This window comes from Leuresthes tenuis, unplaced genomic scaffold (genome assembly GCF_036924035.1).
Source record: "Leuresthes tenuis unplaced genomic scaffold, fLeuTen1.0.hap1 SCAF_11, whole genome shotgun sequence".
Lineage (NCBI taxonomy): Eukaryota > Metazoa > Chordata > Actinopteri > Atheriniformes > Atherinopsidae > Leuresthes > Leuresthes tenuis.
In genome coordinates this window covers 5,202,242-5,274,330 of record NW_027325365.1, presented here as the reverse complement: position 1 = coordinate 5,274,330, position 72,089 = coordinate 5,202,242, and the positions used below count along the sequence as shown (strand labels likewise).

The 72,089-nt window shown below is 40.9% G+C and overlaps 1 protein-coding gene across 2 annotated transcripts; it reads right to left on the bottom strand.

Moving 5' to 3' along the window:
* Window positions 1-17,497: 17,497 nt before the first annotated feature.
* On the bottom strand, window positions 17,498-53,729 carry ankrd50 (ankyrin repeat domain 50). Of its 2 annotated transcripts, none has more exons than XM_072395190.1 (5): window positions 53,493-53,729; window positions 51,226-52,366; window positions 37,643-37,875; window positions 19,473-23,017; window positions 17,498-19,207 (listed from the first exon to the last, which is right to left on the bottom strand). In XM_072395190.1, exons 2-4 carry the CDS (start codon window positions 51,729-51,731, stop codon window positions 19,476-19,478), a joined length of 4,281 nt encoding a protein of 1,426 aa, XP_072251291.1. In that variant the 5' UTR covers window positions 51,732-52,366; window positions 53,493-53,729; the 3' UTR covers window positions 17,498-19,207; window positions 19,473-19,475. The 2 variants fall into 2 exon arrangements, with proteins under 2 accessions (XP_072251291.1, XP_072251292.1); XM_072395191.1 differs by having other exon boundaries at window positions 53,500-53,729.
* Between the last annotated feature and the right edge of the window lie 18,360 nt (window positions 53,730-72,089).

Sequence of the window (72,089 nt, the reverse complement as noted above, 5' to 3'; positions counted from 1 at the left end):
TTACTGCCTACTAGTGTTGTGGTGGTATACTGCGGATTGATGCTCGGACACAACATAGCAACATAAATCCTCATGACAGTTGCAACAGGTACAGTGGTTCCGCCATAAGGGGTTAACGCAGAAGCAGAAAGCAGAAAGCAGAAAGCAGAAAGCAGAAAGCAGCCTTTAGTGACTGGAAACCTGGACTTCCTTCAACCTTTTCTTCAAGCTAATTTTAAAATGTTTGTAAAAGCTACACTCTCCAATACTTAGTAGCAAAGGATTCCATATCCCAGCTGCCCTAAAACACTTTTAATCAAATATTGTAGACTAAAATGTTCTCTTCTTGAGAAAAAACTCTAGTTAAGCTTGAGTTAACAAGGAAAAAACAATAATAAAACAAGCGGTTTATATCTACAAACACCACAGGTCCTTCTTGCTACCCCTCTGCCACATTGCATCGCCATGGTTCCACAGCAGCCCATAAGGCAGGGATGTCCAAAGTCGATCCTCGAGGGCCGCTGTCCTGCAGGTTTTAGATGTTGCCCTGTGTCAACACACCTGATTCAGATGAAATGGATCTCTTCAAAAGATTGTTAAGTTCTGCACAAGCCTGCTGATGATGCCTTGATCTGAATCAGGTGTGTTGAAGCAGAGAAACATCTAAAACCTGCAGGACAGTGGGCCTCGAGGACCAGATGTGGATATCCCTGCCATGAGGGATACACCAAATACTGACTCTAGACTGGGTCTTATTTTTTCTAGCCATCATAGCTTCACCTACACCATTGGAGTGAGAGGGTTTGGTGGGGTGTATTCATTCTGCTGCAATGTGCAATTTATGCCACTAGATGTCGCACCATCCCACAAATAGGACATTTTAATACATTTATAGCCATAAACATCCCGAACTTCTTCACATGGAAATAGCAGTTATTTAATTTCTTATGAAAACTGCCAGATACAAGTTGATTATGCACTTTAATAGAAATATGACACAAGCCATCAAGCTTGAGAGTGCAACATTGTTCATTCAAAAGTTAAATACACAGCCAAAGGCTGATCTTTTTTACTGTAACAACTTTGTGTTGTACAACGAGGGCAGCTGAATGTCGTTGTTGTCTCAAAGGATGCCGGATAACCTACTCATCTCTGTTTAGCGTGTGATCTACATTCTCTTACACTTCTGACAAGTTCTCTCATAACAGGAAGGCACACATTGGTAAAGGTGCAATGACTCACACAGGAACTCATTGTATTACAGACATGATGCTCCCACATGGGTCACTATGTTAAATGAATGAGATGAGTGAATGAGTGATCCTGATCGAGTGGATTTTCTGTCAATGGCAAAATGAATCAGACACTATAGGATCTTAAAAGTTATGGTTTACTTCACGTAAATAAATGTGAAAACAGACAATCTGTAGGTGAATCTGTTGAGGATGTAGCGGTATACAAAAATCTGGCATTTCTGTTTACCTTAACAATAAAAAAGATTGTCCTCTGAAGTTGTAAAGACTGAAATTTTAGTTGCACTGTAGGCCATATTGTTTTCTTTTTAGTGTCCAGTTTTGACATTTCCTTGACCCACGTCTCATTAAATATTCTTCGTCTTTCACCATTTTTTCACCGTCCATGGTTGAACAGTAAATTGCCGCAGGGGCGTTAAAGAGTCAGCTGTCTTAATGGGGGGCATGAGTGGGTGGTCAGCACTCTGCGCACCTTCTGCAGCCGCTTACCTTGCTGTAATGACTCATTCAGTTCAGCTTAGTCATTCTTCTCTTTGGTGGTTTTTGCATGTGGTACAGAGGCAAAAAAGGGCTTTTAGTCCCTTTTTCCTGGCTTTGATTTTTACAGGAAAAATTCAACTGTGAGATGAAAATGTTCTGATAGCTTTTTGATAACGTTACAGGTGATTTGTGATGATGAAGGAAGTTTTTTACTTTAAGTTCTTCGATCTTTAATATAACTCCTCACTTGATGTGCCTTTCCACATCTTGAATAGCTTTTCACATGTTAAATCAGTCTCATCTTCCTTTGTTAGCAGTCTGTCAAGACAATGTGAGGCATAATCAGGCCTCCTTTTCCTTAGGGGTTACAGTGGATATGACAAAGCTTGTGTGCAAAAGGATGACTGTTCAAAAAGGAGGAAAAAGAAAGAAACCTCACCTTTTAGGAGCAATAATGCTTCTGTCTCTTTCTACTTTCCGAATCCTCTGTGCCAATCTAATGTGTTCGGATATGAATCTTTAAAGTCAGGCCACATTTCATACTTTCATGTTTTAAGGACGCCTTAGTAACCCAATTTTCAGATTCAGGTAAGAATGAAACGTGCAGCAGAACAGGATTTGTGAAGCTTCACGTGAAGAACATTCAGTGCATCATTTACAGTTTGTGTTGTTTGTGGTTTTTGGATTTCATGGGAAATTGATGGCTCAAAGGTGTTGAATTTCTACTTCCACAGAGGCTAAATGGAGAATCATGCACCACACAATACAGTCGCAACCCTAATTCTAAAATAGGTAGGATCGATTTTAAAATGGTAAATTCTTGAACTGATGTTTCATTCACAATAGTTTGGTTTGAACCTGTTAAAATTTTCATGCAGAGCTGTCGGTAAGTGTTTGAGTAATTTTTCTTACAAACAAAGAAACTGCATCAAACTCTTAACCTCCTCGGTTGAAGCGGTAAAGTTTGAGAAGCACAGTGGTCATGGTTAGACTTGGGGAAACCTTTGAGGTTAGACAAAGATCCCAACTGTCTGCTGATAGAAGGCAGGTTGTAAGCTGCAGCCGTCAGCATTGAACAGACACATGTCAGTAACCCATCCAGCCATCTCAACCACCGCCCAAATGCAAAACATGCAATGCTTTTCTTTCCTCTATCATCAGAATTCGAAGGAGACAGCAACTTGGGTCATTCCACCAGTAAAATAAACAACTGTTCCGTTTAAACTGACAGCTGTTCAGCTTCTTTCACCATACACACAACAGTGGTCTTAATCAAAGTATTTAGAATTTTTCCAGAGAAAAGACACCACTATTCTTTATCTTTGATCCACTTTAAGAGTACGTCTGCTCTGTCTGCTGAACAGACCTAAAACTCTATTAGAACGTCGGAATTTCTGCTTCTTCCCTCAGCTTCTGGTGCTGAAATTACAAATCTCTTGAGCAAATATTATATCGTTCAAGTGAAAATGCTTTTCATGTTTGCACTTGCAACCTGCAGTACGAGTATACACTCCTTAGTTTTTATAAAGCCGAGTGTTTGCTTCACGTTCACTGTCCTACTTTTTGTAAGGTCGAACTGTTCTTCGGCTCTTATTACGTTACTCAAACTACTGCTGGTCTGTGTCTGCTGCACAGCAACCAAGACAGACAAATGTGTGTTTATTACAGCTGGTAAATAAGGTGATTCTGGTTTCATTAGAATACAGTCAGTCTAATACCCTGTATTTTACTGAACACATAACACAACACTGTTGTTCTATATAGATCAGCTAAACATTGTTTACTTACACACAGTGTACTGATGAAAATAGCAACAGCTCATTTCAGTGTAACATGCAATTATACAGCGATTTGGTTGGATGTGCCGGTTGTTTACTGCCCTGCATGGAGTTTAGTGAGGCCCTGGGGAAAAGTTGTCTGTGGAACAAAAGTTTGTAAGTTTATAAGGTGCCATTGAGGCAAAGTAATCGCTGTTGATTGGCACCATAAAATCCCATATTTTAATTGATCAGAGCACAAGGCTACAGACTGTTCGTATTATATTAATATGGTATTAAAGTAAGTTATCTTTGCCCAGAAATAATCCCCACAGAAAGAAAATGTTCCATAGAGAAGAGAGATGGATTTTGATATTTAATATCTGCTTGAATTGCTTTGTAGACGGGTGACTTCAACGCACACATTTATCTCCCTCACTTGCATAACATCTTGAATTCCAAGCTCATTTTAATAAAATTAACACTGCCAACAACTTGCAGTTTATTGACGGATTATTCCTGAAGCTATTTCATAAATCTATGTAGTGTATTAATTCAAGGTTTGTTTTTCTCCCCGACGTATCTGTAGTGACTCAACAAAAGCAACTGAATATGTTTTTCTTCTTACAGGCTTGGGGAAAAGAGGGAATTAATGATTTAGAAACACATTTATTTTCTGTTGCCGCACTGCAGTTTAACCTATCATGACCCGATGCGACAATGTGTGTTTGTACCGTTCGCGCCTGGAGCATCGCATCGGTCACATGAAAATTTCTCAAAAACTCCAACTATTATCATTATAACTATTTGAGGCTGAGAAATGAAAGGTTTCAGTGCACAGTCCCTTTTTGATTGAAATTCAGGAATTTATTTGAATGTAGGGCAACTTTGATGTCAGTAACCTGTTTGAATAAGATCAAATATGGTCTGTAAATGCTTCAAACTATTGGCCTTGCCACCCAACAGAAGTCACTCAAGAATCAGCTTAACGTAGTGTGTGCCAAAGTAACCTCTATATTCAATACGCTTATGTTATGTTTGCTAAATGGAGGACATGAGTAAGTAAATAGTGTGAGAAGCTGCATTTGGAAATATTTTGGACCTTACATTGTAAATGGTAAGGATAAAGTGAATAGAGTGGAATAAAGTGCTAGCTTGATACACAGGTAAGGAAGATACACCATATATAAACAATTCAATATCAGGTGCTTACTACTGTCCAACTGCTTTGCTACATGGCCTGTAGTAACATGCCTGTTCATTGAGCTCCAGTGGCTACCCTTAGCATCAAATTCAAATCACCGATGTTAGCCTACAAAGTGCATCACGACTCCGTCACGATGGTCGTCTAACGGTGTCTACAACCCGCTTAAGACAGTCCAGCCCCTTTTCATGTGTCGTTCCACGATGGTGGAATGACCTACCAAGTGTTACCAGAACAGGGGCGTCCCGGTCTATCTTCAAGAAACTCTTGAAGACCCAGCTCTTCAGAGAGCATTTCCTATCCTGTACTTCCCTCTATGCCTGCACTCTATCTCTACACTGTCACCTCTGACAGAGTCTGATTTTCTTCTATGTAGCTTATTGTTAGTTTTGACGTTGGCTGTAATGTTATATCCTCATTTGTAAGTCACTTTGGATAAAAGCGTCGGCTAAATGCATAAACATAAACATAGTAGTCTGCATAGTTTTACGTAGTTTTGTAAAAAGTGATAGCCCTGGTTGATAGCTTTATGTTTTCCAGAAAAAATTATTTTTAAAGTCAAAATGGGATTAAATATTATACCCTCTCTTGCAAGTTTAAAAATGTTCAGGTTATCCATTTGCAGCTTTTTTTCAGTTTTAGAACAATGTTTTCCACATATAATGAAACTGAGGTTTGACGTCTATTCCAGGAGCCACCTTACTGCTCCCCCTCCCCCTTTAAAGCTTTTATGCTGCAGATCATTGACATTAATACATTGTGAAAGAAGGGCAGGGTCTTGCCTGTAGTTTAATTTATATGTTAATCTATCTGTGGACCTTGGTTGCAATCTGAGTGATTCCGGCATAAGGTTTGGTAATGTATTTAGCTGGACATATTCTGAAAACAGTGGAAAGCCTATACATCCTTGTAGTGTAGAAGCAATCTATCATTTTCAAGGTTTGGCAGCATGTCGGCCCTCCAGACTCCATAACTGTTTCATTTATTTAGAGGACTACCTGTAAAATATCAGTCAAATTTCGAGCAGCCAACCAAAATGAGGTTGTCTTTTATCATACATCTAGAAGACAAAGTAGGAATTTGACAGTGTATGACTGCTCGTGCTTTCTTTCCATTATAGCTCGCAAACTTTGAGTTGTAAATGTTGTGAAGAGAGCCGGAAACAAGATTTTTCACGGGGGGCTAATGCACACGCATGTCTGTTGAAAGCCATGGAAGTGGCTGCATGATGGATGGAAGGAGTCGTCTGATGGAAAAAGAGAAATTAGGCCTTCTGACTCTGCTGTTTGCTCTTTCAAAACATATTTGAAAAAAGTTTTACTGTTCAAGAGGAGCTGAGGCCCATTTGTCCATCTGTTCATGGAATAAACAATTTGGTAGTTAAATTAAGACATTAGTGGTGAACAGCACTGTATTTATTATCGCGACAATACACGGGAGTCATTTCCAGACTTCATCAGACATTACATTTTATTGTTTCTTATATATTCTATTTCCTATGTAGCAGCAAAGATTTATAGTTTTCATCTGCTGATCTTTCTTGTGATGTTTTTTTCTCTTTAAGTCTGCAGTGGGATCCACACTCAGAAAGCAGATTTAAAACACAGACAAAAAGAAATGAAATATGAGAGGCACAGCACATGTAAAATAGTAACACCAGAATATTCTCATGCTCACAAATACAATGTTAACAACATTTTTCTATCTTCACCATTGTAATGTTAGCTCAGCCAAACTGGCAAGTGGAATTGTTCTTGGTGGAAATATGTTGCTGATATTTAGCTCTAAAGTGTGATATGAATCATAGCTAAATCATGTTTTCAATTCATCACTATTCAGATATTTTATGGTAAACCACATCTGTAAACCTTTGATTGAAACAAGGAAAAGTGAGGAGATCACCATACCTTAACTGCAGCTATGAATATCAAAAGCTGGGATTCATGTACGACTCGGCTTTTAAAAATGATCTGCTCAAGTATGATTCAATTTCAAGAAAATGTTTCAAACAGTTGGAATAGTTTGAATGATACAAAATAATACATCATTCCCTAATCTGTCCCATGTATTTGTTGTCTCATTCTTGTCTGATACAGGATCCTAGCTGCCCACCAGTCCTGAGTCTTTGTTATAGTTTGTGTTTAATAACTATAATGATTCTGGGAATGTTTTCAGTTGGTGAAAGTGAACATCACTCTGAATATGCTCCACAATCTGTAGACACGTTTTTTTTTTAAGATTGCCGAATCCTCTGAGTGCCTCTTTTTTTCCTCAATCGTGTTACCGTCCTGCTAATCAGCCTAATTAGTTGCAACATGGTCCTCCAGCTGTTTCTTTTCAGCGCCACTTTCTTTTCCAGCCTTTTGTTGCCCCGTCCCAACTTTTTCCATTCCTGCTGCTGCCACCTAATTCAAGGTGTTGTTAATGAATTAGCAACGTTTCTCATTTTAAAGATTGTTCACATCCCCGTTTCTATTCTGTGTGAATTATTAGTTTATGAGATTTGCATATCATTGCACTCTCCTACATTTTAGACAGCATCCCAACTTTTTTGGAAGTGGTGCTGTATCTAATTCCTTTTACCACGAAATAGAAAAACTCCATCCTGCTCCAGTTGCAGTTCTTCATGGTCTTTCATTGAGAGACACTCTCTTGGCGAGCTGCCAGACTTCCTAATGAGGTCAGACTCCTGCCTGCTCGACCATCCTGATCAGCAGTATGTGTGTCATTATGTGAAGGGTGTGTGTGTGTGGCAGTGTGTAAAATGTATGCGTATGGAGGTGCGCTCTCTGTGCCATAGGTAATGACCTGGAATAAGGCTGTTGCTAATGAGGAGAGGGAGAGAGTGCAGCGTGTGGGGGAGTTCAGGATTGCCAGGTTAGGCCTGATTCACATTAAGGGAAGTCCTGATTTGAAATGTCATGCACTGGTTGTGCTGAATAGCAGCTACTTTCAAGGTCTGGTGTCACACACAAAAGCTTGGCCACTGATTTGAATGGCATTAAAAGAATGTTCAGGGGCAAGAACCCCAGCAGATACCAGCGCTAATACTGTAGCAACTGTGCAGCAACTTGCAGTGAGGGTTATACAAATTTGTCTCTAAGGTCAAAGTCACTACTATGTTTTTGTTTTAGGAAGCAAAACATTTGCTTCGTTAATGCTAAGCATGCACATAACTGTGGTATTTTAGGATCTCTCAAAGAGACTTTATTGGAAACAATGCAGACTGACTTTGATCTTTACATACTTTGAAAATGAGGATGCAGAGACCAAAGTTTGCTACTTTACTACTGGGTCTTCTCACTGTGTGTTCTTTCCTGACTGACACTCACATCACATCACACTTTTATGTTGTTTTGCGAAAACTCCCAGTCAAGGTTTTCTGCCTTCCTCGACAGCAGTTTTGATGCATTACTTTTAATAATGTCTGTAAATAAAAAAGAGTTTTGGTACTTGAAGCTTTCTGGCTTCCATTTGGAGTTCAGGTAGCATTGACAAACCTTGCTTTAAACAGACTTTGGTCGCATTTTGGCTGTTTTTCTTTAATTTCTTTTACATTTTAATGAGTTACTTTGCTTATAACAGGAAATATACATGTATCAGGTGGCAACTGACAGCACTGATAGCCCCAAAACATTGCTGACTTTAGTCTTATTTTTGTCACTTAACACCTTCTGCAACATCTTGCCCTCTTTTCTACACACACATGCTCAGTAACTGTCTGTTGTTCTGTGACAGTCACTATGGCAAAACGTCATTCCTGAAATTGTGCTAAAATCCTCCTATGGACCACAAAAAGGATAAACACAGCCATTGTGGTGTCATCCATCAGATTGTGGGCTACTGTTTTAAAGCTTCCAGCTTTACATTTTTGACATCATACATTCATAACGAACAGGTGGCTGCTTGGACTGAGACCCTGTAAACTATGCACGCCCCATTGTTTGGAGGTTTATCAATCCTAAGATAGCCCTGCATGAAAGCATCCTACTTAAGCCTTTGTTTCACTCTGAATGAAACCACAATTTCCTAAATTAAACTAATAATTCCGACCATGATGTCACTAGAAGATGTTTACTAAAGTAGCAATTCTACAAAGAACAGGGTCAGTTTTACTTCTTTTTTTGCAATCACTGGAGTTGCGTCCTGTTTGTTGTTATAATGCTAGTTTGAGGCACTTCAGCATTGGCTGATTGGTGATAAATGTAAAGCAGGAAAACCACAGTCATGAGGGATTATCCTCTGGGGATCACACCACACCAAATTTCACAAAAATATATTAAGTAGGTAATAGACGTTTTAACGAAAGTGTCGGAAAGATGATTAATGACTACCATTATTCTCTCTGCCTCCTAACACAACAATTATAATTTCTTATTCATAGTTTAAAGGCGATATGGGCTTTTCACAATCTGACACAATATCCTTGTGCCTTAAAAAAATGCTTGTGATGTTGCTTTGGTCAAAGTAGCACAAAGACTCAGTTTAACACTTCCCAATCAACCATGTCTTTATATTTCTGTTCATAGAGTGGACTGAGTGACTCAACTCCGACCTCTTCTTCTATGGTATATTCCTCTTTTGAGATCAATATCACAGCTTTTTACAACAATGCAAACATAAGTGTGATGTCATAGTCTTAATTCTGTAGAAGGGTAGCTTACCAAATTAAAATAATAATAATAATTTGCTATTTTTTTATCGAATAAAACATTGGACTAAACAGCCGTATAAGATTATTGGCTCATTTCCTTTTTTATGCATGAACATTTTTATATAACTACTAATGAGAATTTGCTGTTAATTACAAGCTACGGCAAAATAGATTTTATATCCCACTGCCAAGGTACAGCGAATGGAAAATGAAGCTTTGTTTTGAGATGAAGATGGGGAAGCTGGATGGAGGCTGCACCAAACAAAGCGACAGGTTGTGTTGGACAAAACCTATGTCTAGGATTTTGCGTTGGTAGGCTCTTCAGAAACCCAAATTTATGCTCTTGAGCACAGAAAATATTTTTTCCCTCCCTGAAATGGCTTCTCTAACATATGAAGACAAGGCTCAACTGTCTGCCAGGTGCTGCTGGTTGGCCCCCAACAGACTGATTTAATTTATCTTATTGTGTTATTGTTATGATAGACTCACAAACCGTTTCTCCCAGAGGTGGCTGCTGGAGTTTGATCTCTCAATTCTCAGAGTTTTGCTGTGTACATTCTGACAACCAGTATTCGGCAAAGCCCCGAGACTGCTGATTAACGTCTGCTACAAAAGAAAAATCAGGTCAAATCTGTTCAGCACTCGACAAAACAAATTTAAATGCTGGCCGTGCAATACTGAGCAAACCAATAGAAAAATTTAAGCCAAGAGGGTAGATTAGTGCCAGTTTTTCCTCTTTCCTTATATATAAAAATAAACAGTTGACAGTCTCTATTTGTGACATCCTGTGGCATCTAAGTCTTAGCTTGGCGTGTCATTTCAATATTTCTCACTATGCTTTGTGTGATAGTGAAGCTCTTCACTGTTCTCCATGTGTCCCCAGGCACCGTTACACCCAAGACTTTGATTTGGTAGACAAATGGTGTATACGCAATAACAGCAGAAGCAGCAGAGCTGGGTTTTGTCCTGAAACGAACTCTGCAGCAGTCGTGGTGAGGGCTGCTTGCTGCTGACAGAGAAAGGAAACGGAGGGAGGGAGAGCGAAAGGCAGGGGACAGCAAAAAACTGACACAGAGGAAAAAAAGAGCAGCATGACAAGAGAAAAAAATCCAGAAAAACTCCTGAGTGAGTGTCAGGAAGAAGCAGAGCAATAGGAAAAGGAGAAATACAAGAAAATTGACAAAAACAAAAAAAATCAAGAAAGAAAAAAAAACTAGACATCTTAAATGATGGTGGTATCAAAAAAAAGAGCAAAAATGTGATGGCTCAGACCATAAAAACAACAGTATAGTGGGTGGGGGTAAAACATGATGGAGAGTGGAAAACAAAGACAGTGATCAAGGGGAGAGTGACAAGAAGAAATACTGAGACTGAAAGCATGTAATCAAGGCATTAAAACAGAAAAAAACAAGCAAACAGAGCCAAAGAGAGAGATGGAGCCAGGTACTGACGGAGAAAAAGGGAGAAAACCTTTGCCAGCACTGAAATTTCCTTAACTCCCAGCGATAATAGTTCTGCATAATAAGCCGATTTAGCAGCTCAGTTCTAATAAAACACCCAGGTGGTGCTCGCTTTTCAAGCTGCGTTTCAGGCAAATCTGCTTCTCATTGTTCTGTTTGTGTTCTACTCATAATGTTCAGCTACAGAAAAACTCAGGGGGGAAAATCACGTGGCATCAATGATTCCTCCTGCCTAGAGAATGTTAACATTATGCTGCTGTGTTTGATACGGTGAGACACGTGGTGTCAAAGTGCTTCAAGAGATAGGTGAGAAATTTTAGTGTGTCACATGAAGTTATCTCGACTCTGTTTTTTTCCCAGAACGTCAAAAAAGTAGCTCCTCAATGTTCAAACTGGAAAAGTGGAACTGGAAAGGAAAAGCTGGAATACTGCAAAGTTTTAAAATACTTAACTTTGCTCACTTTAAATAATTTAATAAAAAAACATAACTGCAGAGTTTTTAAGGCAATCCTTGTTCTTACACTGCTTTACATTTCCATAAAACTAATAAAACTACTGTGATTCCTCCAGGTCTTGGTGCAAAGGACAAACTCAGAGAGCAATGTTTGCAAAGATTGGGGTAGATTGAGCAAGAAAAAGAGACCGAGACAAGACTAATGTTTGTGAAAACTTTCATAGATAAGCTTCAATGTCCTTGGGTTAACGTACTTTGGATGGAGGAAACCGGTAGAGACATCTTTGGAAACACAAACGCAGTGCATTAGTTTGTTTACAGGTGACGTAATGATAGTAAACTCACAGCCTAGAGTTCAGTATCAGAAGTTCACATCTGCTGCTTCACAGAGCCATGTCCAGGATTTCACCTTCTACTATCATCAAGCACTCTAATGCCTCCTCCTTTACTCTTAGCGTCTCCTGTCTGCAGTCTCTGTCTGCCCATACACTCCAAAACCCGTACAGATAGTCTGAAATATGTTCTTGTGGTTCTTCCTTTAGGGTGGTGCTGGGGTGATTTCAGTGATGTGCACAGGGGGTGGGGGCCCAATTTTTGAAAAACGCATGCTAAAGTGCCATCTTGGGAGCCAAAACGCATACTAAAGTGCCCTCTGGTGAGGACGCGCCCTTTTTTTTCCTTTCTGTCCCTGCCCTTTAAAAAGTCTGTGCATGCCACTGGGTGGTTTCTAGAGTTCATCATTTCAATTTCTGTCCATCCAATACTTCAACAAATTCTCCTCTTTACAAAAGTCAATAAGCCAACTAACTCTTTTCTTCTTAAACAATAATACATCTAAAATATGAATAGCACAGTCTTTAAAAATTAACTTTTGTTTATTTCCTCCCAAAAAAACAGCAGAGAAATAACATACTATTGGATCTGGTTTTGCAACCAGCTCCATCTGACACTTTTATTTTCTAATTCTCTGATTCATCAATCAGCTTATAATTCTAGCCTTGAAATATCATGTGCAGTTTTTGATTTTTATTGTTTAAACTGTGTCTTTTTTCATGAACATAGACTGTTCAATGTGAAAACAGACTGCATATAAAGGATGTAGTCACAAGGCAATGCAGAACTGACTTAAAGTGTAATACCTCTCATGACCACTTGGCACTGGCTCTAGTGTACACTCTTTCAAAATGTAGATACAATCCCTAATAAGATACTAAATTAATATATTTTTCCTCAAGTAATTATGGTGTTATCAGCCAGATCACATTGCAATCAGTGCAATGGTGATCTTTTAAAAGATAATTCCATCATTGCATAGATATTAGGCCTAAAAGATACATATTTTTGTCCAATCAGGTTTCAAGTGTCACTGTTGACCTCTGCCCTCTTGTCCAAATATGGTCACTTCTGGTTCCAAAAAGGCTAAGATGGTGACGGGAAAATGCCATATTCAAAGCTTCTATATGTCTGTCTGTTTACAAATTATTATTTGTTACACTCTGGAAGCAGAATCATCCTTTCTTTCAGTAAATACTTTAAAATTTCAGTCCCTCGACATTCTTCATTTCCACATGTCATCACTGTCCGATGCAGAACGCTTAACCAGAATAGGGATGAATTGGTGGTTTACATGCATCATGACTTGGGAAAGCTCTCAGAGTCCTTCGGTCCTTGGCAAAATCTGACATTTTGAAGATGAAAAGTGTATCTGACAAAATGGTAGCATTAAGCTATGTAATACTGAGCGCTCTGTTTTAAAGGCAGCTGCACAAGCCTTACACAAAATTATCTCAGCCTGCGGAGCTACAAGGCTTTTATTGTGTAGAGCTTGGGTCCATTTATTGTCCTTGGCTTCGACTGTTTTGATTAATGATGCATCGTATGACTATGTGCCGCAGCCAACTCTGCAAACTCTGAAAGAATGCAGTCATAGTCCATTGTTCAACTTTTTTTTTTTAATTTGTCAGGTGTGTTACTTAGCGTGGTCAGTGTTTAGTGAAAGTGGCACACCTGTGTGCACGCCAGGCCTCTGAGTTGAGTTTCAAAAGAAAACAGGTTTCCACAGAGAGATGATGAAAGCTTTTCATCCACGCTTCTTGATGAGAGGCTGTAGGGATTATGTAAACAGGCAACAAAGAGGAAAACAGTATGTCTGTAATCTCTCATTCTACAGCTTTGTTGGCAATGAGTTGCTGCATTGTTGGTGAGCGGAGGCTGCTTTGAATGCTGCCTGTTTTTAAAGCATAAGCGTTTTTCCAGAATATGAATTCAACTTTGTTGAAGCTGCACTGCAATAGATGGTAGGCTCAGAACTCTTTTAAAAAAGTTCTTCTGAAAGATGCAGCTCATAATAGTTCAATCAGTGCTTTTGTTAGATCTGAGAGATGTTTATTGCGCGTGTATGTGAGTTAAGCCATGTTCAAAATGCTTACTATACTCCTTGAATGCCCCTGTTTCTTCCTGCTGTACTACAGAGACACACATTCAGAGTAGAAATACCTCATTTAAATTAAATTCTCTGTTTGAATGTTTGCCAGAAAAGAGCAAAAGCTCAAGCAGGCTGGCTGTCACAACAGCATCCAAAACCAACTTTGTGATTACTGCTTATTGGCATTGTAAGAGTGCAAAACTTTATAGGAGTTGTAAGTCTAAGATTTATAGTGCCCCATAGCACAAAGTGATCATAATGTATCTACAGGAGGATGATGGGGTTTTAGATCAAGACCAGTGGCATTGTGATTACCTCAGAAGGTTCGGAGATGTCAGGCTCTTAAATGCACCGTGGGGACTGTTGCAATCAATAAAAAATATAAATCAATTTTTTTTTTTAAAGTTGCCGATGTAACTAAGTTACAGCTGTTGTTGAAACTGTCAGTAAGACCGATGGGAGCCAAGCTCTCACAGTCTCATGGACTGGAACTACCTTTGGATGTGAGACCGTCAGCAACCAGCTGTTTTAAGTATAAGTGTATGTAAGTCATTTGTAATGCAATACCCATATACGTCATATACATTGGTTGTCATGATCATTTCTCCTCTCCAGACTGGCTAGATTTCCCCTTTGTCGGTTGTTCTGAAGAGACTTTATGGGAGGTGCATATTCATAGTAAGTGCATTATCTACAGATTATGTAAACTATTTTTGAGAAAACAGAACATGGCAGAGCACAAAGGTTGCTGATTTATTGATGCCTGATCTTTGGTGTTTTAAAGGACAAGATACTGAAACACCCATGTCACACAATTACACGAATTAATCAAGGCAGCTGTTTCCTGCATCCTGCAGCTCTTTTTTTAAAAGAGTTTGGTGGCTTTGAGGATAACGGCTTTCATCATGAGATATTTCTTATTCAAACTAAACTTAAACTAACATAGCTTTTTGTCTATGAGAGCCATTCGTTTTTTGAAATTCGTTACCCTCATCACAGCAGCATGGCTTAGGTTATGTGCTGGTGCTCAAGCCTTCTTCATTAAACTGGGGAGTAGCAGCAAGTGATGCACTGACTATGCATAAGTACCCAACCCCTTATTAAAGAGACCACTCTACCCTTAAAGAGATGTTTTTTTTGTGGTCTTGAGTTAGCCAAATCAAAAAGGTACTTTTCAAAGTTATGGTCTTATAATTATAAAAGTTCCCCCCTGTGGTCCCAGGACATTTTGCTTACCTGTTAGTTAAACAGAGACTTGTTCCTGTGACAAAATGTAAGCATCAAGTCAGAAAACAGCTTCTTGATTTGCCTAAACACTGGTTTCCACATAGTTTTCTTCTATATGTCTACTATACAGACTATTTGCTCCCTTGTGTTGAAGTTAAGAAAAGGCATGTCTTTTCACATGGTCATCAGCTTTCTCTGTTCTTTTTAATAGAATATTCTCTTTAAATATCTCTGTGATATGAACAGGAACAATAATACGTGGCGAGAATTAAGTGAGGAGGTCAGCTGGCCGGACATGTAGCTTCTTGCATGGTAGCCACTCTGCGAGCACTATGCTTACATCCATCACTTTAAAAGGGAGTTTTCCTCCAGAGTGTTGCCTCATATGTACAGAGAATAGGAAATAAATCCAAGAGAAGATTCAGTGCAAACCTTTGGCTTGCTTAATAAGGCGAATTTTCTTTGGCTTGAACTCGACTGTAGTTTGTGCTTTGAGATGACGTTGTGATTTGATTTGTATCGCCATTCCAGTCATGTCACGTGAACACTGCCCTACAGAAGACAACAGCTTAGGGGTTCATCACCATCTCACAATTTGCAACTATGGATTGTGATAGTACTACATAATGTACCGTAGTGGAACTGGGCTGCGTATTTTCAGACTGAGGAGGCCCAAAGTGGCAGGGTTGTGTTGTCAGTATTTGTGTTAGAAGTCAGTTTACACACTCAAAAAATGCTCTTTAGCTCAGAATATAATTCATTTCATGTCTCTTTTAATACACAAGTCTTTAGTCACATGTTCTTGAGTGCAAGTAGTTATTTTTCATACTATTTGAACAAGACTCCCCAGTTAGAGGCTCCAGTAAATCTAATTTAAAATGTGGTATAATGGAGGGCTCTGCATGGGCGTATTTTTGTCACAGAAGTGGATTAAAACATGTAGATAATAAACACCCTTTTGTTCAGTTTCTCAAGGAGTCTGCCATTTGGCTGCCTCAAATCTAATCTCTGCTGGCACCGATCCCCAGAAGTTGAATATTACAGATGCCACTGTCCTGGGACATCAATTAAAAAATGTTCCAATCAGATGTAAATCTGACAATCCCAAGCATGCACCTGGTGAGTTGCACAGAGGGAGTTGGACAATAGGCCCTTTTTAACCTGTGAGAACGCAGTGGGATGCAGGTGTCATGTACAGACTTGTCATAAAAAGCTAATGTAACACAGCCTTGAAATAACATGTTCCTGTAATCAGCTTAGGCAAAACATAAATGATCACAGAGCGAGCTGGGGGGAAGATGGTGGGCACACAGACCCAAATAACTGCAAAAAGTCTTCAACGTTTGCATTCCTGTGAGGACCTTTCATTTTAAGACAAGGTCATTTGGTAATTTCCTCGAGCCATCTTAGAGCCAATTATCTGCATGGAACTACTAAACAATACAAACAATGTAGCAGAAGTGCTAATCACACCGATCTTTTGCTCAGGTGTTTTTCTGGAATGAAACTCTACGAACGCGTGTAGGTCTGGAACAAGTTGACCTGAAGTGTCACCATGTTATGCATATTGTGTTGGAGCTTGTTAGCACTGTATCCATAACAAGGGCATGGGTGGAGAAGCACCAGATGTGGACATTGGCAGATTGTTCATGAGGAGATCCTCCAAGTTCGGACAGTGAGAAACACATGATGTCACTACCAGATGGTTTTCACATTAACACCCACCCTCTTAAAACATGCAGGAAAATGCTGCGCGGAGGGTCCAAAAAGCCTAATGCCACTGAAACTTCTGTGTGGTGCTGATTTGATCAAACATCAGATGGTGACGGTTAAGCCAAATTAACTTTTTGTTGAGTCTTTATTCTTTTTATCAAGAAGCTAAAATATTGCTCAATCAGGTCAATGCTTTTGAAACAGCTTAAGTTTGTTTCTATGTGGATAATTCATAATGACAACAAAAGCCTGTAAAAGTATCCAATGCCTTACATTAAAACTCAGTAGATCAGTCAGCCTTTTGTTTGATCTCTCTTGCAGTTTCAAATGAACCGAGTGAACTGGAGGGTAGGGGGGGGGGGCAGCGACAGCGCTTGGCACACTCGTCTGTTCCACTTCAGCTTGATCCATGTGTTGTGATTCCTGCAGTGTCCTGGTTTGGCCTTCCATATCAAATGACCAACAGAAAGTAAAGTATTAACAGCACATGCTGCGGTTTCACAGCCACAACACAACGGAAAAAAAACACACTTCAGTGAATAAGAAAAGGCCTGTGTACTCAAAGCAAGAAACCCAGATACAAACTGATATCTGTGAGAAAGAATAGCGTGCAGCGGCGGTGCAGATTAGTCATTTTCCGCTTTTATAGGATCCCTGTGCAAACACACACCTTTGTGGTGAAGACAAACCAGTCTGTCTGCCTGGAATTAAGAGTATTTTCCAAAAGGTGAAATATTATTTCTAACACGACCTCAGACGCTAATTTAAATAACTTCCTTCCTAAATAATTAAAGGATATAGACCGTCATACTGTTGAATTATTGCATTCCAAAGCTTGTTTTATTTAGTTTCTACCCAGCTGTATTTGAGAGTGAATGACTCAACGAGAGATTTATTTTTCAGCAGTAAAGCAAATATGTTTATTAAGCACTTTAATATACATCAGAAAATTCCACTTCATATAATACAGAAACTTTTTTTAAATGAAAGTTGAATGTACACGGTAAGCTATTTACAATCCAATCACAGACAGTCAAATCAAAGATGACAGACAAAACACCGTCAAGACAAACAAGATAACTGCTTCATAAGACTATACAGTATGTTTTCCAACTCTTTTTCTAGACTGATCCTGCCTCGAATCCTTCTATTGACCCTTCATGGCATACTTCTGAGCTACTGTAGTACTGAAGAGCTGCGAGCTTTCACTAGGGCTTATAAGTGTTTGTGCATGCGATAGGTTTCTACTCCCCCCAATCCAAGTTCATGGCAAGAAATAGCTCACTGTTAACATTATGAAAAGCCTGCAAAAATATGACAGCCTGTAAATGCTAGCGCAGCTCCACACAGTTCATGAGAAACAGATGTTTCGGTTCCCTCAGTGTCACAGCCGAGCTCCTCCTCCCCTCCGTCTCCCCCGGGGTTTAAGTCCTGTTGAACTGATACTCAGCTTCTCACAAGGAGGAGGTGGGACAGAGTATGCCGTTTCAACTTTGGCTTAACAAGTCTGCATTTCAAACAATATCACTAACAGCTAGGAGTTGTTGCAATGGCTGAACCCTTTTTGTGTCATGCCCCTGATGAATCCAGCAGGAATTACTGAAAATTAACCACATGGCAGTAAGGAACAAAGCTTGACTTTTGTTTTCTGCACCGCAGTAGGATGTACACGAAACTCAGCGGCAATTCTTTTTAACAGTTGCTGCATTTAGCACCAAACCTCTGCAGACGGTACAATGGTTACTTAAATATTCTTTATGCACACAAAAACATGACACAAAAAAAAAAAAAAAATCCCATAGGGACAAAATTACATTTTTTTTTTGTTTGTTTTTACATCATCAATGAACCTCCCTCTTCCTCAGATATTTGTATTACACAAACGCACAAAGCCAAATATAAAAAAAAAACTGCAGGCATCTTCTGAACACAGCACCATGGTAGAATGTAATGCAACAAAAGTGGCTTTATTTTCCAAAAAAATAAATATGCTTGTATAACCTGTGAAGTAAACTGCCATAGCCATTAACATAGTACACGCAACGAAGGTTTAGCACACTGATCGATGTTAACACAGATTATTTGGGCTCTCTAGAAAGGCAATCTATCAATGCGCTTAAATTCATACCATGACATCAGTTACTGTTATGTCCTCTGATTTGTGACAATGTACCCACTGGTACACTGCTGTCAGTGTGGAAAAGAAGAACAAATAATATAAAATAATCAAAAAAAAAAAAAAAAAAAAAAAGCATTGGTTTGTTTCTCTCAAACAGTTGATAAAACATGGATGGGATACAAAGTGAATAGAAATGCATGTCTGTCATTTTACTCTTTTAAAAGTGCATACACTGTTTATTAAATAGCATTAAATTAAAATGATACTTTGCATGAATACATGAAGAAGGCTGTAACAGATGTAGGCACATCAAAGTATCAGTTCACATAAGCCGTAGGCAGCAATCAACAATCTTCCCTAGGTATTGTTTTGAGGTCTCCCACTGATGAAAAAAAATATAATCTAGTATTTTTATGCAGATGAAAACAGTTGCTTTGGCACATTCTCTCCAACGTCTGCGTGACGAATGGCATTCAAGACATCTGAAACAGTATAGGAATGATTTGGGTTAAACTCTGCTCATCCGGATTGATGTATTCTTCATGCATACATCTAATTAAAAACTAACTGAATGATGGCTATGATGAGTTGAATCCATTAATTATAGGCCAGTTATTAGCCTCAATATTAGTCATAGCAAATAAAGAGACGAGCTGTTGTAATTCTTGCTTGGATTTCGAACTTCTACACATACTGTACTTAAACAAAAGCACATATCGATGGATAAGTTTGATAGTAGTCTCTTACCAGCTATAATGGAGTCTCCTTTTTGTAGTTAAACCCAGGGTCCGATCCTTCAATCTGCAGTTTCAGGGCTTGTTTAAGGCTTAACTCTGTTTCCCCAATGGGGTAGTTCTCCAGAACATCCTGGTGACCCTTGTTTTGCGCAGCCCGAGGAACCGACACTCTACCCAAGAAAACCTGATTACCCTGTAGATGATAGTTGGGGTTGGTCATGATCCCGTTCCTCTTCTTCTCAGAGCAGCTCTGCTGCTGGATAAAGAACTGATCTTGGCACTGCACCCTTTCCTGTTGGACTGAACCACCGATCATGATCTTACAATGAGGATCCTTCACTGCGATGTTAGCTACTGATTTGTTGAGAGCAATTCTCTTGTCAAACTGGGTCATCTCATACTCTAGAACCTGACCTTGGGTTGATCCACTGTTCTTGACTTTCTTTTTGTCTCCCTGTGCACCTTTGCTATTTGATGTACCATTTCCTGTTTTAGTTCCCTTTGATGACTTCAAACTAGGTTTCAACTGAGACCAGTCAAAGTCAGTGGATGGAGATGACGGCTGCTGACCAATTGACTTTGTCGTAGAAGAAGGGGACACTATAGACTGTCTGCTCCGGCTGCGAGGCAGTGAGTGCTGTTGAATTTGTTCTGTAAATGTCATTCCATGGAAACTATCAATCGGCACGGTCTGTGCTGTGGCTGTAGATGAGGTTGTTCTCAAGGAGGAGTTTTTTGAGCTCTTGAGGGAATTATTTGACAGGGATGATTTCTGTCTATCCACAGTGGAATCAGGAGACTCTGATGGTGAACTGAAAGCATGGACAGGCCCGTTGGGTATACCACGTCCAGAGGACAGCATATCGCCTGCCCCAGTGCTGCCAGAACTACTTGATTTGATGGTGAGGGATTGCATTTTACCAGTCACTGCCAATGGTGTTTTTTCCTCCATGGTATGAACTGGGGAGGGGTTGCAGCCATTTAGAGTTGTGGCTCCATATTTTTCCAGAAGTTTTATGATCATCGAATGGCCACCTTTTGCTGCCACTCTCATTGCTGTGCGTCCAAACTGATCAGCGTGGTTGGGGTCAGCACCATTTTCCAGAAGTATTTGCACAACGTCGATATGACCCTCCTGGGCGGCTATGCCGAGTGCTGTTGCTCCCTGGTTGCATGTATGATCCACATGTGTGCCATTTTCTATCAAAAACTGCACAACTTTTGTATGGCCTTGCCATGCAGCTGACTGGAGGGCGGATCGCTTCTCATTGTCACAGGCATTCACATCAGCATGATAGTTAATCAGCAGCCTCACCATTTCAACATGCCCTTGCCAGCAGGATACATGGAGGGCCGTTCTGCCCTCAGTGTCACAAGCTTCCACATTTGCACCATTTTCTAAGAAATACTCTGCCATGGCCAGTTGATTTTCAAGTGCCAATATGTAGAGTGTTGGGCGCCCATCTGCATCTTTGTAATCTATATCGCCACCGTGGCTCAGCAGCAGTTCAACAATGTCCCTGTGACCTTCTAATGCAGCTACCCTGAGAGCATTCCTCCCATCGTATCCCCTCTGGTCAATGCACGACTTGTTTTCCAGAAGAATTTGCACACAGTCATAATGTCCCTCTTGTGCAGCTAATATCAGCGGTATTCTACCATCATTATCTACCTCTGTGCAACGAGCACCTTGTTCAATAAGCGCATCGCACACTTGGCGATGGCCCTCAAATGAGGCCATGTGTAGCGGGGTCCAGCCTGCATCGTCCCTGTGATTCTCATCCAGTCCTCTGTCCAGCAGAGTTCGGACCACCTCAACGTTCCCTTGAGCAGACGCAATGCTCAGCACAGTCCTTCCTTCACTGTCGATGCTATCAACAGCAGCTCCCCAGAAAAGTAATGTGTTCACAACAGATGCGTGGCCCATTGATGCAGCAGCCAGCAGAGGGGTGCGCCCATTGTTGTCCGTGTGATCCACATCAGCTCCACCTTCCAAAAGCAGATCAACCACGTCTACATGTCCTTCATAGCCAGCCACAAGGAGAGGAGTCATGCAGTCTTTGTCACAGTGGTCAACCTCTGCTCCCCTGTCTATCAGAAGGCTCACAACCGATGCATGACCTTTACTAGCAGGAACACAGAGAGCAGCCACTGAAAGGGCTGTCCTCCCATCAACATCTTCATGATTAACTTCAGCTCCATGATCCAGTAGATGCTCCACTATTTCTCTGTGCCCCATATACGCTGCAGCGATGAGAGCCGTTCTTCCTTCATTGTCTGCTTTGTTGACTTCAGCCCCATGTTGAAGAAGGTTTAACACTATGTCTTCATGACCTCCCCACGCAGCAGCTCTCAAAGCAGTTCTCCCGTCAGCATCAGCACAGTCCACTTTGGCACCAGCATAAAGCAGTGCAGACACGACTTCTGAATGTCCACCCCAAGCTGCTGAACGGAGAGCAGTCCATCCATCATGGTCTGTGTGGTTTATGTTGGCCTCACAGCCAATAAGGCAGTTGACCACTTTTGTATGGCCTTGCCTTGCAGCAAGAGTAAGTGCTGTTTGTCCGTGGTTGTCTTCAAGCTCCATGTTTGCCCCTCTAGATATGAGCAAGTTAACTACATCGAGGTTTCCACTATATGCAGCATTGCCTAGCAGAGTTCTTCCACTGGAGTCACACTGGTTCACAGATGCTCCGTTGTCAAGTAATGTTCGTATTGAGTCCTCTCTTTCTAGGGCCTGTTGTACAATACATGAAGCGTGATCATTCTCATTGTTAACATGAGCACCGGCTTTCACCAGAAGTTGCAGAACCTCTTGCTCTCTTGGTATGGAGGTGCTCAGAGAGTCTTTAGCAGGAGTTCCATTCCAAACCATCCAAAGAGCCAGATTAAATGGCTCAATCTGCAGATTGGAGTTGACAAGGTGCAGTGCGAATTCCTGCACTTCGAGTGGTTTGAGCTGCTTTGCTCGGCAAGTGTAACTCATCGCCAACATGCGATGTCCCTCCGCAGCGTTGCACAGGTACTTCTGGGTGCAGTGCTTTACATCCAGTAGCCATTCTGCAAAGCTGTAGTGAAAAAGGATTTTAGTACTCCCAAGGCCATCGACCAGCAACTTGGAGAGAATGTCCATCTTTTTCTGAAACTCCTCCATGGTCAGTGTCATGTTTTTGGTCCAGACTGCATGGTACAGTTCCTTGACTGTGAGTGGCCTGCAAGTTGCCAGGATTACATTAAGAATCGGTTGGACTTTGGCAAATTGCTTTCTGACAAATAGTCTCTGGCACAGCCACAGGTAGAGGCCATTGAGAGTGCCAGGGATGTCACGGATTTCGCGAAGCATGATAAAGTTCTCCACCACACCATCCAGCACACGCTCCAGGTAGAGAAAACAACCGCTGCTTTTAATGTGAAGTTGGTTCAGCATCTCAGCCGTCTCCTTGGTCAGGTGCTGCCTCAGGGCCTCCTCCTGATCCAGCCGGTGAAGGATGTACTGTTGAACATCCTTGACGATGTATGCTTTACGCAGGTCATCGAGGCTGATTTTGCGGAATCCTGAAATAAAAGAAGAGGTCATGATATGAGTTTGATGACAAATGGATAACACGTCGAAAACTAAAAGACATTTTAAGAATCCCCCCCACCAAGGCCCTGTCTGACAATGAATTCATATAAAGTATACACTCATCATGTAACTTCAGATAATTAAGTTAAGGATATCTTTTTTTCCTGAAGCATGAGGTAATTAACACTGGAACCAAGCCGTAAAAGAAAAATCTTTCAGGAGATCTGAGGGCATAACCCCTCTGGCTGCTGGAAGCCGACACAAACAGCAGGTGTTTGCCATCAGCTTTGCCCATTAAACACCAACAAAAACAAAATTGTTGCAATTACTGGACTACTTTGTTGATGACGCAGAGGTAATATGGCTGTTATAATTTAGCGTGTGCCTAACTTTGGCATAAGCCCATTTTTCCCATGTACCACAAAACAATATTATACTTTAAATACTAACTGAAAGAAAAAACAGTAACCAGGTCTAAAACAGTTGTACACTCTGAGGAAAGCCTGCTTGATTGGTCATTCGACCCATTCACTGAAACAACTGGAGCAAATCTGCTTTAAGGGCCGAGGAACCAAAATGAAGGAGAGCAAGGAGGGCAACATTTCCACACCAGTAACACATCAATGGCCTGTAAAACAGTTCTCCAAAGCCTCACTCATCATGCTACAGGACCCCCACACACACCCAAGTGTGACGATGGGTCTTAATGAATTATTTCAATGGGCTTCTTTTCCAAGACATGGGAACATGGCCCCATAATGGCCTCAGTTAATGGGCATAAAGTGAACCAGCCATGTTTAAACAATCAGTTCATGGTCTGCGTAGCCGGCAGCCTGAGAGCACGGGGAGCATTTCTGCATACTTTTATTTACAGTTCTCATGGATCTCAGGGTAACTGGGACAGGAAAAAAGATGTCACAAGAGGCTCTCAGTGTTGTTGACATACTGATTTCCCCCCTTATTAACAGTCCTGCTACTATGGAAAAAGCATTTGTACTTTGACCCACAAAATGCTACATTCTTGAGCCAAGCTGAATGCGAATTAAACGTGATCCTAATTAAAATGAATGACATTTTCATTTTTGGCATGTCATTGCTGAGTGAAAATAATACTTTATTGAAAAGTATCACAAAAATCCTCTGCAAAACCTTGAAATGTGATTGCTTTGAAATAACAATTTTTCTTTGTTCATCATATGGACGAGACAGCCATTAAGCCTGAGGCAGAGCCATGCTCATCTCACCGCTATTGTGTGGGTAGAAAAGCCTGAAGGATGAGTGGTAACCACACACCTGGAAGCCTGATAACAAATGAGATGAGTTTAGCTCGAGTTCCAAAACAGGCACTGGCAGTTTGGACAACTGATCCTGTTAACCGGAAGGAGCACATGGGCTTTATTTATCACCCGTTTCTGGGTTTGTTTAAGATAAGATGCTCCCAAGAGTACCTCCCAACAGTCTCCTTCACTTTGTAAGATCGATGGAATATTTCACTGCAAAATTGTTTGTTTTTTTATAAATACATGGAATGTGTGCTGATATGGGTTTAAAACACCTCAGTTATTACTATATTTAATTGTAATCTTTGATGCAGCACAAACCAGTAAAATTACGGATTATTACAGCAACTCACCTTCTTTGAGTGGACTATGTTATATGCAGTAGTTACCCATCATAAAATACTTTATGGCAGAGTTCTTAACCCCAAAGAGCAGGGTGCTCTTATTGGGATTAATGACTTTATTATCGTAGAGATCATATAGACTTGAACTTTAAGATGGATTTATGGTTGGCAAATGAGGTTAGTAGGACTCCCGTCATAGGATTTTACCCACTTTTTCTGTACATGAATCAGGTTGCGTTGTTAGGAAGGTTTCCCACAGTGGCTTTGTCCACGTTATTTCACTTACTGATGCTGATCAACATTGAATTATACCCATAGATTCAATTACCTCAAGTATCATCCATGTGTTTTATGACTTCAGAAAGATTCTGTCAATCCCAGTTCTTTAGCCTTCACACAGTAAGTCTTTGTGTATAACCTCAGTTTACTGTAAATCAGTCAGAGTTCAATGTGGAACCACATGAAGACGTGACACAACTAAAAACAATAAGCTACCAGATTTGCTTTTTGCTTCAAGGCTTGAAGTTACAGCATGAAGTATCCCTTTCTCAGCATTAGACCGCATAACTGCCTGATACTTACAAAAACTCAATGACCCCAACCTACTTTCAGCCTGTCGTTGTTTTCAGCGTCAACTTTCCACTCTCCCCTCACCTCACCCTCTTTTCTGCAGCTCCATGACCCTCTGTTCCAGCTCCCACTGCTGTCCTGGAGCCCGCACTGACATCACAAGAGCCACAAACCTGGCTGTTTACTAATTGTCACAGCATTCCAACAGGAGTTGTGATGAGTTTCTGCATGTGATGAGTTAAAGCTCACATCAAAAGATAATGCAGCATGCCACATAATCCTAACGTGCACTTCTGTTCACTGTGTACTCACTACTCTGGCTCAAACTTCAGTCATTAAAGATCAAATTTCAGTCAGTGATGTTATCATCAGAGGATTTCTCACTCTTTTTTCTTTTTAATAAACCATCTGATCTCCTTGGTTTCTTCCCCCTTTTCTTACACGTTTGACTTCTTCTTTCCAGGCTAATGTACAATATCCAACGCCTCAATAGACATAAAGACAGACATCTGCTGCTTGTTGTGATCCTCTGTGTATGAGTGTGACTTCCCCTGATGACAAGACCTACTTCTTCTGGACCAAATCCTTCTTTGGACAGTCTGGTTTTGCTCCAGCTGGGACAGGAAACCAGCTCGCTCAGAATAGTGAGGAGGCCATTAAAGGAAAAAACAGAGGCCAAGGGACCAAAAGGAAAGCTATTCTCCACCAACAGAGTGACAAAGTGCTAACATTTTTTTCTTAATGATGCCTGTAATTATGCAAAGTTAGACTAAGAAAGACATTGAGCATGCTTTACAGTCCAATTCTGTTCTGCCATAAATTCCCTGGAAATTTCTGATAAGCACTTTCTCCTACATCTCATGGTCACTGACACAACAATTATGAAGATATAGCGAACAGGAAAGCCAGAGGAGGAAATAGAAATTTGACTGCAGCCACCATGAAGTAAAGCACGTGCCCGGATTTGAAAACGGTCCTTTTAAAATGGTCAACTTCTGTGAGCAAAAAATAGAAGAATAGAGCTAGAAGCAGAAATGCCTTTTCCTCCAGTTACTGTACATGGAGGAAGATAAACTACAATTTCCACTCAAGTCATCAGCAGGCATCACCTCATCGGATGTCAGCTGTGAAGTCACGGTGTTACTGCTGCCTGATGAAGCACTAAAACAGCCACGAGGAAACCTGCACTTGGTGGCTGTGGTCTAGATGGAACTACTCAGTCCTGCGAAAGAATGCATGAACTTTCATTGGCTACAAATTGTTCCGATATGTTCCAACAATCCCTTTTCTGTCTTTACTCTCTGGTTTACAATACAAGGGGCTACACAAACTATAGATGAGAATTGTATGTGTTTGTGCTATTTGTGTGAGTGAGTGAGAGGGGACGGTTCCGACCATGAACAAAAGCGACTGCTAAACAAGCAACAAATGACACATTCATCAGGGTGAGGGATGCAGCTCCAGAGTGCAGGCCTCTGAGCCAGCTGCTGCTCGTTACAGAACTGGATACCAGCCACAGGAGACAGTCTCACACACAAAGACAGACTGTTTGCTTTCTAGATTCATTTTTCAGATGACAAATGAGACTGCGTGTGTGCAGAGGAACGAAAGGTTCTCGCTCATCAGCAGGGATATCAGAGTGGCAGCTTCTCTGATTCGGCATGTTCTTTTGCGAGACACCATCTTAAGTCACTGAATCCATAAAGAAAACAGAAACCTAAGCCTCGCTGCCCTCTCCTCAGGCTCTCCAGTAAATCCGCGCTCAACAAACGTCTGTTCAACAGCTGCAGCCTTCCCTGCTCCAAAAAACATGAGCGCCAACCTCCTAAACACAAGTATGTGGATGAGAGTCAGCTCCAACGCTCTGCAAACAACAGTCCTTTGAAAGGCCTGCTGCCATTTCGATTTAAAAAAATACTGTTTCATTACACAAACACTCCAGTTTCTATTCCAACAATTAAAGGTGAGAAAACACTGAGCATTTTATCTCAGACAAATGTGGAACGTAGAAGTGAGAAAAGACGGTGAAGAGCTGAGAAGCTTTGACTAATTGGGACATAATTGAACCAAACAAAGAAAAGGATTTCAGAGCAACACCTATATTTTACTTGCACAATACATTCTCTGCTTTACTACATGACCACCAGACATGACACTGAAATGATTACACTGTAACAATCAATTTATGTGAGATTAAGGCAAAGCACAAGAAAACACTCCTGCCCAAACAAGCCTCTTGCTGGGTTTCAAACGGGATGTGAAAGGTTTTCCAGTCAAACCTGTTGGAGGACAACTGAACAAAGCTGACGTGGTGGGTGGGGGTGGGGTTGACAGGACTACAGTCAATAAATGGCTCAGCATGCCTCAGCTTTAAGATTGTATTCTGATAACACTATCCCCGCTGTATGCAATGAATGATGCAACAATCACTTTGAATGACAGAAGCTCATTAAGATGGTGACAAGTGGCCGAGTCAACGGCAGAGCACCTGGTCACATGCGTGTCTGCATCCCATAATGGATATCTTCTCTGAGTTATCACTACTCCTCACAGAGCTTCTTACATAGCAGCAGATGACTGGAAGTTTCATCAGAGTGATAAAAATTCCAACAGGGCACTAAAATGGCAGAGCGTTAGGCCAAGGACATACAGACAGTCGCATGTAAACATTTAAACTGGGCATTTATCCATTTCTGCAGTAACAAGAAGAGCTAGACTTAAAAATAGCCTTTTTATTGCCCTTGATCCGTTCATATTCCAAATAGCTACCACCATTTTATCTCATTTCAAACTAACTGATGTTTATCAGCTGAAATAGTGGTTGGATTAAATGTTAAACAGGAATTCTCTCTGAAATGCACATTTCTACGCTTCACGGTGACCTGTAGTGCTTAGAGTTACCCTTCCCCACATGGGATCAAGTTTCCTCAATCTCTGCTCATGTTTTTGTTCATCAATGCACTGGCTGACCTCCCAGTGCCCTCATTTAGCTCTCCTGCTGCAGGTCTCCATTCACCTGCTCAGGAAACTGTTGTCCGTCGAGTCAAACAAGTCATTATCAGCCATGAAAAAAAATTGCACTGCCAAGGAAGTCTGCGACTGCTTTTGATTTCCCAGATCCAGCATGAGGACAGCTGTGGAATCAGGTACTTGCAAAGTCATCGTTGGCATGCAGGTCGAGAGGCAGTGGGGCATAAAAAATGCTGTCTTTACTTTGGAGGGCTTTTTCCCCTTGAGCAAAACCTGCCAATGAACAATCCAGGAATTCTGCACAGCACTTATTGAAGCTAAGGTCAAATTAAGACTTAATTATAACACCCTTTAATTATATACATTAAAAAAACAACCCAAAAACCTGACAAGTCTGCACCACAGACTTGAAAAGAAAAATCATAAGTTCATAAAAAATGTGGCACAGGCTTGCCACATACCAAAGGGCATCACCTTAGAAGGGATGAGACCAGCCGGCTTGTTTGCCATGTTCCGAGTTGTGTTACCGCCATGCCGTATCCGAGCTGTTACACATACAGACGGGGTACACCTGTAATTTGCCCGGCTGTCAGACTGTGTGGTGGTAAATTACAGTATTCAGTGGGGATTATGGTCTTCAACCCATCCAAAGTGAGGCTCAACATGCAGCCTCACAGACGACAACTCATACAAGAATATGGGCATAAATCTGCTTGTCTGTGTAAGCCAATTTAAAGAAAGGGAGGGGAAGTGATTAGAGGTGTCATCCTTGCTCTTGTTATCCTGGAATCGTGGCGCAGAGACAATCAATATGAAAGTAAGGGAAGGGCAATAAAGGCTTTATGGTTATGTAGTTGCACAAGGCATTTGTCGAATGTGCCCTTTCGTTCAGTGCTGTGCAATTTAGTCTCTGGTGAGGGCCACAGCGTGGCCAAAACATGTTAGAATTGGTTTTTAAGGCTCTTTGGACGATTCTATAAAGGCCTTTTAATTCTCCAGTTTAAGAGTGTGTTGGAACTCATTCCACTTCCAGTGCTTAAAATTGTTCTTGGCATCGAATATCTCATAAAAGTCTCAAATTCATCTGCTGCATTTGTACTGCTTTACATCCAAAATGATGCCACAAAATGTCATTTACTGGGGAGTGACTAAGCGGAGCCATCCTTGTGCCTCTTCAGGCAGCGTTGCACAGCCTACAAGAAATAAAGCGTCCTCGCTGCTTTACGACCGTGTTTGTGTTGTCAGTGGGCCAGAAGATCTCGTGGTCTTCTCCTGAGAGGTCTCATATTTGACCAAAAACTAAAGTATACAGAAAAAACCCATCTCGGGAGATGTTAAGAGTTTTGTTGACCTTTTTGTGGAAGGACTGTTTTGGCTTGTGTCAGATTCACCCGCAGGCCTCTGGACAAAGGGCTGCTCTGAGAGGTGGAGGAGACCGCACGCTTTAAGACAGGCCTGCTCTTTTCATTTGTGATCACTGGTAGTAAATCACTTCAGTGTCTTCGGTCAGTTGGATACAGAAAGCCCCATTCACAGCAGTTAAAGCAGAGGTGGAAGATGTGGTACAGGTCCCTGCTCGGGTGGGCTACCCTCTCCCCAAAGAGACACAAATACAGGAAACAAAAACACAGACCCACCCCAGAGTCACAATTTCCTGAAAATGGAGCTTTTTTAAAAATAATAGCTATGAAATTTGCAATGACTTATCAATACACTTTGGGGTATGCAAGCAGACAGTGATTACTTTTCGGTTAAAAAACCAAATGTGCCAGCTAATGTGCCATTTTGGAAAGGAAATGAGTTAAACCCCCCCCCCTCAAAACCATCAAAATGCCTCCCAGGATGAGTGCCTTCTTAGAGCAGCCACACACTCTTGTAACATTCCTCAGACTGAGCCTGGAATATAACCATGTTAATTAAAGCTGTGATTCATAACCAAGAGGGCCTTTTAAGTGTGGTTTTGGGTGCATGTGTGAGGCTCTCTTCCTGGTTTTTGGCTGGTCGACCTCCTTAAATCTGCCCAAATGACCCCTGTCACTAAAAAGAGGAACGAGGTGTAAAGTTAGAAAGAAATTGTTAAAATAATGTTGGATTTTATGATAAACATTGCAGAGCAGGAATGTTGTTTAAGGGGAGCCGTTCTATTTCACTGCTCCAGCAGCACAATAGTATATTATTAGAACTACTGGCTCTGCATCTGATCATTCCAGGCCTTCACTTTCCTCAGCTCTCATATATTTTGCTTTTTTCTCAATAATCTAAAGAACATCTTGCGCAAGGTTTTGATTTGTGTTCCATTTAAACTTGGCTGTATCTTTATCATCTGCCTCAGCATATGTTGGAGGATTAGTCATGAGATACTTCCAGATAAGAGGAGACACCAGAGCAGTAGCTCACTTAGATTATCTCAGATCTTAACACCTGCCTTCTACCTTTCGGTGCAGCTTAATGGTGGTATTTGGATTCAATTAAAAGATGGTAATTTGGATGGACATGTTGTATATTTGATGTTTTTATATTGTTCTGGTATGCGTAGGAGAACCTCAGTGCTTAAAACTTTTGTTTTAACTTCACTGACTGCTATCTTTTCCCTGCAAATCTAATAAATTGTCTCCATTACCTTACTTGGCCTCTTTGTTTTCTTTTGGCTTAAAACCAAATGTAGAAACAGTGATACAGTAGTGTAGTTGTAAATGTCAGTAAATCCTCTCCTCAAAAGTTTCTGGGAGTTACTCTGATTGCGTGAGTATGTGGGGCTGGGTATTTAAAAAGGAAAGAGGCATGACAGTGAAAGATATTGTTTCCACAGGCTGCTCACACTCTGCTCATATTTATCCACACAAATCAGTGAGTAAAACTGGATAAATATAATCCAGCATTGCTTTGAATGATGTGGTATTGTGGCATGGAATAATTTTCTTTCTTTCAGAAAGGATGATCCTCTGTTTCCCCTGCTAAAAGAGATGATAAAGGAAGCACACAAGCTCCTTTCCTTCATTTTAGAATATATGAACAGCTCTTATCAAGGCTGCTAGTTACAAACTTCAGGGTCATTCCATCCATTTGAGAACCTTCCCAGCATGTGCCAGGATTTAACCAAGTTTTGACATGTGACAGGTTTTAAAACATGATAAACTGATTCTATTACAGTCTGCACGTGGTCCAGTTAAAGGGCTGCAGCTACTCCGTAGCATAACTGTTGTTTCACCAGCATGAGTTTAATTTAAAATAATCTAATGAAATTAACAGCAAACTTAAAACTGTCTGCATCTCTATATTTTGTTCCCTACCTGTTACAATGTCACAATTGTGTGGTTATTTAAAGTGTCATACACATAGAGTGGAGTTTTGACGGGTTAGTTCAATCCTTGTACCTGCAAATGTGTGTGTGCTAAAACAACTGAAAATCAATCTTCCCTCATTAGAAATAAAATTATCAATAAAGTCTGGTCCCGTGTACTTCATGTAGTCTTACTTTGCACCCCCCTATGAGAGGTTCTTCGTGTAGTCTTACTTTGTACCCCCCTATGAGAGGTTCTTCGTGTAGTCTTACTTTGTACCCCCCTATGAGAGGTTCTTTGTGTAGTCTTACTTTGTACCCCCCTATGAGAGGTTCTTCGTGTAGTCTTACTTTGCACCCCCCTATGAGAGGTTCTTCTGTAGTCTTACTTTGTACCCCCCTATGAGAGGTTCTTCGTGTAGTCTTACTTTGTACCCCCCTATGAGAGGTTCTTCTGTAGTCTTACTTTGCACCCCCTATGAGAGGTTCTTCGTGTAGTCTTACTTTGTACCCCCCTATGAGAGGTTCTTCTGTAGTCTTACTTTGTACCCCCCTATGAGAGGTTCTTCTGTAGTCTTACTTTGTACCCCCCTATGAGAGGTTCTTCGTGTAGCCTTACTTTGCACCCCCCTATGAGAGGTTCTTCTGTAGTCTTACTTTGCACCCCCCTATGAGAGGTTCTTCTGTAGTCTTACTTTGTACCCCCCTATGAGAGGTTCTTCGTGTAGTCTTACTTTGCACCCCCCTATGAGAGGTTCTTCGTGTAGTCTTACTTTGCACCCCCTATGAGAGGTTCTTCGTGTAGTCTTACTTTGCACCCCCTATGAGAGGTTCTTCGTGTAGTCTTACTTTGCACCCCCCTATGAGAGGTTCTTCTGTAGTCTTACTTTGTACCCCCCTATGAGAGGTTCTTCGTGTAGTCTTACTTTGTACCCCCCTATGAGAGGTTCTTCTGTAGTCTTACTTTGTACCCCCCTATGAGAGGTTCTTCGTGTAGTCTTACTTTGTACCCCCCTATGAGAGGTTCTTCTGTAGTCTTAATTTGTACCCCCCTATGAGAGGTTCTTCGTGTAGTCTTACTTTGTACCCCCCTATGAGAGGTTCTTCGTGTAGTCTTACTTTGTACCCCCCTATGAGAGGTTCTTCGTGTAGTCTTAATTTGTACCCCCCTATGAGAGGTTCTTCGTGTAGTCTTACTTTGTACCCCCCTATGAGAGGTTCTTCGTGTAGTCTTACTTTGCACCCCCCTATGAGAGGTTCTTCTGTAGTCTTACTTTGCACCCCCTATGAGAGGTTCTTCTGTAGTCTTAATTTGTACCCCCCTATGAGAGGTTCTTCTGTAGTCTTACTTTGTACCCCCCTATGAGAGGTTCTTCGTGTAGTCTTACTTTGCACCCCCCTATGAGAGGTTCTTCGTGTAGTCTTACTTTGTACCCCCCTATGAGAGGTTCTTCGTGTAGTCTTACTTTGTACCCCCCTATGAGAGGTTCTTCTGTAGTCTTACTTTGCACCCCCTATGAGAGGTTCTTCTGTAGTCTTACTTTGCACCCCCCTATGAGAGGTTCTTCTGTAGTCTTACTTTGCACCCCCTATGAGAGGTTCTTCGTGTAGTCTTACTTTGTACCCCCCTATGAGAGGTTCTTCGTGTAGTCTTACTTTGTACCCCCCTATGAGAGGTTCTTTGTGTAGTCTTACTTTGCACCCCCCTATGAGAGGTTCTTCGTGTAGTCTTACTTTGCACCCCCCTATGAGAGGTTCTTCGTGTAGTCTTACTTTGTACCCCCCTATGAGAGGTTCTTTGTGTAGTCTTACTTTGTACCCCCCTATGAGAGGTTCTTCTGTAGTCTTACTTTGTACCCCCCTATGAGAGGTTCTTTGTGTAGTCTTACTTTGTACCCCCCATGAGAGGTTCTTCATGTAGTCTTACTTTGCACCCCCTATGAGAGGTTCTTCTGTAGTCTTACTTTGTACCCCCCTATGAGAGGTTCTTCTGTAGTCTTACTTTGTACCCCCCTATGAGAGGTTCTTCATGTAGTCTTACTTTGTACCCCCCTATAAGAGGATCTTCATGTGGTCTTACATTGCACCCCCTAATGAGAGGTTCTTCATGTACCCCCACCCCCATGGGAGGGCCTACACATTCTGCTTGAGAAAGACCGACTTTGACAAGCATGAATCATAAACAAAATTGGGCAGATGGTAGCCATTACTGTTCAGTGATGCCTCTACATGATAAAAAGATCACACACTAGGGTAGATCAAACACTGCGAGGGGATGATGATTAAAATTAGACGGTAATTATTTCAATGAGGCCATCGGCTATCTGATTATTTTGAAAGGTAAAAGAGAAAAAGAGTAAAAAATAAACCATCTACTTTATAATAAAATAAACTTTCAGTTTGAGAGCCAGCAAGTTCTCTCCAAGTCTGAGAAATCATCACTTACCTGTACAATGAAAAAAAAACATGACATATATGAACTGTTAAACCAAATGCTTGTGTGAGAGGCTGTTTTTATTTAAACCCCAATCTCCCACTTCCACCCCTCCTTCTCTTTTCCTTGCTCTCCCTTCTGCCAGAGGCCTTGTTCGATTGGCATGGATTCTACTCGGCTCCCAAACAAAATTGCTGCCTAAGTGTTTCCACTCTGTTACCCCTATCATGCCCTTACAGTAGCACAGCTCATAAAGCAGGCAAGCACAGGAAAAGCAAGCTTTTCACCATAGGTCAGCTGTCACATGGGACATAAGGAAGAACCACGGCTAAAGATTTGAGTCATCGTCAGTTTTTAGTGTGACTAACATCTCGATACTGGAAATGTAGTCGGAGTCCAAGATAACAGAGGAAGCCTGAGGCTTAATCAAATATGAGTGGTCATATAATGTGAGTCAGCCAGAGGGATACTGTGCAAAATTCTTGTAGTGCTCCTCACAAACAGACCGGCCTTTGTTTGTAAGGCATTAGCCGAGCGGATGCGAGTGAGGCATTCTGCTGCAGAATTCAGTATGCCTCCGTCTTCCTGCTCGGTCTCAGAGGTGTTGAAAACTTCCCAAAGCACATTCCACTCGGAAATAGACACAAGGAATAACAGTTCAGCAAGGAATGAGGTATTCAGAAAGCTGCTCCTGTGGACCAAATCATCTGTTTTAAGATTTGAGTGTTTTAAGCACAAATCAATGTTATTATTTAAGGTGCCTTAAAAACGCTGGACCAAACTTCAGTTTCCTTCAAAAATGACTTTGTGGTCTACAGGTCATTCCTCAAAGCCTATGGACACTGTATTCACAAAACCACAAAGTTCCCACCACCGCAAACCAGAGTATACTGGGAAACCCACACAGCCTCCACCCCAGACGAAATAGGCCGCTCATATAAAAGATGGGTTTGCTTTGCAAAGAGCATGAACGTTTTTTGGCAGGTCACCGCCATCTCCGAGTTGTAAACAATACGGCGGTTATTTTTAGGGGACACTTGGCCTCAATTTGATACTCCGAAGTCCTTTGGTCTATTTCAGGTCCAGCCCTGTATGAATAAGAACTCACTCTGCCATATTCATAATAAGGTACAAAAGCCAATGGGAGACCTGGTGAGTGGCTCAGTGTGTTTGTGTGCGAGCCTACATCCTTCTGAGAGGAAAAAAAAAGCCAGTCTGGCAGAAATATCCAACTAAAAGCGGAAGAGTGGAGCTAGACAAAGCAAAGAGGCTGCTAAAAGCATTAGCAACACAGAAAGGTTACATTCTGTGGAGACGTCCCAATGCACAAACTCCATGAAGCAAGGAAAGCATTAAATCTCACACAGCATGTTTAAATAAACACAGTGCCATGGGTACGTCTAAAACAAAAGAAAGAAATGAGGACATCAAACCTGAACTATGTTCTCTCTTTATCTAAAAAGAGACAATTATTTTCAAAGCCAATTTTAATAAGAGCTTGACAGTAGCTGGGGCACTAAAGAGGCAGCAAAACAGGAGAGAGGCCGTACCAAATAAATTTTAAATTTCAAAAAAGGAAGATAACTGCTATTTATCAGATTGTTCGGAGATGAAACACCCTTTCAACCATGTCAAAAACAAAGAAAAACAGACATGTCATCAGCTACAAACATAAGAGGAGCAAAAAGCAAGCAGACAGTCACAGAACGTGCTCAGATTCTCTGAGAATTATAGATAAAAAAAAAATCCCCTGTATTCCCCTGCCGACTCCTTTCGTCAACTTTATCTTCAACCAAAATTACATTTTTAGATTCGTATCCATCCGATTCAGCAGACAGCATCAAATTAACTGGAAAATGTGATCCAATGCAAATTACTGCTGAAAGGAAATCTAATAGAAAACCTTTTCCAACTGTGTTGTCTGTGGGTCAAAGTTTTGTGAAATGCTGATATACACAACACGCCAGTACCGATCCAGAATCTAAACTACAGCAGGTACCCACGTAGAACCTTTGCTGTTGATTAAAGCATGGATGGGCCTGCATGTTGCCATCATAAAGTGGGCAGCTTGCTTCTCAGTTAGTTTGCTTAATTCGATGCACATCGCCCTTAAACAACTCAAAGTGAGGCTCTATCGACTGTGATCTGATCTACACCAGTCTGACCCGTACTTTATAACTTTAATCCACAACACTGGACCCACTCATTTACACCCTGCTGTCAAATTCAACTGTAGAGGTCAAGTGTAAACAAAGGAGAAGTGCTTTGGTAATGGTGAAGTAACATTCCATCAATGTTAGGTCTGAAAGAACTATGAAAATGTCAGCTCTTTTTTGAATTACATGAGAATGTTATCTGAAGTGAGATTGGATAGTGTAGTGGTAAGATTGCCACTTTTCATGAGGGTGACCTGGCTTCAAATCCCCTGCAATCTTTAGGCAATACCAACTTACCCTACCTGCCTACCAGTGTAAGTCGCTTTGGATAAAAGCATCTGCCAAATGCACAAACAAAGTTTTGTCCATCCTGCAGTTGAAAAGTCGAAAATAAAGAGGAGCACAGTAGCTCACACAGGAAAACCTAGAGGCTCAGAATATCTAGCATGGTCCTTCAATATGATCTGGCAAGGCTGATTTATTGACCATCAACTGTAACCGACATGCAGATCTACTACGAGCATTCTTGCAACAGATCACTAGAAAATCTACTGAGCACCAGAGCAAATAAACACAACCGAAGAAAGATGCTTGTTACTAGGTCCAGTAGTACTCAATACTCGAGCCAAACAGATACCTGTACCTGTATCATAACAGTTCCTGAGAGATTGTGCTGCAAACACGGGACCAGAACTGTCATAAAGAAGGATTACAACATGACAGACAGCAAGAGGGAGGTCAGCCATGAAGGAAAATAAATACAGCTGCTTTCTATGTTAAATTCTCTCTGTCTTTGACTCTGAGGAGGAATCACTGCAACGCTGAGGAGGAAGTGCTGGGTTTGAACACAAGTATGAATGTGAAGATTGATGATAGTTATTTTTGGTAGATATGGGCACTGCATGATCATTAAGGGGAGAAAAAAAAAGTATTCTGCGCGTCTACCTTGAAACTGACCTCATGTACCTCCTCAGTAAGGAGCAGTGAAACTGCTTAGACTGCTTGAATATTATGCAACCGTTAAAAAGTGAGGTGAGATAACAAGAAGCTCTCGCCTTCAGTGGTTCTGGGAGGTAGAAAGGGTACCCACAGCAATGTGAGCCTGTGGAAGAGACTTCCTCCCACACGGTTACATTTTTGATTAATGTCGTGCCAGCTCATCACCACAGAGTAGGCTGCTGCCCTGACAAGGAGATAATAGCAGCTGTTATGGTACAGCATCATCAGAACCAGGACGTTCTGCAACTCTTACAGAGGTCCACAGTGGTGACCGTAATCTCTTCAGTCACGCTGAGATGTTAGAAAGCCTTTTACATCTGTACAGCTCAACAAGCTGAAACAGGAGACGTCCCACACCGCAGGCTTCGTTTGTAAATGCATTCTATAATATTATGAGAGAAAATAACTGGAATCGAGTAGTACCAACAAGTGCAAATAACGTCTCATATCAAACTAAGCTGTAAGAGATTATGTAATGCACCGATTTTAAATATGCAACATACAGCAGCTTTAAAACAACCTGAAAACAGACTCCTCACTGGGTGATTTCACCTGACCAAAAGGCAAATCTGGGTAACGTACCTGTAAAGAGTTTCGTGATGGCCTTGTTCTGTCGCCGTGCAGAGCAGATAAGTAGCAGCCAGGGAGGCAGGAACTCGTGGTGACTGGCCAGGAGGTCAGCGATGGTCCTGGGGGAACCAGGCGAGGACCTCTGCTCCCCCTCCCCAAGCTGACAGCCTTCATCGATGGAGTCCACAAGCAGGAAGAGGGACTGCTGAGGTGGCTTCACGCTCAGGAGAGGCAGGAGGACGCACCTGAGGATCAAAGGCAAAACAAAGAACGCTGTAGTTTAAAGAATTAACGAAAACTGCCTCCAGCCACCAAGGTTATCAATAGGATTATAAAATTGGCATATTTTAGAGAGGAAAAAGGAACCCTTTATTTTGAAAATCTATTAAATGACATCTTTCCAAAGGCAATCTGGGCTGATGTTACTTATGCTTAATAATGTATCACACATAGTTCATTACTACAAAACCCTGCACGACTTTTCAATTAGTTTGTCGATGGTTTCATTTCTATATTTCAATGTTTTTCTCTTTTCCTCAATGTGACTTTCAGTTAATCAGACATCGGTAACTTTTCCATTATTGTGGTGTGTGTCCAAGAAAATTGGACAGTGTTTTTATAAAGTCATAGTTTTTCACAAAAACGTGTCCCATCACCACAGTCGTCGTGTAAAACATGGTGGATGGAAGCAGTTGAAAATATTCCTTTTCTACATGTTGAGTGTGTGCTACACTTGCGAGGACTCAACTGCACAACTGCAGCAGCAAGGCTGTTATTATCTTGAGAAAAAATGTAATCTTTTACATAACCTGAGGACACGTATCCACACCGTCTGCTGTTAGTCAGAGGAGAAGCCACCGCATCACACAAAACTTTAAGTCCTGTAGTTAGTCCTCTTGTAACATTTTGTCTTTTTGCCATCACATCGAGCTAACAAACGTGCAGCATTGCATGTGATGCAAACGTTGCAAGACTGGCCCTCCTCAGACATGCCAACCCTGCCTTCATAAAGGTCAAATGACAAGAGTGTGGGGCTTTAAATGCAACTCCATCCAACCCAAATTGGATCCATTAACAAGCCCACTGCCAGTGATGTGAGCCCAAAGAAACATCCGGAGCAGATGCAATCATTATGATTCAGTGAGATTTGCCTGAGAGCTACACAACTAAACACGCACAATAGTTTTCTGACTCAAAGCTTAACAAATCCTTGCAGCATTGACATTGTTGCCTGAATATTAATATCCACAAACCCGCTCTGTGGCATTTGTTGATAAAACAAACAAGATGTAAAGCAACCCATCAATATCCAGCTGAGCACAGCAATATAAACGCCACATTCACCTTTTCTCAGAGCACAACTGACAGCTGAACATGCAACCGCTTAGCTTTAGTGCTAGCATGCACCTTCACACATAAAAGCTCATTGATGCGAGACACCAACAGATGCATTCTTTATTCTTGTGGAGTCATGTTTATGCTGGAAGAACCTTTGTTACACTGCGACTGCCACCAGCAGTCTGAAGGCAGCCATAAGACACCCGTTAGGGAAAGTCTTATTTCCCCAGACTCAGAATTACATCCAGCTCAAATTTCTGTGATGAAGGATCTGAAGATTCTACATTAGTGACATTTAATCTGGGTCTCGGTTAATTAGACATTTAGAAAAGGTTGAACAAATGAATTTATTGACATGCAAACTTAATTTAAGGGTATATACTGCTGCAAGGCATTTGAGGCTCTTCACGGGAAGCTGTCGCTCAGATAAAAATCTGTCACCTTCTGGATGATGAGACAGTATCTTAACTAACTCTGTACCATACTGGAACTGACATTGCGTGTAAAGCAGCATATATACTGATTTCATTTGGATGCTCAACAGCCTGTAACTGACCTTGATGCTCCAAAGCCATTCCCTTTGAAAGTATCTACAAGTTTATACTCCTATTTTACTCCAGGTTAATCATCATTTAGCACATGGAGGCAGACCAGCCCTGAATGAAGGCGTGTTGGGGTGCTGATTGTCTAAAATACTGAAGAGGCTATTGTTACAGTGACTTGCTTACAGAGAGCCCTGCAATCACTGACACTTCCTGTTAGAAGAAATGTAGAAAATTACATGACATAAAATCAAACCGTGATAACATTTATCAAAAAAAAAAAAAACTGTTCCTCTTTACAACAAGATGTGATATGTTCGAATAAAAAGAAAAGTCATTTGAAAGTTCACTGGACTGGAAACTTTGTAGAACCGTGTTACATGAATTCCAATTTACAAGCACACAGCTGGCTCTATAATACCCAACTTATTCTCACTTGGCATTTCATTTAAAATCATAGGCTGCAGAGATTATTTTCATTCATCGCACTGTCAGTTTTATTCTATCAACTGACTGTTTCTAATATGAAAATGGCAAGATGGGAAATGTAGTTTCTAAATGAGAATATCCATCAGCCACTGAAGGATAAATCTTCCACTCAATCGTCTGTGTCTAAAATCTACGAACCGCTGTCATATTAGTCGGCATTTGGCTGATGGCTGGTGCTAATTTTCTGAGGTAAGACAAGTGTAAAACATTTGCACAGCCCAAACAGCCAGAATTAAAAAGTTGATTGCTGTTTTTTTGTATACAGACTTAGCACTGGAAGTTGACATTAAATAGCTGAACCGGTTTTCTGACAGCTTCTACAAACCTCAGCTTTATAGGAAACTTTCTCCAAACAGTCCGAACTCTCAGCAGGAAAGAAAACCCCCATTAAGGTCTTTTAACCTTCTCACTGCACAACGTTGCTTGGCCTTTCAGCAACACAGCAAATCACTTTTTCTTATGGCTGCAGCCCACAGAGAACCTGCAGCTCCATCTGGGAGTCCTGCCAAAAGGAATGTCCATCCACAGGGGTGACAGTGTGTGAGTGTGTGAATAGTTGTGTCTGAGGCCATGTTGCCTACTGAGACAATCAAATCCACAGTGACAGCAAGTGGGTAAAACAAAGAGCCATTCTTCTCTTACAATTTAGCTACTTTCAGGCTGTCAAAGAGTCAAAAGACAAGGATTGCAGACAAAGAAAACTCAGCAGGGTATGGTAGATGGAGGCAAAATAAGCTCTGGAAAAGCGGATTTAGTTTGCCCGACAAACCTGCTGCATACCTGGGCCAGAAAACTAAAAGTAGCTCATCCACAGACACAGTGGTCCTGGACGTTTGCACCAGCCTCAACATATGCCCAAGTTAATGCCAATTGCCATTTAGGACAGAAAAATGGGGGAAGGGGGACTTTAAATGCATCTAATACACTCACCATCTGTCATGTTGTGTTGAGGACGGCCGTCACTGAAACCACAATGAGCAAAGTGGAGCTTTCTTTGTGATGTTCTGTCTGGGCTGACCAGGCAGCACAGAGCCAGAGTCTTACAAATGTGCACAGCTCATTTTATAGAGCGGCAACAGGGCCTGAAATCCATGCTACATAACCAGACAAACGTGCACTCGCACACAAAAACTTTAACAAGGATACAGCATCGACGTTGCTATAGTGATAAAGGAATGGTCAGCAGGTGGGTGGAGCTCCAAGCTTTGGGCAGAAAGCAACACACACTGATGTTGACAAAGCTTTCCTCCATAATCAGTAAGAACAAGAAAAGAAAATGTCATCAGAAGGGCCTCCATCTCTTCATTTAGCGTTAAATCAATTTAAACGAAGCTTGCTCAGCATCTTTGCAGAGTCAGCAGAGCCACAGAAGTGAACGACAGCAGCTGAGTCACCCACTGGCTCACCCAAACCGAGAGAGACGACTATCTCGCAGGTCGCTTCCTCCCACTTCACAGTGCCATTCTTACATTATGCATTACGTTATTGCAATCATACCGCTCAAAGTAATCACAGTGATGAGAAGACAGCAGGAGAGACTCGTGCTGGGAGCAAAAGCTCTGAACAGCCCGGCTCAGACACTTCTGCTGGATTCTTCTCATTTCATCGAGAAGAATTCAGGGGCTTTATTGGAGTTTTTCCAATAAGTACTTGCCTTCAACAAAGATTGTTTTTAAGCTTTTTACAAATAAAAGGGTTTGATGCAAAGTGGTTACACGGGGACAGAAGTGCAGTTACATAATCTGCCGTCTGGCATATTTACATTCATTTGTGCTCAGAGCCTTTCATTACGCCGATAATCCACTGAAGATGTCAAGCTCGTCGAGGCAAATTAGTCCCATTTCAAATACAACAAAAGTGCCAATATAATCATTAATTCAAGCCAAACGAGTGGAGATTTGGGTCCTTATTAAACTCAACCAACTGCATTGTGTTCAAACACAAATGAGCATAAGACGTGTCATTTTTCTGACAACGCTTTGGCGTCATAGCGACAAAGATGTCAGTATTGATCTCTTCATTTGTCAAACGCTTTATTACTTCATGTACTGACAGAATTATGAGGTTACCATTTATTGTTTTGAGAGAAATATCAAACGTCAAGCTGCTGCGACACTTCACACAAACTTCGTCTATTCTTCTTTTAACATCTGCTTTTTAAAATTCAGAGAGGGCGAATAAATCACTTGAGATTGTAAAATATAATAAATTCAAAATCTAAAACTGTCAAGAGAGCACAAACTAACTGAGCAATTTAAGGTTTGTTGCAGGCGCAAAGCTGTTGTAACGGGACGTTGCTGGCGCCACAAACCTTTCATCATAAAAGCAGAAATTAGGATATTGCTCACTGGTCCATATCAACTTGATCAATGAGGAGTTGTCCGATTTTATGAAATTTCAGATGAGATGTTGCATAACATCCCGATGCAATCGAAGAGTTTTGGGCATGACTAAAACCTGGAGTGATGGTCTACATCAGGATAGGGATGTCACGATGACAGATTTTCTTGATACGATTATTGTCAGAGAAATAATCACGATATTACGATTATTTTTGCATTAATTAACGTCACACCATGAATGAGTAAAATCAGATTAACACTCCTTATAGGTCTTATTCTAACTTATTTCCCTCTTTGGATGCTCTCGTAACAAAATAATATAACAAATATGTAAAGTTCTTACACAGGCATTGCCTGCGACACTGAAACTGTTTGACGACTCACTATGAGACATGTTCGGCTTTACGTAACGTTACGTAAATGCGGCTTAACTTGTCCCGTTGCACTGTATTCCGAATCGGTGTTTCACACTATTAATGGCAAATGACAAAATGACAAAGTATTTTCTACCAATTCATTGTTATGTTAGGTAAACATTGACATGACTTAACCCGGTTACTATTTACCTTTACTCTGGAGTACAACGCCGGGTGGTTATCCCGCAGGTGGCAAAACATCTTTGACGTATTGCCCGATTTCACGGCAACTTTTTTGAGGCGTGTCTTACACATAGGCAGGCCGTCTTCCAAAATTACACCCTGGTAAATTTTTTGGTAGCCCAAAAAATCCCACACGGCTGACTTTAAGCGTTTTTTCGGAGGGAATAACTCTTCCTCTTCCATGCTTTACCTCCTGTGGGACTGAAACTCAGTCTGCAACTGCACGGACAACAAAGCAACACAAGCGGTGACACGCCGTTGTTGTGTAACTTTGTTTTCGTTCCGGGCGAGTTGCGCTGATGTACCAATATGGTTCCAGCATAATCTTTTCTGGAAATTGACGGTATTTAGGAAACATAACGATTAAGTAATCGTAAAGTTTAATATCAATTAATCGTGAAAACGGGTAATCGTGACATCCCTACATCAGGGTACATCTGAGAGCCTGACCTTTTATGAAGTAAAGCAGGCAAACTTCTTGCCTAATACATAAAAACATCTCGTGAAGATCCCACCCATAACAATGCCAGGTCCTTCTCCCAACTGGATTTCAGAGAGTTTACTGATACAGAGCTGATTAGAAATCATAAAAATAAGATACACATATCTTATTCACACACATTTTCATTTGTAAGATGTCAGTGCACTTAAATAGTTGGAAAGAGTCGTGTAACAGAGGCCATAATATATTAGCACACTGGCATTAGCATCACCATAATACCAAAGAGCAGCCTTACAAAGCCATTAGTGTAGCATTAGATGTCTGTATCCACTTACGGCTACTTTGAAAATATAATTTACTTGGAAGAGCGTTCATAACAACTATATTTTAAGCTGTTAATCCATAACGGACCATATCCAAAGGATTTAAATTAAATAATGACTCCATTTCACATACACTGATTAAGCCTAGTCCAGGAGGAGATATACAATTAATTTATCTTTAAATCATTTTAAAATGCAGGTTTGCAATAAGTAAACTGTGGTTATTGGGATTAACTTTTATACTTGTACAGCAAACTGCCATAATGTATAAAGTACTGTATATCGAACACTACAGCTAGGTTTGGGCAACAAAAACACATCAAGTACTGGCTGACATACTGGACTTTCTTTACTTACCTCGTTTAAATCAATAATAATCACAGACAGTATTATTTATTAAGCCCTGGCACATCTGTCATTTAAGTAGGACTCGCATCATTACAGCATCAGCATTAACAAGAAATGTCAAAGATTTCTAACCCCATTTGAAAATGAGGCATGTTTCACTTCAGTCAGGATTCTAAAACAGATGCCTTCCACAGATCACTTCCTGCCATGACAAAATGTCAGCTAGTCCTAAAAAAAAGGCAGAATCATAAATGATCCTAGAAGGATTTTATCTTAAATGCTTGCTTTTGTTGATTTTTAATCTCCTGCCGACTGCTTGGTTCACAAATGCAACCATTTCTTTTCTTGCCTTTAGGGCTTGTTCCAAAATCAGGCATCTCTGACGGCCACAGAGAGACTAATTTGAGTCATTATCTGATGACTGGGGTCTTATGATGTTTGTTATTCAAAAGATGGTCACGGGATGTCACATTCAGTGACCACATAGTTTTTCAGTCAAAGTGTGTGTCGTCCTTCTGAAATCTGAGTACAAATCTCTCCAGAAATGGTCTTTTCAGCTAACTTATCACATGTCATATTCCAATTTAATTACTAAAAGCGGACAAATTCATATTAAAATGTGATCTCTCATTTCACATTGTATCCGTTTACCTCTATAATGGTGCCTATTAATGATTTGCCAAGGTGTACGCACTCTGAATGCAACACATACCTCAACTATCCCACATCCCCCAAAGCTTTTCCAACCCCAGACGAGGTGTGCATTCCTGACTAGCTATCCAATACTGTCAAAGGAATCTGAAATTTCATCCCTCTCAACCTCTCTCTCTTGTCCCCCATCCAAAAATCTGCACCAGTTCTCATCACACACAGATGCACATGTCTGTGTCCAAATGTGCTTCAGTCTCTACAAAAATACACTTTGGAGAGGATTTCAACCGACAGGAAAACTTCAACGCTGTCCAGCATGAAGCAAGATGAGATTCTGTATGCAGCTTTACCTCTAATCAGCAGCTTTTCTGTAACAAAGGCCAGCAGTGTGAACTCTCTGGCACAACAGATGAACACGCTGCTGCTGAAGCTTTCAGCCAATTATCTGAAAACAATCTTAAAATTTGATCAAATCTGCTGAAGTAACATTCTCAGCCACGCGCAGTGAGTATTCTGGTTGTACTTAAACAACATTTTCAGCCAGGCTTGTTATTTTTGCATTGCTGTTATGCTCCTCAGCTTTCTGAAAGGTTTAAAGTTGATGGTGCTCAGCTAGAAAAATCTGATGACATATTTACGTCCACAAAACAGGATTTAGCAGTATTTGAGTCCAAATGTGATCACAGCTGTGTGGTAGTTTGCTTACGCTGCCAGCCTACTATCAATCACACAGGACCCAAACGCACCCATCCAACCCTGATGAGGGAGGGGAGCTTTCATTTTTTGACTTTTAAGCTCATTTACAATAATGATGCCTTTGTAAACATTTGCGGTTCTGCCTTTTCAAGACGTTACGCTTTGTTGCTTTCTTTTGTTTTACTTTATTGTAAACCGAGTATTTCTGGGTTGTGGGCTGTAACTTTAGATTCCACACATTAGGCACCGTTTTCACCATTGTTTAAAATTCTGTAGACAAAAGATTAAAAAATAAAATAAGAATGAAGCTAAAGCGTCCCCCCTCGCTGCAGTTCCACATACTGTGGTGTTACACGAGGTTACGAGCAGGAAACACTGTTATGTGAATGAGATTTATACCCACATAAGCAGATGTAAAGACATACCCACAAATACACCTTAAAAAGGTAAAAATGCGCACACACAGAGCTGATGGTGTGGAGACAGATGCTGGCATCAGATCGCTGAGTCATCGTTGCAGCCGCACCAGTGCTGCCGTTTCCCCTCATCTGCTCAATTGGAGCTGATGCGTCACACTGGGAGCTGCTTTTTTTGTTTCTGAAATGTGGCCCTAATCTGCAGCATGTTTTCCACAGCAGTGCGCCACATGAAAGCCAAGGAGCTGCTTTCATTTAACGTCCCTTAACCCCAATAAGAGGACCGCCCAACGTGCATCAGTCAAAAAGTCAAGAGAAAGAAAAGAAATACACAACGCTCCAACTCATAAACTGTCAATGATGATTTTACTAAAGACTGGGACAAATCCCAGTCTGGACTCACTACTTAACTGAATTAACAACAGTTGTTAGAAACAATATAAAGTTTTATAAAGAAATGTTTGATGCAGAGGCCAAAAAAAAAAAATCTACATCTAACCGTCTTTAATCAATTTCCTCCTTCACAGAAACGCTGAGAGGAATAAAACATTGCCATGAAAGGTCAAATCCTCTTCGTAAATGTAAGCCATGATCATTCATCATTTCCAAAATCTGTGTCCTTTAAAGAGAAATAGCAGCAAATACAAACTAAACTCGTGCTCGGTGGAGAACAGCTCAACAACAAAACCCCGCGAACACACACCTATCCCAAAAAAATAGTTTTGTCCCATCAGCAACAAAAAACTGTCGGCTTCAGTGCGACTGGGTTAATTCCACCCATTTGAAGCCAGCTCTTTTGTCCTGATGGGAGAAAAGAAGGCATGTTGGGTGACAGGAGGCCGGTTAGCTGTTTAAAGCACAAACTGACTCCAAGTGGAGTCAAAACATGGCAGTGGCCTTGAATAATGTGAAGACAGACACATGCATGGAGCCTCGTTTAGCAGCAAAAGCCTTGATGATACACATGGATGGCAATGAATGTGAAGGAAGTCATCGCTTCAAAAGTATCGAGTTTATGGTCTGAACGAGACATCAGCTGGTACTGTTCGACAAGCAGAAGAAAGACAAAACTGGACTATATCAGGAGAACTGAGCCTCATGTGTCCAGCTCATGCTTCACATTACATGTGGAACACATGAAATGAAAATGCCTGACAATCAGGGGCAGGGGCTGACAATCAGTTTCAAAATTAAGCAAAAGGACTCGTTTTCTGTTTCGTTAAAATTAACTCAACGACACATTCCTCCTGTAATAGAATCAGTGTTTGGTGTAGGACAAATGAATGCACACTGTGGGCATTTCAATGGCTTTTTTTGTCCAAAATACAATCAAAATGTGTTTGAAAAGTTTACACTAAATCATGACAAAGACAGATTTCACCAGCTAATAACCAGGGCTACGTGTCCCAAAATAGGAAATGCATGAAGAGAACTAACAGCAATAATAATAAAAATAACTCCTGTCTGAGAACCTGACTGCAGCCTCTGAATGAGCACCCCGGCAGTGACTGACATCAGCGTTTCAACCCACCACAATTCTGAACTCCCAGCAGTCACATTATGGACGAGTGCATGGTTTTGTGTGTCCACAAACTGATCGGGACCTGTTCTAGCTTTGTAGTCAGTTGTGTTAACCACGCAATACACGGGCATTTAATTAGTCTAAAGTACACTGTGGAGGTGAGTACAAGTTCAAATTCTGCAAAGTCTCTCCTAAAAACAAGCATCTATGCTAGTCCCCTGCTTCTCTGCTACTTCTAGTCTGCTATGTTGCTTTTCTGAATGGACATGGGTACAGGCGCACACGTGACTGGCATGCTCAGTCTGCATGGTTACAGATATTTTGGCTGCAAGGAGTCAGCCACAGATGGACCTGCTGGACTCTTGCAGAGTTATGATGATAACGGAATTCATATCGCACTAACCCTGACCCACGGCTGAGGAAACGGTGAATTAGCTTTAACCGCTGGGCACAAAACAGAAGGCAATCTGCTCTTATATGATGGCCTTCCTCAGTCTGTGATCCGTTAACAGAAGAATCCTGACAAGTGCAGCATTAAATATTTAGAGGCACTGACCACTGCTATTAGCTGAAGAGCCCATACAGCAGGAACAAACTCATTTGAAAAACCTCTGAATTTTGGTCATGCTGCTTCTGTCTGTAACAGTTTTTTTTTCTTTTACAAGCAAGACATTAATTAAGACCGTGTCATTCATATAAGTATGTTGTGGTGTTGTAGCAGATAAGCAGCTCTTCTGTAAAGCCAGGCACATGTTTGCATCTTCTCCTCTAACTGACCGCGCAGTCAGCCGCTGAAACAACTACAACTTTCCAGAAAAACCACAGCTTCTGTCCATTGAAGAGAATCACCAGATCTCCAACCAGCACAACTCCTCATTTCTGAGTTAAAGCAGCTAAAATCAAAGCTCTGCTGTCGTCTGTGGTGATGGTGTCCAACAGCGTTATGACAGCTGATTAACATGATGTTTTGGCGGGCCGTGTTTCAGACTTGTGTAGAAGTGTTCAGCTGCTCCCATCCTGACTGGCATGTTTTTGACAACCACAGAACACTGACATGAACTGTTCTGACAACGGAAGATTTTGTGCTAAGCAAACTCTCGCCCTGTGCATTAAACCTCACCTGCTGTACTGTCCAAGTTTGCTGGAGCAGCACATGTCACGCATGGTTTTCTCATTCACTGCTGTAGGTATATGCGAAGGAAACTGTGAGGAGCAACAATGTAAAAAAAAAAAAAAACACCCACAGAATGCTTTGGATGAGGCCACAGAGCTTCATTTGATTGGATTTCTAACAGAAAACATTAGGCTAAATGAAATAGTTTGCCACTTTGTATTTGATTTAAATACATGAAGCTAATTTCATTATTTATCATCTATTTTCTTCTTCTATGACACCACCATCTCAACTGAATAATTTCAGGAACTTCCAGGAACTACTCCGTTTATCCAATTAATCATCAGTAGAGTTCACAGGAAAATGTACTTTTCACTTCTGTATTTGGGATGTTTACCTTGCAGATTTAAATCCAGAACACGTGATAAGTCGACAACAACAAGATGTGCAGAGGTACAGACCGAACAGTTCATAATTAGCCTTACTTCGATGCCATCACTCCACCTACGAGTACTTTTGTTCCTTACTGCTACTACACTCTTCCTCTGGTACAGCTGCTCCCGTTTACTTAAAACGGACAGCAATAAAACACATAAGCACTGAAAACACAATAAAATGTGGGCACGATTCTGTTCGAGCACATCAAAAGCAGAAGGGGAATGTTGAGGAATTTGAAGATTGCAAAACTCTGGTTTTAAATGAACAAAGTCTAGCGGTGTGCGATGGCGAAAGTTTGGACGAAAGGGACGTTGAGTGGACTTAAACTCATGTATGAAACAGTTTCAATGTATTAACACATGCGTGGCGATTACGACCAACAAACAGACTTGTTTGTCTTTGACTAGGCAAAAGAATTTGGCAGGGCCCCTTGCGCTCACTCACTAGCTAATGTTTAAAATCACAGCTGGAAGGGGGTTCCATGAGGGAGGGTCAGAAATCTGTGTTAAACAAGACCCTCTACTACATGAAACTCGTAGAACTAGAAGTGTAAAAAGAATGTGTGCACCACGCTGTGATCCTTTTATTCCTGATGGAAATTAGTGGTCATAATGCTGAAAGTTTTACGCTTTTGCATGTCCTGCTCTGCTTTTATTCTTTTTTTTTTTTAAATCTCACTGCCAGATATAAAGTACTATCTTGGCTTCCTGAAACCAGATAGCATCTGGAACAGCGAGGGAGCTGTTTGTGTAAAACAGTGCCTGGGAAGCTTTTACACCTGAAATGGCAATAAGGCATTCACTCAAGTGTTCATTTGGCTGACAAACAAAAGAGGCGGTGATAATAAGATTTAAGGCCTGGGGTCTCGAGTGTGACAGAATATTTGCTGGATGAGGCGGGGCTGTGTCTGCGAAAGAGCCTGGACGTCCAGCGTGACACAAAGCAGAGCGGGAGTGAGTGGCCTGTCGCTGCTGGGTTCATTCTGTTTATGTCCCAACAATAACCTGCCTTTCATCTAAACGGGTCAAACCGAAGTCAGAGCCATCGCTACAGACCACATGATTACGAGCAGATGACAAGAGCACCAACATCCTGAGTGGGTGTGTTAGAAAATGTGAGATGAGCGGTTGACTCTGGTGAGCTTTTAAAAAATGATTTACCTCACCGAACATTTGACCTGCTTACCCCCCCCCACCTCCCGTGTGTGATGTTGAGATGGTGCAATAAGTGTCACCAGATGGCCAGACAAGAAGCGTGAGTGTGTGTGTGTGTGTTCAGTGCTTCGTTCCAGCCTGTTACACAGACAGCCTGACCTGTACTGTGTAGACAAGTCGTCCAAGTCACCCACACACACACACACACACACGCACGCACGCACGTGCGCGCGCTCACGTGCAACTCGTTTTAAAGCCTCTGCCTACAATAAACAGCCCATCTTGATCACGTTACATGCCCAGGCAGGGTGCTGGAAGCCCACAAACCTACTGTACTTCGGCTGAACATGTGCACTTCATCTTTCTGTAGCACAGGTCACTCAGGCCTGTGAGTCAGTCACAGTTCAAAGCTCCTTCGTCATGAGCGTCCGGCCACCTGAGCTCGGCTGCAACTTAGAAAATATCTGGGGTTTGTTGAATGACAAGTCGAGCAGGGACAGTCCCACCCATCGTGCCACAGCAGGGGGGAAAACCAACAAAACCATGACATCAAATAAGAGGAGAGGCTACTGAGGTGGAGCTTTGGGATGTGTGCAAGCAGGGGGAAAAAAATGGGGGAAGGGTGCATAAGGGTCAGGAGGTGGAGAGGGGGAGGGACTGGCTTTGCATTTTACATTTCTAGGCAAAGCAAATTCCTAGATTTCCATCACCACCTGGAACTACAGGACTGACGTAAAAAAAGGCAAAAGATTCAACAAATAATCCTCTAAAGCCGGCGGGGTTTCTTTTGTTTGATTTGTTTTTAAATTTCCAAGGAACGAAATGCTCAGTGATTCTGTGAAGGGCTGCAACAAGCAATAGTTCCTATAAGACTTATCATTACAAGTCCATTTCTTCTGTTTGGCCCACTCCAATATTCGATATTTGATTAATAACCACATAAAAACTGGGTCCAAAGCTGATCCTCAGATTGAAGAAGCTGAAAGCAAATGTTTGCTTGACAACTTATTAAAAACCAGTTTGACATCCTGACTACGCAAATTAGCAATCATCTACTTTCTAGAGGTGTGCTAATTAACTGGCAAAAGCATCTGACTGTAGTCACATTTAAAGCACGTCGAGCTCTAAGAGGAGGAGAGGAAGATGCTTATATTCATGTCTATCTGTGAGTGAGTTCTTACCTCTTGAAAGCCTCCGTGGGGTTCCTCTCGCACTCTCCAGGCTGCAAAGTGCTCTGAACAGCTGGATCGCGCACCTTCTCCTCATAACCCGCCAAGAGCCCGCTACGGCAAATCTGAGCCACAAGACCTCGGATGAAACCGCCAACGCACAGGGTGTCCGAGTCATCTGCCCGACAAAAGTGAAAAGCCAGGCTCTGCTGGTGTAGAGCACGGTGGGTTCCCTGGCCTGACGTGGGCCATAACAGCTCCGTGCACAGTGCAGTTTTCCCGCTTCCAGGGCCTCCCACCAACAACACACCCCAGGAGCTACCGGATTTTGCAGATCCTGCTGTGAGGCTGCTGGGGATGGACGCACCCCCACCAGGCACCTGTGGGGGCTGCTTACTGGGATTGCTCGTCACTCCACCGAGGCTGTTGGTTTTCTCCTGGAGGCAATGCTGGATCTTGTGGAAGACCCACTCCCGACAATAAAAGCGCTTCCCCTGCAGCAAACTGGTTTGGGCCATTTCTGAACTCGTGCTGCTGTTCCACCAATCCTCTTCATAGGGGTCTTTTCATTCTACCCCAAACATTTCCAACTCCAACAGACGCTGGCTGTAAATTTGAACATCCATTTTGTCAGCTGCAGATGCACCTCTCGGTGAACTGGGTGGGGGTTTAGGCGTCCCTGGTACCGATGTTAAAAAGAAGCCAGAGAGGATGCAATTTTGAGTGAAAGTTTAAAAAAAATAAAAAGAATGCAGATTTGCTGCAGATAGCAGGAAAATCAGCTAAGATATAGTGTGTTACAGAATATCTAGGTCAAAATAAAAAAAAGATCAAAATTGAGGCTCAAATCATAGATTTTCCACCAGCTTTTTCCACAGTTTTCCCACTGGTTGAACTGAGTGCTCCTTGTTATTATGCATGTGTTGCCTTAGCATGGTGCTGGGCATGGCAGGGCACCTGGCTCTTGAGTGCATCCACTGGCAAACTCAAGCCACCACCACTTGATACAATTAGCCATCGGAGTTCCTGATATATTTCCACTGATGCATTTCAGATGCTGCCGACCAAAAGCGTGTTTCCATTACATTAACATGGGAGAGCCTGCCAGTGCAGAGTCACTTTCTCCAATAACATACTAAGCCTGGCTCCTTCCCTGAAAAACAGAGAGAACAGTGACCAAATAAGCACAAGAATCAAAAACTTGGGACAATGAAATTCACGAATAAACTTCTTAACTAGTCGAGTATGTGTCTGGAAACGTCATTTTCTGTCTTTGAGCCGGAAGACATGCATCTCAAAACAAATCTCAACATCAGCAGCAACAGTTTGACCCTCTTTGCTCTCATGCACATCACCATTGGAAATATTTTCCCGCCTACAAATAAAGTGTAGACTCCTTGTGGAGCTACAAAAAGGTGTGCTGGTTTTTAGCGCTTTCATCCTCCACAACCCACATCACATCATGCCTGCATGCATGCCCTGCAACTAAATTCTTGGCAGGGGTTCGTCCAGTTTCTCTAGTCTATCCACTGATCCCCTCTTCCTTCCTATGTGGCTTCAAATCCCAAACAGTCCACATCCGTCCTGAGCAGTGGGGGGAGAATGAGGTAGAGGGTCCAAATGGGAGGACTGAATAGGTTGGTGTTAAGTGCACTGATGGCAGATCTTTGAGAGCATAAAATTAGACCTCATACTGATCACATCTTTGTTGTTTTTTTGGTTTTATTCAACTGAGCAGTTCACCAGTACAGCACATTTGAAATTTTCGCCTGCCTCCCCAGGCAAGAAAACACACATAAACACACCCAGACACACGCACAGCCTTGCTGTTACTTTGTAACGCTGCCAAGCAGCAAGGTTTTACACGGGCTGGGATACATTCCCACCTTTCGGTTTCTCCAGTGCGCTCCCTGCCTCCGACACAACACAAAGCTCTCAACATTAAATGTTCAGCATGTTTCAAAGCAAGAGGCGACCGAAAATGACATTTATGAGAGCAAACGATACGAATCTACTTCAGCTGACTGAAAAAGGTAGCACAAGTCTTTTGTATGACCAGGCAAACCTCACCCATTTCGGATGGGATACGATTTACACCTATTTGGGTTTTTAGATTGGCTAACAACTGAACGCTGGAGGAGAAAAGAAGAAAATAAACGACTAATTTAGCTCGTCCTGTTATTGCAGTCCACCACAACTGTTCCCTCAACTTCAATTTCGCCAATATTTTCGCCACAGTTTCTACCGTCTCTAACAGCCTTCAACGATTTTCCTCTCACCTCTTACCGATTCCTTTTGCTGTTTTGGGGGGTTTTGGCTTTGTCCGCTGGCCACCGTTTCTGTCCACGTTAAAACCAAGCCTTCACACAAACCTTTCGTTCCTTTCTCCCGGTACAATTCAAAACCCCATTTTGTTCAACAGAGCAACGCTCATTTCTTTTCTTTGAATCGGTCTTTTCTGTCGTTGTCGGCTCCTCCTGCTGCCCGACAGAGCTCAACAGAGAGCCGACTGACTCTCCGCCTACAAACACTCTACATTTGTCCCTACTGCATGCAGAACACACGCCAACGAGCGGCGCAAGGCATTGTGGGACCTGGAGTTTTAACTTCTCGTCACCATTAGTTTGAACAGGTGGTACATTTGGCGCACCAAAAATGTATCAACAGTGATGAATTATTCATTATGTTCATGTAGAATAATTATTTGACTATTAGAATGTTGTATGATTACACATTTTGATAAAATTAACTGCTTTACATCCCGCAAGATGAGCAATATCTTACAAAAAAGTGCAGTCAGCATTAACTAGTTCTTCTCATTCACTGAACATTAACTCTGTTTTTCTTTTTTTTTTCTTTAGTTTTAAGTAGTCTTGAACAATAGTTGAATAGTAGACATACAGAGGGTCTTTCTTAAATCACTGAGTCATATTAAAAGGCACCCAATGGAAGAGATGAGTTGTGTCTACACCTAACATATAGCTTAGCAAAGACAAATATTAAGTATTTGATCTTCAGGGACTTTGTTGATGGAAGCCCATTGTAAAGACATATCATTTGTTCCCAGTTCTTCAGATAAATCTATAAAAGAGAACACTGTTTCACAGATAAAAATAGCATTTTTGCTATGATTCCCAAAGAGCTATTACCTGAAAAAGTTGTCAAAACTCAGCATGATGTGCAGTGTGTTCAGAGGAAAAAAGTTTAAGGAAACTGGACGTGATGTGACAAAAGAAGAAGTTCCAGACCTAAAAATATCTACAGCATATAATCAGTATGTGAAAGTGATGTCTTTAAGAAAGAGGAAAAACAACTCAATAAAATCTGACAACGGACCTGAGAGATTTATCAGCCCCTCAGCTGATCCATCTACTCTTGACTTGAAGCCTTATCTCAACAGCCACTCTTGAGTTATCAAGAAGCTATTCTTAAGGAAGGGAAACAGGAAGAAAAGGCTGAGCTATGCCAAATGACTCAAGAAGTGGACTAAAAATCAGTGGCAACAGGTCTTATGGAGGGATGAATCCTCCCCAGAGCCCGGACCTCAACATTATTGAAGCAGTGTGGGATCATCTGACAGAGAACGGAACAAAAGGCAGCCGGCATCCAAAGAAGAGCTTTGGGATGTCCTTCAAGAAGCCTGGAGAACTATTCCTGAAGACTCCTTAAAGAAATGACAGAAAGCTTGTCTCAGAGGGTTCAGGCTGTGTTGGAGAATAAAGGAGCTCAGACATTAACTCTCAAGCTTGTTAGAAGTGTACAAGCAGTTTTTTCTTAGATACTGCATTTCCATTTATAGCTGAGCATGTTTCAACACATCTCTGTGTCTATTAAATGTTATTTTGACAGAATAAAAAGGGATTGCTGACCTTGACATCTCTGCTCTCACATTAGTTTAGTTTGAATTTTCATTAAACTAAAAATGAAATTTTCAGAACTTATTTTATCGGAGAAATTCCCCAAATGGATTTTTAAAAAAATGCTTATTACAACCATTTCTATTTGATGAGACTAAGTATAAGTGTGACTTTGAGAACAACATCCTTATCTAAAATACAAAAGAAATACTGGAGGAAATATACATGAGTTGTCTGCGTAGTTTTGTATTGTTTTTAACAAACCAAAATTTAAGGTTTTCTTTATTCTGTTCCCTACTCAGACCCGGCTTGAGTTTCAATTTGTCATCACATCAAGGTTTTAGGTTCCAGTGCGATAACATCCAATTTCAATGTCTTTTTGGTGTTTAGGACTTTGGAGGGGATTATAGAAGGCACTAATCACTGACCTTTGTGGGTTAATGTGCACGAGATCGCTGGGTTGACACTGATCCTACATAATGTTTTTGACAGTCATTATACTTTTCTGTGTCTCTCCCACTTGAGATTCCTTATTTTTTCTGTGCGCTCACCTTCAAACCGTTAGGTCTACATGTGACAAAATACAAGGTTAGGCATTTACCATACTTTCATATTCTTGCTTTGCAAATGTCACGTAAGCAAGTAAACTACAGTCTTTGCATATTTACTGTACATCTCACATCTATAACCATGGATTGTGACTATACTATGTGAGAGGACAAATGCTCTCCGATGAGACTGGCCTGGAATACCTCCTCACCGTAACCCCCATATATCACAGTGGCAGCAAAATATGCCAGAGGCCAGCTCTAGAGTCAACGTTTGCTTTGGGCTACAGTATAAGCATGCCAGTACAACATGGTAGAAAGTAGAGGGAGAAGAAGAAGAAGAAGAAGAAGAAGACAACCTTGTTTTGTTTTGGTGTAAATTCCTTATTCTAATGTAATGAAAACACATCAGTTCTTGTTCTCATGTAATTCTATAAAACATATAGATGGCCCTAACTGTTACAGACTCGATCTATAATGTGGGACTGAAATTTATCTTCAAACTGACTGAGATGTGATGGAGCACTCAGTATAACCACACCCAGGACTCTTTGGAAAGAAGCCTTAATGGAATGTCATGCTTGAAATAAAGTGGTCTGATTGATTGAAGAGGCTGAAACGTCTTTGGCTCTCGATACAATCCTCTTTCTCCCTTCATCTTATTGTTCTTAACAACCATTTAAAATCCCCCCATAAAGTGAAATCTTTAAACATAGAAATAACTGCCACTGACTTTCAAGTGTCAACTTAAAGCACCAACCCGGATGTGTGACACAAATCCTGATGTGGTGGCTGGATGCTCATGGCTCAGATGTCTGGTTTATTTTTCACTCACACAGGCGTTTCTAAAAGTTATCACATGCACATATCTGCAGCTGCCAGCAGTAAAGTTATGAATGCAGAACATTATTCAGAGCCTTGTGTTTGGTAAGAGATTGGTAATACCATAGCAGACACTCATGTATGCTCAACTCAATCATGGCTTGGTTTTAGAGATATCTTCATCTTAGATGTATCCCTTGATGCATTTTCAATTACAGTATATTAGCCAACTGGAATTGTGTTTGTTTATAGATCCACTGAAAATAATGAGCAAAGTTTTAACAGAAGATAAATACCTTCCCAGGTGGTACCTTTCATGGTTGAGCCATTAGTTGTGATGTTCTTCAAACCGCACAGATGACAAGCCAGATGTTGTAACTGATAGTGAGCAGAAGGTGGGCGTGTGTTTTAGACTTGAGGAGACATTCTTAATTTGAAAGTTTTGACAGAGTTGTGCCCCTATACCAAGCTGATGTACGTATTTGGGGATTAGAAATAAAAGGGAAAAGCATGCTGGGTACTTTCAAAGGCTCCTTTCGTTTCCTACTTTTTCTTTTCTGCCATGACATGATGTTTTTCATAAATAGTGACATTCATCCATGGCACAACACAGGGATTTGTGGTTTGCTGCTTCAACCAAAGAAATTTTAGCTCACGTGACAAATTAATTACTGCAAGGGCGTTGAGGGAAGAGTGTTTTCTCCCCTAAGGAAGGGAGGCACATGAGGCTTTCAGGTTGATGTGCTTTGATCTTTCTGGAAGCTGTTGATCTCACAACTTATTTATCATTCCCTGATGAACTGCCTCAGTGAATGATACTTTGAGCTGCAGCTGCAGTGGGTTGTAATAACTGACAGTGTGTTACTGGCTGATGCTGACGATGCTTTCAGACACAGTTCAGTCTGGTGTCGAGGAAAGATTTAACTTCAGATCTGTTTTTTTTTAGAACATTATGTCACATTTGATTGTTGGAGGGCTGGGTTGGAGGGCAGAAACAGGCAGGTTAGTGTTAAGTGAAAATAAAGCGGGAAAACAATAATATTAAGCAAAAAAAAAAAACAATGTAGAAGTGCAATGAGACTTATTGAGAGAGCAGTTTTAACTGTTGACTCAGTGTGGTTGTGACTCAGCTTCCAATTGGATGTTCAGGAAGATTATAGAACGTAAAAACCTAATTTCCAGAAGCGTTGGAAATGTTATTAAATGAAATAAAAACTTAAACCTGTAATTTTCTTTATGTATATGGGCCTTTATTTAACAGACATGTGCATAAAAATGATTTAAAGTGGCTTCACTGATTTAATTATGCTGCAAAAAAAATGCAAACAAATTTAAAATGAACAAGTTTCAGAGTCTAAGCGCTTGATGCTGGAAACTAGAGCCCTGCGCGGGACTGTTTTCTTCATCCGCTGAATTTCTGACCGCCCGCATCCGCAACGTGTGTGTTACAGTCCCGCCCGCACCCGGAAGACAATTTATGCCCGCACAATAATAGAAATGCATTGATTTTGTGTCTTCTCCCGTCCCGCAGGAGAAAACACGTCATTTTATAGGCTATTAATAAAGAGATGCATGGACAATTGAGAAACTTCTCCAAATATCAGACTTGCCTTGCTTTGTCTTTGTGCTGTAAAGACCTTCTTTGAGCTTCCTTCCCACATCATTTATTGACATCCTGTCGCTGGGCAACATCCCAATCCCGCAGTGTTTTTTTTTTGTTAGCCGCCCGCTCCCGCGAGATTTGAGTTGGGTCCCGTGAGACCCGGCGTGACCTAATCCCAATGCAGCCCTCTACTTGAAACACACCATGGTCATAGTTTGTCAAACCAGTTGTTATTCATAAATGAAACTCTCCTCCTCCCAGAAATGATCCCAACAGCTGTTTGTTAATGCAAGAAATGACAATTTATAATTTGAAAATTATAAAAACTGACTATGAGTGCAAATCATGATGGCATACATCCTCACAGGGTCACAAGGCGACAATGAAAGAGTCAGTTTAGAATCACCAGCTCACTTAACATGCATGCTTGGATAATGGCAGGAAGTGGGAGTACATGACACAGAAAAAACCCCACCCAGGATTCGAACCAGGGATCATCATGCAGCCCTAACCCCACTTAGGAAGTGATTTGTTTCTGTAACATGTTGCTGTATTGACATGTCACCAAGGAATTCAGCTAAATGACCCCCATTAAGGTGAAGGTAGGATTGTAAAATGAATAAGTTTCAGCTGTAGCCATGATAGTTTGAAATTTCCAACACCTAACTAAGTGATGTTCACGCCAAAACCCAACCAGGAGGTGTTTTAGTAAAATGTTTTTTTGTTTTTGTTATTGACTGAACGCAACCAAGAAGTGGAAGTTTGTGTCTCTTGGTTCCTCCTTTGGACGTATTTTTAAAGGAAGCACTTGAGAGGGATATTTACTCCTTTGTGGAAATGCTTTTATGAATTGATCTGATATTAACTGTATTTCCATCCTAGTGGAAGCCCCATGACTGCTTTTAAGGTTATGAACAATCAACCGATTAGTTTTTAAACATAGTTTTACAACTTTGGTTCTCTGTTTCCTAAATATGGAGGACGATTTCTGCTGAAGGACCCACGACACAATGATTTTTAATGCCATATTGTAATGATGATACAATATCAAAGAGAAACAAGACAATCGACATGCCTCAATTTAATTATGGGTCAAACTCTGATAAGGTTCCTGTAAACACACTCGCTCCTGAATTTCTCAAATACATTAGATGTCTCGATTTAAAAAATTATCAATTGTTGTGAGCCATCGGATTTATTGAAGATCAAAATGAGCATTCTATTGAGATAACAACAGTATTGGAAAAGAATGCTACACAATAGTGCTGACGGGAGGAAACAAAAGACTCTCCACACCTACCCGCTGTCTCAGTTTTGCTCTGTCAGTTATGTAACCTCCTGGTTTTATGCAGAGCAGGAAATGTTGAGGTGCCTCCTGTGGGGTGCAGAGAGGAGATAAACAAATCCATATATTGAACTCCGCTCCAGAGTAACTACAAACACTAATCAACCTTACATGGTGGCGTCTGTGCCTGCTCCTCACCATGTAAACAAGAGAAAGACAGACAGAGCTGTTTATGTTTTCAATTTCACCTCCTTCTAAGGGTAACTGTAGAGCTGCAACTATTCTTATTTAATCCATAAATGATGTTCTGCATTAAAGGTTAACAGCCTCAGTTGGTTTCTCCAAAATCCAAAATATTCAATAAGAAGAAGAATGTATCCAATTAAATAATATTTTTTCCCCCTTCAGTTTTGGCATTATTGTTATGGTAATTATCAGTGAAGCTAATTTTCATTATTGTATTGTACAAAAGCTATATTTTATGTACAATTTCTAATTTTCTCTGTTTTTGAGCATTGTTGTTCACCGCTTCCTGACTGCTGGAAATCTAGCTGCACTGCATGAATTGAGCTCATTAGATTCACATTTGTTTGAAATGAGCAAGCACGTGGTTGCAGTTTATTGTACATGTGGCGTTCAGAATTTCCTTTTCTGACCAGAACTTGCTGTGTTCAGTCAAAGAAGAAACTTTTCATTAGCAGCAGCTGCCATTGTGTTTTTCAGGTTTAGACTCACTTCCTGTTTATTCCAACAGCACCCTTTAGTAGCTAATTCTAATGGGAGGAAAAGAAGATATCGAGTGACACGGATATACAGGGAGGATGTTGTGGTGGATTCTAGAACTTCTGCCTGTACATGTATTTTTCAGACTATTATGTGCAGAGAAAATTCTGGCCTAAATGACTAAAAACAGTCAAATAGGTAAAGAATTGATATATCAACAGATGAGTGTAGGTAATGATAATGATAAAAGTTAATCTTCCTCTGAATGTTGCTTCTCCCTTCAAATTCTAGTAACTTTACTGCTGTATATATTAGCTTAAAACTGTAATCATGGCCATACAATACAAATGCTATCTCCAAATAGCCAAAAATCTGCAAAATATTCAGCCTTAAAATGCATAGATAAAGTTGCTCATGGTTTGTCTATTGTCCTTTCCACACTTACCACCTCCAGCAACTCAAGATGCCAAATCTGCACTTACTTTGCACTTCTGTACCTGTTCTAGTTATACTCCGTCATTTAAAAAGGTTTAACACTTAGTGCTTTTGCCATGGTTCCGTACTGGGCTGAATCTCTATTGCGGTTACTCACTTATAAGTCACTTTGGATAAAAGCATTTGCTAAATGACTAAATGTAAATGTAAATGGAGAAAAACTCCACTAACACCCACCTACATCTGGCTCGTGTCCTCAGTGTAAAATGGTACATTTGGCACTCAGTCCCACATCTGAGGACTCTGCAGTTGTTGCAGATATTTATTGGCTCCAGCTCTACTTGTCAGTGATGTAAATATAACACTTAGGCTGACATGTTAAATTTTGCTGAGCGTGTGCTTTGGAGAAATGTTCAGGTCCAACGCACTGAGTGAACAATGCAACAGAGAACAAGGCTTCTTTTGGCAGTGAGAAAGAATGAATTGCTTTGTTGAACCTGCCTTTAAAACATCCTGAAATAAAAGGTCAGATGCTATTTAAATTACATTACATTTGGCACATTTTGTGTGTCACATATTGACATTTTACGCTTTTTCTGTATCTTTTTACATTATAAAAATGACACATCAAATGGTAATGGTAAAAGTATAGGGCAGTGTTTTACCTTCAATTCAATTCAGTTTTATTCATATAGCGCCAAATCACACCAAATGCCATCTTAAGGCACTTCAGTAATACAGTCCAATTCAAGCCAATTAGAGTCCAAGCCATCGTAATCATAATCCAATCAAATCCAATTAATTACATTCAAAATTAGTCCAATTCATTCATACCAGAGTCAATTCAAAAACAGTTTCCTCGCTAAGGACACCAACAGATTACACTGAAATTTCTCTTCGGTCCAAATCTCCCTTCCTAAGCATGCACGAGGCGACTGTGTAGAGAAACGACTCCCTTTTAACAGGAAGAAACCTCTGGCAGAACCAGACTCAGGAAGGGTGGCCATCCGCCTCGACCAGCTGGGGTTGAGAAGACAGAAAAGAGGGGACAACAAACACCGTAACACCATTCAGGGGATACCTGTCGGAACAGGGAAACACAAGCTAATGACCACAATAATGTCACCTGTACATAATGTCATAGGGGGAAATTAAACAGGGGGAAAAAAAGCAAAGTGAGGAAAGGTGTGACATAAGAGGCCCCCCAGCAGGCTGGGCCTATAGCAGCTTAACTATGGGGTGTTTCAGGCTCACCTGAGCCACCCCTAACTATACGCTTTGTCAAAAAGGAAAGTTTTAAATCTCATCTTAAAGTTAGAGAGGGGGTCTGCTTCCCGGACATATACTGGCAGCTGGTTCCTTACAGTACATGCTGAGTAATGAAAAGCAGAAAACGCAACATGACTTGGCATGTTGTTCACATGCTGTTCCACGAGACCTGTCTGTTCTTTTCATTCATTCAAAAACTGAACGGGATGCTACAAATGACATCAGAAGGAATAAACAAACCTGTCTCAGTGGGCATCCTTTTCGTAATGTTGTCAGAAAAAATAAAAATCTGAGCTGCAAAGACGAGTACTTTGACTTTGCTGCACATGATTGTTCCTTGTGATTACGCAGCAGGTGTTCAATCGCTGCTGGTCACAGCGCTCTCGCTTGGTAAGGACCCCACAGCAAAGACGTTTGTGTATCAGTGTTTTACACCAAAGAACGAGATAGAATAAGATTGACCCCAAACGTTCCTGAGATTACTGTCTTCTTTAATGATGATCTCAACCATCTCTGAGTTGTTACAATCACTGTCCAATCACTGTCAAAGCAGCAGTAAATGTTACTTGTCGTTAACCACATTGTAAAAGAGGGACCAGTATTTAACCTAAATTGTAACCTATGCGCACAGTTTTTAGCTGTAGTGGGTTGTATTTTGATGGCTAAACATTGCATATAGTTAACATTACTGCAGCCTCTCTTATTTATTTAAAGCCTTTATTATGGTGTTTATCACACCGTCCTACACTTACATAGATCTAATACAGTATCAGTAAGCATAGACACAATGTCTAAAGTAGAAAGAGAATATTTTTAAGCCACATTCTGCACACACACACATTGCATGTCAACCCGCTCAGAGAGCTCGGTGAGACATTCTCCAATCTGTCTGCCATTCCAGTATCAGCAGGAGCCAAGCTCGCCCCTCCCCACAGGAAAACTGCAAAAACGCACGTTGATTTTGCTTTTCACTTTTTTCACACTGCGCCTCATGTGTAGATCCACTTCCAGTCAGCTCAACAATCTGCCGAATTCACATAATTACAGCAATTTTTCTGCCTTGGTGTCGACTAAATACCAGTCAGTCCAAGTCATCGTCCTCAGGAGGCTGGATCAGCATGAGCTGCCATGATTGTTCCCTCTTTTGTGAATATGCTGAAATATTCTACACCTAGTTATTAAGAACATGATGACGCACATTTGGTGATTGGGGTTTGGCTTGAGAATACTAGGTTTGCTTTAGAAAGTTAAGTTGGACCAGTCCATGTCTTCTCTGTCATGTTTCTTCTTTTTGAGATGGCTGCTGTCGGAGAACCATTTAAGTTTTGGATGTCAGTTATTGTGGTCGTTTTGTATGTTTAACTTAAAATGTTTCCAAACAGAAAGATGTTTTAGCAATCTCACTTACAATGATGAGTCAATTTGGTGTTGTTGTTACCTTTGTCTTTGGTTTCGGAGTTGCGGCTTAAAACATTTCTCCTGAAATTCAGTTATAGCAAAATGTATGTTATTATTGAGAATAATTCTTTTGGTTGGAGTTATAATACAATGCAAAAGTCTTGAGCCATCCCTCATTTCCTTATATTTGCTTCCAAGGAGCCAGACTTGCTTGGAAAACTTTTCTCCAGGTTTTCTAAAGGTCTTTCAAAGTCCTTGTATCTGAGCATATTCAGAGGAATGTGTTCCCCCCCCCCCCCCCCCCCCCCCCCCCCCAACTCTGACCTATGAATCATTCCAGCATAAAAAGGCACCTAACTCAAGGGATGAACCATTGCTTTGTCTATACAAGAAAGACAGAATGAGTTTTAAATAGTATCTTTAGGCACTTTGTTACTTCCCTTCTGTTGCAAAGAAACATCATTTGTTTTCATCACTTTCTGAAAAACCATAAGACAAGACCTCAAGCGTGCAACAGGGCGTTCGAGTGGGTTGTCCAGTAACCAGAAGGTTGGCGACTCAAAGATTGAGGGGTGTCAGTCCACCCCAGTACCCCCATGCTCCCCGGGTGCTGTGATTGGCCGCCCACCGCTCCAGTGTATGGCATCTGTCTCCATGAATGTGTGTGACCCTGTGCATGTGGGTGTGTTTAACCCTGGATGGGTTAAAAGACAAATTTCGTGCATTTCCCTGTACATGACAATAAATCTGATCTTAAAAAAAATATTTGAAAAATTAGATAACATTTGATAATGCAACATACATAGATAGCTTAATCAAAAATACATAAAGGTAATAAATAAGGGTAATAAATAAATAAATACAAATAAAAAATGAGCATATGTAGATAATATTTTAATAAATTAATTCTCTGGCAAAAAATGTGTCTGTGTGTGTACAAATATTCAATGTATAAATGTGTTCTGGCATGCATTTTATTTTCTGCATTACAACAGTGTCACTGGGTGAAGGGAGTCCTTTTTAAAGATGCAGCCACCACTTCTCAAGATGTCCCACATGTCCTGCTGAGCGAGAACCGCATAATATTTATGGGAATGATTTCTCCACAATTACAGGCAAAAATCAATATTTCACCACCCAGAATGATAATGTGGCGATAATCAACAATGAGGATGCCAACCGTGATAACTCCTGCAACAGTACTTCACTCAGTCTCTGAAAAGAAGCTGAGTAAAACATAATTGGCAATCATGGAACCTGAAGCTACTAGCCTCTAATTTGCTATCACAGGATGGGGCATTAATGCCACTTCTGTGCATGCTTGTGTGTGTCTGTGTGTGAACTCATGAGTCACAAAGAGTTGAAATAATTTGAATGCATGATCAGTTTATAGCCTGAGAACCATAGCCTGAAATTTTGTTATCTTACAATCTTGGAGCCTTGATTGTGAAAACACAACATCGTGGACATCAGGACAAATGTTCATCTCTTACCATTTCTGGTGAGACTGGGCTGTAAGTGTAGAAAATTGCACATCATCATTGTTGTCACTTGCAAAATTGAAGCCAATGCAGAAATACCTCAAAAGCAAAACCGCTGATGACTTTTCAGGCTCTGGTTTAATTTCTGACTGCAATAGACTTTAGAAAAAAATGTCATCCTCTGCCATGAAATACTGAGTTAAAACACTTTCCAAAGTCATTATGGTATCATCAGCTTGTATTACGGCTTCTGATCAGTGTGCTGTTCCCTTTGAAATTCCCAAAATCCAAGAGATATCCTTCTTCAAAATCATTATGCCCATTGAGGTTTCAAGTGTCACTTGTGCTCCACCTACTTCTCCAAATATGTTCACTTCTAGCTCAATAGACCCAGCGGGCTTCAAAACAGCAGCTCACTATTCTAAGGGGGATGTTATGGTGGCTCACCCATATACAGCATTAATATGAAGTCTTGATTACTGGTTCAAGTCAAATATGCAGAGGGGTTTTACCTTTTAACTTTCCTGGATGTGCCCACATCCAAGGGACAGCATACCTTTTTTCTCCATCATTAAATTCCATTTCATAGTTCAGAGCTTGTCGCTTGTTAAGATAGGCTTGTGAACAAGGTAAGCTGACAATGTTTTAGAATGTTTGCACCTTTTTTCAGTTTTTCATGTTGGTTGTGTGTTTCTGCTCTCCTTATTTTTCGATATCAACCACCCATGGTGCTAACACTAGTTTCACATGGTTCAATGCGAAACATGTCCATGACAAAGCTATTTTACAACCTGCCAGTTGTAATAGAAGTTACACCTACCCTGAACTTACTGCACAAAATCAAAAGTGCCATCTGGGACAGTGGCTGGAACTGATTACATTATTAACTCGGACCGCGCTAACTACAGTATATAAATAAAGATATTAATTTCAGTCTGCTGAGATACGTTGAGAATGACCAGATTCTGATGCTATTCTTGATAACAAATAGTTTGATGTTGCCAAGTTAGTAATTGCACTGAGAACCCCATTGTTTCTACAAAGGAAAATCTGCCAAACTTTAGATATGAATAATTATGTTCTCTGTGGACAGAGTTTTGCATTTTCAGACAGTAGACTTTGCAGAGAGATTAATGCCTTTGGGACTTGCAGGATTCCAGTCCACCCATTTACTTGGCTGGGTATGATCAACAGAATTGTGGCTGCTAACCAGGAACAAAAGTTCAAGGAAGAAGACAGAAACAAAACTGCACGCCTTGGGCAAGGCTCCCTTTCAGCTGGGATCTTTGTGATTCAATTTTTCATGTCAAAAAGTGTTGACCATATTTAGTCTTTAGAAGCAGAAATGGCTGATCATTCATCTGATCAATTATGTGAGAAAAATGTTTGCTATGTGTAAAAGGGATTCTGTGCAATGTAATCACAGAGGTGCATGTGCAGCTAGAGGGGAGAAAGCAGTGCTCATCCTGGTATGTTTGGCTGAGCTCCTAAGCAGAGATGACAAGACAGTTCATTTTAGCAACCGCCAAAAAAGATTAAAGAAATTGTTCAATATTCTAAGGGGGTCACAGTCATTTGCCAATAGCAGAAAAAGATTGTGGAATCAAGCCAGTAAATGGGCAGATATAAACCACCTCCATCTAACAACACTCCTCTCCTCAGTTTATTAGCTACAAACCAGTGAATGGAAATCACATTATTCAGCCACATTTAAGAACATTTTCAGATGTGCTGATTAAGAGTTAAAAGTTTTAGGTGTTATCTTTTAAACATGGGGACAAAATAAGTTAATTAAAGCCTTTCCCACTGAATGTGGATGCAGATTTATCATCAGTCCTCTGTGGGTTAAAACATACTGGTCCTGTATATCTCTACCTAAAATGTCTCCTTTCGCAGCTGCCAATCTTAACCGTTCACCATGTCAGCATCTACTGGAATATCTGCAAACAAATTGAATGATTTGATCATTTACAAGTTATGCAGCATGTTATAAGCTGTACAGTTAAATTTGGTCTGTATAGCATCAATAACAAATCCAATCTGGAGCCTGAATCCCCGTGTAGACATCATCAGATATTACAAACAAACTAAAAGAAGTATATTCTATATATTGTGAGTTTCTGCTGTCAGTCAGTCTACCAGATTGGTTCAGACCAAACACCTCTGGACACTGTGGAATCCTCCTCAGACAATAATTAGAAGGACTTCACTTGATGGATTGCTACTAAATTACCAGCATGAAGGTTCCCATAAGGGTCCAATTACACAGTCAGTCAGCATCTATGGAAAGTTAGAGGTATTCAATGCTTGTGCACTATTAATCAGTTCAGCATTTAGGTCTGAACCAACAGTCCAAGCTGCTGGGTACACAGTCCTCTGCTGAGAGCATCCTGCACACCTTCTGATGACAACATTTATATCCTGCAGACCTCAGCAGAGACTCGCAGAATCACACAGGATGTAACATCCCGGTAAAGAACTGCCGCCATTTTCTTTCACAGCAAACCCATCAAACGAACAAGATTTTCACTTGATCTGAAAGTTACTACAGTCCTAACAGCCTCAGGTACTGTATGTTTCATGTTCAGATCAGTTTAAGATGATCTAATGATACCATTCGGGTTATTTTTTTGGTTAGAAGAAGCTCAGTGACCGTACAGTGTTTAACTTACATAACAAAACATGGACAGAAAACAGATGTAATGCATAATTAGAATTTTTCAGCATTTGTTCAGTTGATTGTAGGCATAACCTTTGATGGAATAATTCAATTTCTAGACTTTTTTTGCTCTACCAAGAGTTTTTCATTATACCAGCTTTTCCTGTCAGATGATGTCTCTGTCATGATGTATATCTTTGTGTGAGTTTGCTCATTTTCCAGAACATGCTGCATTTATAATATGACTGCAGTGCCTAAAGCTTTTTGGAGTGAATAGAGAGGGTCTTTTTTCTCCTGTCGTTTTAGACAAGTCTTTCCTGCTCATTGTCCTAAGGCTCATACACAAACAGTTGACAGGTAAACTACATGATTCAGATGACTGACCTCACATGATTTGAGAGAGCACACTTGTTTCTAGGCTACTGAGCTGCACAGCATTTAAAGGCAGAAAATGAGGCTGTGTTTTAGAGCAAAGCTTTCCTCAGACCACAGAGAGGTGGTGATAAATACGTCAGTGGTTTGGAGGCCTATTTAGGTATTTATTTTAGGGGGAAAATGTGACGTGTCTGCAAAGGAAGGATGAAAATTAAGCTGTCATATTCTGAGTATTTTCACATTAGCTTATAATACTTTATGACTGACAAATTGCACTGAAGAATCATCTTTCTAACAATCATCAATCTTAGACCGACTCTTATTTCACTTACAGTTTGTTGAGCAGTTTGTCACAACTTGTTCCACTCCAGTTCATTTTCAATCTTCACAAAATTTAAAGACCTTTTGCATTCATTCCACAAACCTTGTGCACATGAGATACACTTTGACTGATATAACAATCAGAACTACCTTCCTGAAGGTAATGTGGCTGCTTAATTTAAAGGATCTCACACAGAGGAAGACATGACCCTTTCAGCGCAAAACAAAAGTTGTCAGGCAAAGAACCTCTTCTAATGTCTTCAACTTTTATATTTATTTTTTACATTTAAATCAAACCTCAAAGGCTTCTTGTGCAGGCAACAACACATAGAATCCTGAAGCCAGATTGCTTTGTTGGACTTTATTTCAACTATCTGTGTTGTGAACTCAGACAGTTCATTCTAGATATTGTGCCAGCTGTTTCTCTGCGAGTTTGTCAAGTTCAGCAGACTGAAACTAACAACAACTCTCTGAAATATTTATGTCCACAGAGAGAATCTGCAGGTCTGTGTGGTTGGAGAAGTGGCACAGCATAACATTCAAACTAACATGTATTCTACATTAAACGTGGCCATTTTTTTCTCCTCAACTCTCCTGAACTCCAAGTCTGTCAGAATTTGTAATATGAATCATATCTTTGCCTGGCAGTTTGTTACTCTATCATTAAGAAACTCATGACACTGCATCTTAATCAGATCACATTTCTTTAAAGAAAATATTCTATCGTATTTTCAGGTTTTGGTTTCGTTTTTAAGATCCACTGGCATGCTTTCTGCAGTATTAAATGGTATATTACCCCCTAAATGTCACAGAAAACTGAAAAAAAAGTGGTATAATGCATATTTTAGTCTTTTTATACATAGTTTAAAACTCTTGCTCACAAAACTTGTTTTCTACAACTTTTCACTCACGCATCACAGTGAATGAAAGGCAGGTTTACCTTTTAGGTGGTGTGTGCCCATGGGATTATCCACTGCAAACATTTTAAAGATGGATGTTATCATGCCACATGGAACAAGTGATCCACTACTAATTGGGAAAGTTGATCCTTTTCAGCTTCCCCAAAGTTTTAGCAATCTTGGATCCGTAGATGCATTTTGTTTTTCCTGGTCAGCAGCCCGGTAGGGAACAAGTTTTAAATTAGATGTGTGAATAGATTGTAGCACAAACACCATGGTTACAGTGAGCAAAAAGGCAGCTAAGGACGGCGAAGCGATACACGATATGATAAGTGTGTTGATTAGTGACAACAAAAGGCATCAGCGTTGCATTAACTAGTAAAGGTTATGACTTTACTTATTTGCTATCTTCTTGTATTTATTTTGTTCAGTTTAATTTAATTCCTTGATTTATGGCTAAATACTTGTAAAACTGACGTCATTATCCTCCACTTTAGCTACACTTTGTTCTTATGGGAAACTGCTTACACACCAAACATTGGTGGTGAGCAGAATAAGCACTGGCTACTGGTGAACATCAGCACTTAACATCGTCACTGTGAGCATGGTAGCATGCTAATGTAGCATGCTAATGTTAGCATGAGTTTAGCAGTTTATAGGCAAACATAGGCTACATGTTTGTACATGCTCCTAAATAAAAATATTAGAATATGCCAACAATATGCTGCTGGAGATGATAATGATGAGTGAGGTGTGTGCTGTTAGTTTCTCAACCTCTGCTCAGAAGTGAGTTTAAAAATATTGATGTCACATAACCAACAACACAGAACAAGTTGCATACTCCTTGTGTCTTTTCTCTTCTTTTCTGAATGCTGATGTCCTGCATTTGAAATAGGTGTCACATTGTACCATGCTGGACTCTCTTTGGGATCCAAACAGCCAGGTCTCATGAAATTGCATCTGGAAAACACAAGTCACAAATTAGCTGTTATTACAACACATTTTACCTTTTTTTGCCATACGTACAGTCTTCAGCAATTTTACTGAAGCCTTTGCAGATTGGGTGTAAAATAGGGGTGTTTAGTTCCAGTTTGTAATTTGTATGGCTATATGCCAAATATATCCTACACACTGGACCTTTTAAAAATATCCTCTCATCTCAGAAAAATAAATCATGAAGTCACTTTGAAAGTCAACAACTTTTTAAAAAATTGCTCAAACAGAACAGCTTTTTCTTCCATCACAACTTAAGCTATTATTTTTTCCAAACCTCAGTAAAGTTCTATAGGTTTACAGCCTGAAAAAACAATGGTTTCCCATAGGACTCACAAGGAAGTCCAATCTCAGTGTCAAGAGTGAACTAAGTGAAGACAAGAATTCATACATATGGCAGGCAAAAAGATGTCACAGCACCAGAACCTTAGACAGATCGCCAGTTTTGATGTTCTGAAATGGGATCAGGCTGCAGCAAATTACTAGTAATCATGAATGTTTGTACAAACAACAGCCATGTGTGAGACTTTCCTATCTTAATTATCTTGCTTTTACATCTTCTGGACTTACTGTGGATTGCTTCACTGCTTGTCCAAAGATGTCCACTCGAATGGTTGCAAACAGCACACAAACTAGCAAAAAGCGCTCCCCAACTTTATAAGACCTGATGAAACCATGATTTAAGTCAAATAAAACATGTAAAACGATAACAAAAAAGAGTGGCGTTGCTCAACATATCTACCAAGATTGTTAGCGTCTTTATGTGTAATTACAAACAGACCAGCAGATTTGGACCCAAACAGGTGCCTCGTTAAATTAAATTTGATGAAATCAAACAAATGGAAGTTAGTTTTAGTTGCCTGGGTTTTGTTGACCTCCACTCAGCGTTTCCTCCCATGTTTAAAGAGGTGCTCTGCTGTGTGATCTTTATGACCGTGACTGTGGGTGTTTGAAGGGCACACACTCTCAGCTGAAATGATTGTTTGTGTTTGTGAAGGCCATAAAGACAATTACAGCAAGGCTTCACCAGTTTGGTCCTCACACTTCAACCTCTTCGGAACAGAAGAGTTTAATTTGAATTCAAGATGCATTAAAGAATAAGGAAGAACTCAGTAGAGTAAGCTAGTTAGCTAGCTTATTGTTAGCTTTGATGTTAGCTGTAATGTTATGTCCTTGTTTGTAAGTCGCTTTGGATAAAAGCGTCTGCTAAATGCATTAACACACAAACACAGTAGAAGACAAACAGCTGGTCGGTAATTTATAATAAAAAGATGTGAGCAGGAAAGTGATGGCCACGATGTCTGTTAGTGTATGTGATTAAAAAACTTCCAGTTCAAACTTGCCAGTTCTACTATAATGTTATGGAAAGTATGGAAAATGAACAAACAAGTATGGAACAAATCCACTGATCTAAGGAAACAAACCTCTGACTCCGTCGCTTTGGTTTCGCCTGTTGACAATACAAGGTTTTTTTTTTTGGAGGGGGGGTTGCTCTCCAGTGACCTTGCAACAAATGGCTTAATTATCCAAGGTACCAGCAGACTTCATGCATTCTCTGGTTAACCCACTGCTGTCACACACAGTCACACTCACTCAAGTGTGCACTGGTCAAGAAGTTCAGAGGTCACTGCACTCTGAGCAGAGGCTCCAAACTTACTAATTTAGAGACTTAATGACCAGTGTATTGCAGAAGAAGGTGACTTGCAAAAGTTGTAAGAGGGGCAGTCGAGGTCATAAGCAGTAAAACTTCTCATACATGAATAAGTGTAGAGAAGCTATAAAATGCATCATAAATTTGCAGTTAAGTTGGATTAAACAAGGACTTCTTCATGCCATGGTGGCTGGTGTTGGTTCTGTGACAGTCAGAGGGGGTGAATTCTGAAATCTGTCTTATTAGCTCTGAGGTCTTTCAATAAAAGTCTCAGCCCGGTCCCAAACACTTTAAGAAGAAAAGAGTCATTAGAATAAAGTACTTCAGACTTCCTCCAAATATAAGATGAAAGTTTAAAATAATGTAAATCATTTTAAGAGATGGAACTAAACCGTTTTATTCCATTTAAGGAGAAATGAGGAAAGTAGCCTGAGGTAACATGCAACATATAGAGAAAGAGACTCTAATTTCAAACAATTCCTCATAGAGCTGGACATGAAGCTAAAGTTATAAACCAGAGTTCTAAAAGTGTTGCCAGGAGGTTACAGAGGGAGAAA

Coding starts and splice junctions, on each gene's coding strand:
- ankrd50 (XM_072395190.1), bottom strand. CDS start 51,731: ATGGCCCAAACCAGTTTGCTGCAGGGGAAGCGCTTTTATTGTCGGGAG. Junction 37,876..51,225: donor CCCACGGAGGCTTTCAAGAG/GTAAGAACTCAC, acceptor TTTGATCCTCAG/GTGCGTCCTCCTGCCTCTCC. Junction 23,018..37,642: donor CATCACGAAACTCTTTACAG/GTACGTTACCCA, acceptor CTTTTATTTCAG/GATTCCGCAAAATCAGCCTC.